A 72089-nucleotide genomic window follows, 5' to 3' on the forward strand; every position below is an offset into this window, starting at 1 on the left:
AAGGAAACAGTCAACAAAACCAAGAGACAACTGACAGAATGGGAGAAGATATTCACAAATGGCATATCAGATAAAGGGCTAGTATCTAAAATCTATAAGGAACTTATCAAACTCAACACCCAAAGAACAAATAATCCAATCAGAAATGGGCAGAAGACATGAACAGGCATTTCTGCAAAGAAGACATCCGAATGGCCAACAGACACATGAAAAAGTGCTCCACATCACTCAGCATCAAGGAAATACAAATCAAAACCACAGTGAGATACCACCTAACACCAGTCAGAATGGATAAAATTAAGCAGTCGGGAAAAGACAGGTATTGGAGAGGATGCGGAGAAAGGGGAACCCTCCTACACTTTTGGTGGGAATGCAAGCTGGGGCAGCCATTCTGGAAAACAGCATGGAGGTTCCTCAAAACATTGAGAATAGAGCTACCCTATGACCCAGCAATTTCACCACTGGGTATTTACCCTAAAGATAAAAATGTAGTGATTCGAAGGGGCGTGTTCACCCGAATGTTTATAGCAGCAATGTCCACAATAGCCAAACTATGGAAAGAACATAGATGTCCTTCAATAGATGAATGTATAAAGATGATGTGGTATAGATCTATAGATCTATACCACATCATCTTTATATATATATCTATATCTATAGATATATATATGTATCTCATACAATGGAATACTATGCAGACATCAAAAAAACCCCAAATCTTGTCATTTGCAATGATGTGGATGGAACTAGAGGGTATTATGTTAAGTGAAATAAGTCAGTCAGAGAAAGAGAATGAATATATGATCCTCTGATATGAGGAATTTCAGAGGCATTGTGGGGGGTTGTGGGGGGCAGGGAGGGAAAAAATGAAACAAGATGTGATCAGGAGGGAGGAAAACCATAAGAGACTCTTAATCTCAGGAAACAAACTGAGGGTTCGTGTGGCGTGTGGAGGAGGGATAGGATTGCTGGGTTATGGATATTAGGGAGGGCATTTGCAATGATGAGTGCTGTGAATTGTGTAGGACTCATGATTCACAGACCTGTACCCCTGGGGCAAATAATACATTATATGTTAATAAAAAATTTTAAAAATTAAAAAAAAAAACAAATAATAAATAAAACATGCTTCTCAGACTTCCAAGTTTGATTATAATTATAAATACTACTTTATTAGTTCTCGTAAGTTATGGATCAGAGGGAATGTTTTATGGGTATAAAATATTATTTCCTCTAATGGTCATTGTATTTTTTCAAAAAGCATTGTTTCTACAAAGTAGAGAGCTTCTAGAGGGTTCTTATCCTCAGAACTTCTTATTTATTACTATTAACCCCTTCAGCAACTACCCCTTTGTGTTGCTATAGCTGTTATCATTTGAAAGTTTACCATTTTTCTGAAAACATAAGTTATTTAGATAATTACACAATTTAATCTTTATAAGAACACACTGAGGCAGGTGGTATTATTATCCTAATTTTACCAAGAGGAAATGGAATTCATACAAGTTTTTAAAAATTGTCCCATATGGGGTACCTGGGTAGCATAGTCAGTTGAGCAGCTCACTCTTGGTTTGCACTGAAGTGGTTGTGAGACTGACCCCTGCTTGGAGCCCTGTACTGGGCTCCATGCTCAGCATGGAGTCTACTTAGAGTTTCTCACTCCCTCTCCCTTTGCCCCTTCCCCACTGTGTGCAAGTGTGTGCACACACACGCCCTCTCTCCAGTAAATAAATAAATCTTTTTTTTAAATTGCCCCATATCATACTTCTAATAAAGCAGGCTGAACCTCAGTCTGTTGAGTTCTGGAATCAGATCTCTTCACACTTACCTTAAACTGCCCTATGTTGTATCATGCAGTAGTGTGTTTGTAACTGCACAGTATTATTAGCCTTATTTTTAGATGAAAATACTGGCCCATACAAGTGATGTCATTCACCCAAAGTCACAGAGCACTGCGAGGAAGTAGATGCATTCTGAGTTTTGGAGACTTACTATAACTTTGCTTATTGCAATGCAGTATTATTCAACCACAAGAAAGAAGGGCATTCTGCCATTTACAACACTGATGGATCTTGAGCAAATTATAGTAAGTGAGAGAAGCTGGGCAGAGAAAGACAGTTGCTGTATGATATCACTTATATGAAGAATCTAAAAAAGCCAAACCTGTAAAAACAACAAATGGAGATTACCAGGAACTAGGAGATGGGGGGGAGTACAGCTGTTATTTAAGGTATACACTTGCAACAAATAATAAGCATGTCCTAAAGATATAATGCACATATAGTCAATATAGACAACAAAATTGTATTAAAATCCTCAAACTTGCCATGAGACTAGAATTTTAATGATTCCTGCCACTAAAAAAAGAAAAATATTATGTAACATGACAGAGATAATAATTATTGCTACAGTGGCTTTTACAATATAACAATGTATCAAATCAACATGTTGCACACCTTAAATTTCTAGAATATTATAGGTCAAATGTATTTAAATTAAAAAATAAAACAAGAAAAAATAGCCTTCTTGATCAAAAAATTTATCACTTTTCACCTCCTCTCCCTTCTTACTCAATGTCAGCTTATTTATTCAACTTAGCCAAAAGGCAGAGACTTTAAAGCAGGTTTCAAAGTCAAATGTTTATGAGGTCCAGAGGGATCATAAATGAGTGCCAACAGGCTAATGAGGACTTCAACAAACATCCTAGAAAAGGGGAAGCTACCGTCTGTCTCTAGCCTATAGTTGCAAAATGAAACATTGAACATGTATAAGTTCTACTTATACATGAACCTCTCAGTCTGTCAAATCTTGCAGTTTTTTCATGCAAAACCATGGTTTTCAAATACAGAAATCTGGATTTGATTATTAAATCCTCACTTTTAGATGACTGACAACTAATTCAAAAAAAGTTTAATTCTATGTTGCCTAACACAAAGTCCTACAATCATATGTCTCACTGGCTCTTATCATATTCCTTAAGGAAATATATCTGGATGGACACCTGGGTGGCTCAGACAGTTAAGTGGCTGCCTTCAGCTCAGGTCATGATCCTAGGGTCCTGTGATCGAGTCCCACATTGGGCTCCTTGCTCAGCGGGGAGCCTGCTTCTCCCTCTGCCTGCTACCCTGCCTGCTTATGTTCTCCCTTTCTGACAAATAAATAAATGTTAAAAAAAAAAAAAGAAATATATCTGGATGTCTTTTTCATAAGCAAAAGAAAGAAAACAGGATGAGAAGACAGTGGTGTAACCAAAGATTTTCAGTCTTTTATTGTATCCTTTATATGCCAGGCCTCGTGCTGGCTGATGAGGATATACTGGGAATAAATCAGGCAGCATTTCTTACCTTAGTGAAGTTCAGAGACTAGGGTGACAAATAGACAAGTAAACATAAATTACTACAAGGTGAAGCAAGTCTTAGGAGGAGAAAATTCAGGGTGCTGTGGAAGTCCACTCAAGGGCCATAGAACTCAGACCTGGAAGGAGTCCCAGCTGGGACTTAAAGAACAGGTAGAATTACTAAGTACATTCCAGGCATGTTGCTTGTTTTATTTGCATCATATTCTGTGGTTAAATTTGATGATGATGATGATGATACTGATTGATGAGGAGGAGGACAATGATGACGATGACAATGATGATGATGATGACGACGACAATGGGATGGGGATGCACCTTCTACACATGATAAAACTTCAGGAGCTTGCTCAGGATTACATTGCTAGTAAGTGGCCAACCCAGGATTCAAATTAGATTCAAGTGCATCTGACTCCAGAATCCAAGCCCTTTCACAATGATACGAAGGTTCCTATTTACTGAGCACTTACTATGTGTTCATGACTATTTTAAGTGTTCTGTATGGGTGGATTCTTCATTTATTTCTCATGATGATCTTACCAGATACTGTTATTATTTAGGTTTTCTGGATTAGAGCACTCTGGATAAGGCTTAGAGAGGGTCAACACTTTTCTTATAGTGTTAGGCAACTGGTAAATTTAAGACCTGGGATTAGAACCAAGTGAGGACTGCTCTTAACCATGGGGGCAAGCATGGACTGCAGGGAGAGGGTGGTGAGTAGTCTAGGTAGAAGGAGTCTCATATACACAGACATGGAGGTAGAAGAGAATATGACCCATTGGAGGGACTTTTTAAAATTCAGCATGGCTGGACCTCACAGGAGAAAGTTATGAAACAGATGGGTATTCACCTTGGATACAAAACTGAGAGTTTAGAGGACTTGATAATGCCTTTTTTTTTTTTTTTTTTTTTTTCCTAGTAAGAGCCTGGAGAGCTTCACTGTCAGATGGGAATAGCTGATGGGACACCAGTTCCAGCTTAATTCCATCTGTTGATGTACCTAGGAAAATTATCTTTCTGTCCCTGATGGGCAGGGTTGTCGGATACCAAAATACTTGTAAATTGGAGTCTGATTTCTAAGAGTTCAGGTTAGCAAAGGCATTATTTCCTAACAAAGAGGCTCTTGATTTTCAGCTAATTCCATTTGTCTAGTGCTTCCTCCTATCATACCACCTCCTTCTCCAGAAAACATTTAGTCTCCCAAATTGAAAGCACCATTGTGGAAGGCAGGGTTTTCATCCAGGAAATTTTGAAACATAATGCTCCAGCTCCAATTGACAACACCAAGAGCTTGTCAGCATGTGATCCATTTGGGGAATTTTTTTTCTTCTTTATGCAGCATTTAAAAATGTAAAAGAAGAGCCCAATGGAGAGTGAGGAGGAAGAAAAAAGCTTATTCCTCCTTGCATAGTAAAGGAGAGACACAAGACTTGTTTAAAAAGGATAAAGCAAATTTTTCCCACTATGTGTGGTTTTTATTTTTCAAGAACTACATGTGATGTTTCCATAAAGATAGGAAAACAGGTGGTTACCACCCAGGGATTAGATAACCAGGTGTCCAGCCCTACCTGTGCCTTTGATCTGCTTGGTAATGTTTAAAAAGTCAGTTCACCTCTTACAGCTGTTTTCTTATTTTGTATTCTATGTGGCTGCCTTTTGGGGGAGCTGGATTTATTTCTGATGCATCATTGTTGCTTTCCACCTGGGTGTGTAACACTGCTGAAACAGAGTATCTCTAAGGTCAACCTCAAATACTCAGTGACTCCAGAACATCAGCAGAGAAGAAATAGTCTATGGCTATTTGGGGAAAAAAAATTTTAGATCAAAAGGGGAAAAAATTCTATAAAATTTTGAATTTCTGGCCATAGTACACACTGAACATTCAATTAATTAAGTTATTATCTAGCTGTTTGGCATGGAGCCTTTATTTATAGACCAATTTCTCCTAAAGGTAGAGTGAATCAAAGGCTCCAATTTAATCATGACAAACCTGAGTATTCCTACTTAAAAATTCTCAGCTGAGCTTCAAGGAAGGCAGTATGTCTTCCTAAGTAATAGGGAGCCAAGTTGAGAAAACAGGAGGCGACAGAGCTGGGTTGGGTCTGCATAAAGCATGCTGATTGTCTATGATTATGCAACTTATCTTTCTGGTTGCCTGAGGATACATGGATGGTCTGCCTCATTACCTAATTCCTATGATGTCGTGGATGAAGTATCAACACTCAAAGGATGCACAAGGTGATGTGATAAGCCCTTTTCTTTAAATCCACTCATTTAAGATGTATAATAACCTTATGAAGGAGGTATTATTTTTCATATTTTTTAGGTAAGGAAATCAAAACTTTCAGAAGCTAAATTCCTTTTCCAGCTGAGTAATTAAATAGTGAAGCCATTTATTCTCTTATTCAATAACTATTTATTGAGTACTTACTATGGGCTCGGACACCCTCTCTGGCCCTTGGAATACATCAATGAATAAAAGTAACAATGATCCCTATTCTCAAACAGGGAAACAGATAAACCATAAGAAGCAAAAACAACAAATAAGCAATCAAGTAGCATATTAAGAAAGTGATAAATGCTAATTTTTTTTTTTTTTTTTTAAGAAGTAGATTCAAGAGGGTCTGCCAGTGCTGAAAGAAGCCAGATGCTGGGTCAATTGTAGCAACTGTAGAATAATGCTGAGAGGAATCTGGGAAAATAAAACAAACAAACAAAAACAGCAAAAAGTAGCCTCTTCAAACTTTCCTGCCATCTGAGTCTGAATCAGTTTGAAAGTAAAGTATAAGGCCTGGGATGCAGAGAGCTTATTTAGGAGATGATCCCAGGAAGCAGGTATGAGGAAGTGGGACAAATGAGATGGGAAAGGAAAAAAAAAAAAAAAAAAAAAAAAGCCAAAATGGATCCATTATAAAGGTTGTTGATTTTAGGCAATGGGGACTAGAATGTTCCTATGAGAAGTATTAAGAATTTCTCTTAGGATTCATTCTATGAAGGCTAGGAGACTGGAGTATTTAGCCAATTCCACTGGTTGAGAGCTTTCTGTAAGGGTGTTACCTCACCTGAATTTCTGTGCTGCCCCTGTATGCAGGCTGAGTCCTTTGGCTTGGGAGAGAAGACAGAGAAATAAGAGCTAAAAGGCAATGACAATAAAACACTGTCCTCAGGCAGGGTGCTGCTTGCCAAACTGCAGCTGAAATAAGAGGTGGGTCAAGGTCATAGGGGGCAAAGTACCCAAAGAATCTGTTATACCTACCTTCTATTCTCTCTCAAGACACTATTTGGAAAAATCTAAGGGAAGTCAGGGGCAAGAGAATCTCAAAAATGTAATTTTCCATGTGACCAAGACTATCATCAATGAGCAGAATTTCAGAGTAGATTTTGGGTTGAGAGCCATTAGGTAAATAACCAGCAGAAGAATCAAGTGGAGTGTTGAGTAGACCACTGGATGTAAAAATCAGGAGAGAGGTCTCCATAGATACACGCCAGAATATAAATGGTGTTTAAAGCCAAAATGGGATGACAGCAACATGGAGAGATAGAAAGAATATGTACGATGAGCATCCCATCATTAAGTGGTTGGGAAGAAATGGAGGAACCAGCAAAGGATATTAAGGAATGATAAGGGGGGGGGGGCAGCGCCTGGGTGGCTCAGTGGGTTAAAGCCTCTGCCTTTGGCTCAGGTCATGATCCCAGGGTTCTGGGATTAAGCCCTGCATCAGGCTCTCTGCTCCACAGGGAGCCTTCTTCCTCCTCTTTGTCTGCCTGCCTCTCTGCCTACTTGTGATCTCTGTCTGTCAAATAAATAAATAAAATCTTTAAATTAAAAAAAAAAAAAAAGGAATGATAAGGGGAATAGAAGAAACATGGGGAGGGTTGCATCCTGAGGTAGGTGGGAAGTTGGATTTAGCCAGGCTCTTTTTTGCCAAGCCATGGAAAGGGAGCGGAGAATCAAGGAACTGATTGTAATAACTAATATAGGACAAGAAGGGGAGTGAGGACATCAAGGGAAAGCGAGAGCGTGAGAATTTTGCAGGACCAAAGAATGGAGAACCTAGTAGTGTTAAAGGATTATGGGGTCAGTATTGGAGGCAGTGAGTTAGAAAGACAGAAGGGCTTGTCAGGGAGAGGGGTGTATAGAATGAACATGATGGAGGGTTTGAAGTAACTGATCATACACTGAACTTAGGAAATTTTCCAGAAATCAATTCATTTAATTTTAATTTGGCTTGCACTTTCTTAATAATTGCCTCCATTCTGGCCTATGTCCACTCCGCACATTTAGACTCAATATAAATCAGCAAAGCTACTAACACACCTATGTAAAGCAATGTTAGATGGGAAGATACAGGAGGGAAATCTCATTTATTTTGTTGTGCATCAAGATTGAGAAAATTTCATGCTGATTTTTATCTAAGTCCTTCTTATTCCCTCTAATGACCTTCAATAAGTACCAGGGGAATTGTGTGGTTCCCAGCTGATGAATGATTTTACAATGGGTTCAAAATGCTTCCTTTGAAGAGGAAGCCAGTTTCAAGGCTCCAAAAGGATGAACATGCTGCTGCTTTTGATAATTCAGGGACGCGTGGTTCTGTTGCAAACTGGTGTTAAGTTAAAGATGAAAAAAGCAGATCTTGTTGTTTTCCTCCAGCTTTTATTGCAACAGCCTCCTAAATGGTTTCTCCTTCTGTAGTGCCTTCCCCCATGGCAGCCCATCAAGCTCGAAACTTCCTAAGGGGCAGTTTTGCCCATGTGATTTCCTTCTACTGAAGCTTTCAGTAGTTCCCAGTGATTGAAGGGTAAAATTTGAATGTCTTCATTTGACTATTTAAGGTGATTCATGGTTAATTACAGTCTTTTCTTGTTTAATCATAACTTGCTTAACACTTTCTAAATTTCACTCAAATTAAGTACCTGCCATTCTCAATTTATGACCAATATTTTCCTAATTTCATGACGTCTCACTTTTTTTTTTTTCCATCTGCTAAGAAGGCCCTTTTCTCTGCCTCTTCAAATATCTAATTTCAATGTACCTTTTGAAAGCCAGGGATAGTTTTCCCTCCTCCCTATGCTTCTGTGATCATCTCAGCTGGACGTGACCTCTCTCTCCTCAGATGGCCCTTTGTTAGGCACACCATACTGCTTCTGTGACACATGATTTAGGGATAAATTCCTTTATTTATAGGTCACAGACTTTCTATAAAATCAAGGACACTTTCCATTTATTCCAAGCCTCAAGAAAAGGGAAGAAATGGGTTGGTGCTGACAAAGGCCAAAAGCCATGAGCAGGGGGTGTGAGGAATCTAAGTCCCAGCAAGGAAGGATGGGGGAAAGCTAGGATCCTTGATGATGCTGAACAGCTTGGAGGCTCACTAGGTAAAGATCTCTTCCTTAATTATGGAAGCAATTTGTTTAGTCAATACTATGGAATGAATAGCACATTCTAGACAGAAAACAAACAGAGATATGTCATTTACAAATATCTTCTTCCATTCAGTCGGTTGTCTTTTGGTTTTGTTAGCTCTTTCCTTTGTTGTACAAAAGCTTTTTATCTTGACGGAGTCCCAGTAGTTCATTTTTGCCCTTGCTTCCCTTGCCTTTGGGGAAACTGCTGTTGCTGAGGTCGAAGAGGTTGCTGCCTGTGTTCTCCTCAAAGATTTTGATGGAAGGCTAGTATTGCCAATCTATAAAGAATTTATCAAATTCAACACCCAAAGAACAAATAATCTAGTCAAGAAATGGGCAGAAGACATGAACAGGCATTTCTGCAAAGAAGGCATCCAAATGGCCAACAGACACATGAAAAAGTGCTCCACATCACTCAGCATCAAGGAAATACAAATCAAAACCACAGTGAGATACCACCTCACACAAGTCAGAATGGCTAAAATTAACCAGTCAGGAAAAGACAGGTATTGGAGAGGATGCAGAGAAAAGGGAACCTCCTATACTGTTGGTGGGAATGCAAGCTGGGGCAGCTACTCTGGAAAACAGTATGGAGGTTCCTCATAACATTGAAAATAGAGCTACCCTATGACCCAGCAATTGTACCACTGGGTATTTACCCTAAAGTAAAATGTAGTACCTAAAATGTAGTGATCCAAAGGGGCATATGCATCTGAAAGCTTATAGCAGCAATGTCCACAATAGCCAAATTATGGAAAGAACCTAGATGTCCATCAACAGATGAATGTATAAAGAAGATGTGGTCTATATATACAATGGAACACTGTGCAGCCATCAAAAAACCCAAGCAACTTGCCATTTGCAATGACGTGGATGGAACCAGAGGGTATTATGCTAAGCGAAACAAGTCAGTCAGAGAAAGACAATTATCATATGATCTCAATGATATGAGGACTTGAGAGGCAGGGCAGGTGGTCATGGGGGAAGGGAGGGAGAAATGAAACAAGATGGGACCAGGGAGGGAGACAAAACCCTAAGAGATTCTTAATCTCAAGAAACAAACTGAGGGTTTCTGGAAGGGAGGGGATGGGAGGGATCGGGTGGCTGGGTGATAGACACTTGGGAGGATATGTGCTTTGGTGAGTGCCGTGAATTGTATAAGACTGGTGTTTCACAGTATATACCCCTGAAACAAATAGTACATTATACATTAATTAAAAAAAAAAAAGCAGAGAAACAAATATGATCCCTGACATCAAAAGATAAACTATGAACAGGTGGAAGGTTGGACGGGGTCCCAGGGATCCACAAGACCATACCTTCAGTTTTCACCTCCTAGTGAATCCTCAGAGAAGGCTAACAGAACACAGATAAGTTGTCATAGTCACAATATTAGTGTAACACAGCAAAACACTACAAATCAAAATTAGTAAAGATAAAAGGTACATAGGAAAGAGTCCAGGAGGAACCAGGTACAAGCTTCTAGATATCTTCTCCCAGTGGAGGCACACAGACAGTGAGTAATTCTCCCAGGAACAATGTTTGACAATATGCATGAAGCCTTGCCAACCAGAGAAGCTCACCTGTGCCTTGGTGTCCAGAGTGGAGGCCATTCCCACAGGTGTGGGGCACCTGTGTATATGACCTTAGCTACTTATTCTTCATCACTCCTCCTCTAAAGGACAAACTGATACATCATGGCCAGAGCCCCAGGTGAATAAAAATGGGCATTTATCATAATTCACATTATTAGCATCAACTATCTGGCATGATGCAAGTCTCCATGTATATAAGGGCACCCTTATCAGGCAGGATAATCCCAGGGTTTAGAGTCTATATTCCAGAAGCTAATCAAGGATGAATTCCAGGAGCAGCCCAGGCCTGCCAAATTAACCTGTTACTGCATAGGTAGGATTCTACTTCCCTAGTCATAAAACAAAGATATTGGACAAAGTCATTGGTCCCCAAGATTTGTGGGCATAGGTGCAGATAGAGTGGAAGTTGCATAGCAGAATTCCCAATGCAGTAGGTCTACAGTGAAATCTGGGCCACTGTAAGAATTCCTTCCCTTGATTCTGAGATTTACTCTTTGGTCTAGGACCACTGAACATAGGTAGTTAGGAGACCAACTTCTGGAACCAGATTACCTCATTTTGAATCTTATCTCTGCTACTTACTGGCTGCTTTACTTCAGGCAAGTCACTTACACAACTCTGTCTCAGTTTCCTCATCTCTAAAGTGAGGATAATAATAGTACTCACCTTTTGAGATTTTTTTTTTTAATTAAAGGAGTAATACACATTTAGAGCAGTGCCTGGCCAATAGAAAGAATTATATAAATATTATTATTATTATCACAAAGAACATTTCCTACCCTAATATTTTAGCATTATGGGAATCATTAATACAGCAGAAATGTACTCCAGAGATTCCTTCCCCTCATACAATTAATGTTTTCCATTTTTCTTTTGTCTGTCAATTATGCTCAGAATTGGAGGGCTAGATAACAAGAGGTGATGGCCAGCATCCTTACAGTTAAGTACTTGCTTAGCAACCATTGATCATGATTAGTTCCCAAGAGGACTGCTCATCTTTTGCAATTGATGCCCCACTATAATTCAACATGTGTAATAAACTCTTTCAAGATCACTGGTTTCATGGGTTTAAAGATAGCTAACAGCTCTGGTTTAAAGCAATCCCCTCTTGACCAAAAACCACTCCAATATTTTAGGATTTAGTAGCTATACACATGCAAGTTAACCTACAGACAGCATACAGAGATGGGTTAACCTTAACCGATGAATGCTAGGGCTGACATGTTGCTTAATACACTTTAGATGAATTATTTCATACACACACAAGAGGTCTCATTCTCAAAAAGCATGCCCATGACATTTTGGACTTCTTGAAGAAGTGGTTTCCAAACCTTTTTACTGAATATCATGTCAGTGAAAATTTTATTCATATATATGCTTTTACTCTGGCATATGTGTATTTGTAAATTATATATGAGGACTTCTATTTTAATATATAACTATAAAATATTTTAAATGTTTAGGTGATAAACAATATTAAAAGAGATATTATAATTTAAAATAAGATTTAAACATTTATTGTTGGTATAAAATGTGACAGAGTAATTCTTTATTACTTCTTTAACACAACTGGCTTAACCTTTTGAAACCAATTTGAGGCTTTCAGGGTGCCTGGGTGGCTCAGTCATTAAGCAACTGCCTTCAACTCAGGTCATCCGGCTCCCTGCACAGTGAGAAACCTGCTTCTCCTTCTCCCATTCCCTCTGCTTCTGTTTCCTCTCTCGCTGTGTCTCTGTCAAATTAATAAATAAAATCTTTAGGAAAAAAAAATTTGAAGTTTTGGTTCTAAGGTTCAGGTCGTATTTTTACTTATGCCTATCCTTAAGTTTAGGAGCTGAAAATGATCCTCACAAAGACTTGATTCTCCATAATTTTATTAACTGAGACAGTTCAAATCATACCACCTGAATTTATTCTGGGGTATCTACTCAGAGGCAGAGGCTATCTATAATTAGTGTATTTATAAAATGAGATTCCTTTCTTTCTTTTTCTTCCCACAGTTTATAATAATGAATATCAAAAATCCCCCTTGATATCCATCCCTGACGTCAAATACCTATGAACCACATTTCACATTTTCCCTGTTGCGTTTAATCCCCAGTGAACAAAAACCTAGGTTCTTAAAACACAGTTTTGACTCTCTCTTTTCTTCACTGTATGGTGGATAAGTCTGGGCAACATACCAATCTCAGATTCACTGCATTCTACAGTAGGAAAGAAGAGGGGATACACTTCTAGGAGCGCACAACACCTGACAAAAGACAATGTGTTCTCATATAATGACAAATACCTGCACCAGTCTGGGAAGCAGACAAGACTACTCAGCTCAAAACACTGTAGAATATATATTTTCATATTCTAGATAGCGATTCCTAAAGTGTGTTCCTGGGACCAGCATAAGCATCACCTGGAAACCTGGTAGAAGTGCAAATTCTCAGGCTCTACCCCAGACCTACTGAGTAAACTGAGGTGCAACCAAGCCATCTGTGTTTCAGCAGCCCTCCCAGTGATTCTGAGGCACGCCGAGGTTTCAGAACCATTGCATCAGTCTGTCTTCATGTTCCATACACTTATTTTTAAAATTTCTGCTACTTGTGACAACTCCCCACTATCACTTGCTATTCTCCCGAGGTACTTCACACATAGGGCAAAGCTCAAGATGGAAGACAATTGTTTTTAAGGCTCCCCAAGTAATTCTCGATATGCATTCAAGGTAAAAGAAGAAGGCCACATTAAAATCATCTTCCCACTTTTTATGGGACTCTAAGAAGTCCTGCATATGGCCACTACCTATCCTCTAAACTTCCCTTTGGTCCTTTGTGTTGCCAATGTTTTACTAATAAGTCTCTGTGCTTAAATTAGGCAGATTAAGTTTCTTTTGTTTGTAATCCATAAAACCACCCTAATAGCAATAGTTTTTGACCAACAATCTGGGGGCTTTTATAAAGGGCAAGGCAGAAAAAGAAAGACCCAAGTACAATGGTTAGAAAAATCAATTTTGAGACATAGTTAGAATTTAAGTCTAACTTGACATGCTGAATTCTAAGCGTTATTCTTTTTTCTCAACAAACTTCTTAGCTTCTCTGCTTGTTCTTGGCTGATGGAAACAGGCAAACACAATGAATTACTAAATTCACGACTGGGTCCTTGAATGCAAGAACTGTATAAAGAAAAACACAGAGTGCCCATATACCTCAAATGTAGAAGGCCTTAGGGAAGGGACCAAAATCAATCTTCAACAAGTGGGGAAAAAAATTAAGGTGAAAACATCTATAGAAAACAGATGTCAGTGTATTCATCATGCTGATTCTTTTAAGAGTGGCCACGATCTACAAGAGAATGAGGAAAGCTTATAGCAAAAGATTTCTAAAAATACCTAGAACATTTATTTGGATTTTTTAAGCAGACCACCTGCTGTTTTATAAGTAATTATTTGTGCTTTAGCAATGAAAGGCAGTTATACTGTCAGCAGGGAAGGTCTCAATTATACCCCCTTCTTGGTATTGAATGTGAGGTTCTCCTTGGAAGCCAAAAAAGAAAAAAAAAGAAAAAAAGAAAAAAATTACAAATGTTCCCACCAGATGTTCACTTTGAAATCTAAGGGAGATCTCCCAATTATCCTTCTTTCATTAATGAAGCTGTAGAATGTTAGCATATGGTTTTACAAGCAGGAGGCCATGCAGAAGGTACCAGAGTGTCAGGAACATTTCCATAATAAGTACAATATTGAAGCTGTGTTGGGGAGGTTGACCAGGGAGCTGACCTCCTAGACTCATCCATGTCTTTGGATTTTATCACCACACCAGTCCAAGATTTTCTACACTGGCTCAGTTAAATTAGAAATCAGCCCCCAAAATCATACTTGATTTGCTCTGGCATTTTCTATACCATGATAAGACATACATTAATCATGTTTTTTTAAAACCAGAGTGTGTGCTTCCCTTTCAAGAAATAATCTCTGCAGATGAATATGGAAAAATTCCCCTTGCAGATTCTGATTACACACATACAAAGCAGCACCTCATATTGCTGGGGAAGAAAAGAGTGATGCACTTCAAAAAAAAAAAAATTAATACCAAGGGAATTACTCTTAGTACATTTGATGTATTTCCATTTCTTTGAGATTGGTGTTGGGGTTAGTTGATAGTCTACAACTATTAATTCAACTTACAGTTACCTAACTGATATTTTAGGAATGCTGTAAGATATAAACATTCACAGCCAGATAGATGTACTTTTTCTGCATTCTTTCCAACAGGATTTATTTTAAAACATCACTTGATGGTACATCTCTACAGGGACACAAGGTTTTGCTTTTAGAAAATAAAAGATTGATGGATAACCAACATAATAATAATAACAACAATAAATTTTTATTTATTTATTTTAGAGAGAGAGTGGGGAGGGGCAGAAAGAGGGGGAGAGAGAATCTGAAGCAGACTCCACACTGAGCAGAGCCCATTGCGGGGCTCCATCTCACAACCCCTGAGATCATGACCTGAGCCAAAGTCAAGAGTTGGACACTTACCCAAATGAGCTAACCAGGTGCCCCAGGAGCAACACATTTCAAATTAATGTTCTCAGAATAAGTTTTCATTAAGATTTCAAAAGGTGGTTGGGGGATGCCTGGGTGGCTCAGTCAGTTAAGCTGCTGCCTTCGGCTCAGGTCATGATCTCAGGGTCCTGGGATCGAGTCGCACATCGGGCGACTCGAGGAGGGGAGCCTGCTTCTCCCTCTGCCTCTACCTGCCACTCTGCCTGCCTGTACTCTCTCTATCTCTCTGAAATAAATAAATAAAATCTTAAAAAAAAAAATTTCAAAAGGTGGTTTTCTCAAGTTAAATACCAATTGATTTTAAAAAGCATCTCTATATGGGCTAATTGAACATAATTTTAAAAAAGCGTATTAGCTGAGGAATAACAAAAAAAAAAGATAATTTATCCAGATCTGGTATATAATGATTAATCTATAGTATGTTTCTATTATCAATTATGTTTGAAAATAACATAAATGAAAGAAAATTGTCTTTGAACTAGGAAAGGACACAGATTTTAGATCTGACAGAAGAGATTCTGGTGACTTGCCGGAAGAATATTTCCAAAATTTTATCAGCACCTAAACTTCTGGTAAAATGGGATCTTAGCTTTACCTATGGCTTTAAAAATACTTAAGAAGTGCTTTTGTTGTTTGTGCACTTTTTGTTTTATTTTGCTTTGTTCTTTTCTTTTGTGGTTTGTGTGTGTATGCATGTGTATGTGTGTGTATGTTTGTGTGGTTTGTGTGAGAGACCAAAAGAACCCCCAGACTAAAAATGTATTCTATCTAGGGAATCGGGAAACCGAAAGCTAACCAGCTAGTTTCGCTTCTGTACTTGCTTTCCGCGGGCGGGGGCTAACCAGCCAGTTCTGCTTCTGTTTGATTGCTTAACGCGCGCGCGGGCCCCCGAAAACCAATCAGCTAACATCAAATATGCCTTTTTCAAATGTTCAAAATGTCAACCAATTGGCTCAGCCCCACCCAAAACTTGTTTGTACCTGTCTATAAAAACCCTGAACTTACCCAGCCCGGACCTCTAAGCGTCACCGGCAATGAGTGAACGGAGGTCCGGGTTCAAACCTGCAATAAACGACCCTTGCCGCTTGGCTTTGATTCACGTCTCTGGTGGTCTTTTAAGGTGGGCATATTACTCATCCGGCATTGCATTTGGGGGCTTGTCCGGGATACCCCCCCCCTTTTCAAGCCCACCAGACAACTAGTCAACGGGTCGCTGGAAACCGATCGGTAAGAAAGCCGGCTTTGTTCCTGTGTTCTGGTTTTTTTTGTGCTTTGTTCCTGTGTTCTGTTTTTGCGCTTTGTCCTTTCTGCGTTCTATATCTGGGTTCGAGTCCCAGATCGAGGACTGGCAAATAAGTCCCTGGCGGACGTGCTATAGGGCTGCCAGTGGGCCGACGGAGATGTCCCTCCTTGCCCAGCAGGGGCCTCTCAGGGATCGTGGGTTCGAGTCCCACCTCGGGGGCCATCAAAAGTGTAGTACGTCTCCATGTTGTGTTGTTAATTATGTATTCCGTGTTCCTTGTGCCAGTTACCTAAGTTACAACAGTAGAAATGAAGCTTTTATTCTATTAAAGGGGAGGGTGTCCAACCTGTTTGAATATGAGGAGTGCCTTACTCACTGTGTGAGTGTGTCTGTATGGCTCCACAGCTTAGGCTACGGAGTCTGAGTGGGCTGCACCCTGAGTCTCGCAGGGCATCATATGGCATAACGGTCATCTACTCCACGGAGTAGCCTGGTCCAGGGTTTATATGGACAGACCTTAGCTAAGACGCTCCTAAGTTCCCGCGAGGGACGCGAGCAGGACAGCACCTGAGAGATCCCCCTCCCTTTGTCTGCGACTTTGTGCACGATGAGAGGGGAGAAAGACACTGGTATCTAAAAGTTGCATTCGGACTAAACCAGGTTTAGTAACATGGGACTAAATGAATGTTATGTCTTCTAATGTTTTGTCTTAAACATTGCTGGTTCTCTAACGTTTGCCCCTCCAGGTTGGAGGAAACTTTTTCCCAAATTATTCGTGTCTCCTAACCTGTTTCACTTTTAGATTCACCCTGGCAGACGAAGGAGAAGAATTCCTACTCCCGCTGTCCGAGGATGGAACTCGCCTAGCCCCTACCTTCAGCCCCCCGAAGGCCATTATCCATCCCTTCAGGCTGACCGATTGGGAGAGTTCATCCTCACCCCACCCTTTCGAATTCTTCACTTGCTCGGTAGTCTCGCAACCCTTGCACCAGTGCCTCTGTCGCTTCCTGCCTATTCTAGGCGCCTTTCTCCTCGTTTCAACTATTTTCTTAATCTAGGAGCTACCTGGTCAAATGGGGCAAACCCACAGTACCCCACTCTCCCTCCTCTTGGCTAATTTCAGGGACGTTCGGGCGAGAGGCAATGACCTGAGCCTGGATATCCGGAGATCTAGACTCATCACTTTTTGCCGCTCCGAATGGCCAACCTACGGGGTGGGATGGCCCAACTGAAGGCACCTTCTGTCTACCTGTAATCCTCAAGATCAAGGCCCAAGTTCTCCTACCTGGGAAAGAGGGACACCCAGACCAAGCCCCCTACATCCTGGTCTGGCAAGATTTAGTGGGAAATCCCCCTCCCTGGTTGTCCCACTTCCTGTCCTCAGGAAGTTGCAAGATGCTTGCAGCCCGACCCTCGGAATCCCCCAGACTTTGAAACCCGTCTGTGCCCCCTCCACCTGTCCTCCCTGATAGCCAAGACTTACTCAGTTTAGACCCACCCCCTTACCACCTCCTCCCACGAGGCCCCAGGTTGCCCCGATGCCAATGGCCGCACCTGCTCCACCCCAGGCGGGAACGGAGGGTCGAGAGGCGGTGGCCGCAGCCCCTGTCACCCACGGAGGGACCGACGGGCCTGCCGGGCACACTAAAGGGCACTCTCAAAGGGAGAACCCTCCCCGGCCGCCGGACTCAACTGTTGCTTTACCCCTCCGGGAGATTGCCCCCCCCTGATGATACTGGCAATCCCCGACTCCAGTATTGGCCCTTTTCAACCAGCGATCTGTATAACTGGAAAATTCAGAATGCGCGATTTTCAGATAACCCGAAAGATCTTATAGCTCTCCTAGACAGCATCATGTTCAAACACCAGCCCACCTGGGATGACTGCCAGCAGCTCTTGCGTATTCTGTTTACCACCGAGGAAAGAGAGAGGATCCAGGTGGAGGCGAGAAAGCTGGTCCCTGGGGACGATGGCCGGCCAACGGTCAATCCAGACCTCATTAATGTGGGTTTCCCCTTGACCAGGCCTGACTGGCACTACAATGCGGCAGAAGGTAGGAGACGACTGCTCATTTATCGCCAGACTCTAATGGCGGGTCTCAGGGCTGCTGCTCGCAAGCCCACCAATTTGGCCAAAGTGTATGCAGTGATGCAAGGTAAGACAGAGAGCCTGGCAGCATTCCTAGAGAGATTGATGGAAGCCTTTAGACAGTACACCCCCATGGATCCCGAGGCCCCTGAGAATCAGGCAGCAGTAGTTATGTCCTTTGTAAACCAGGCGGCCCCTGACATTAAAAGAAAACTCCAAAAATTAGAGGATCTAGAAGGCAAGCAGGTTCAGGATCTGCTCCGCATAGCACAGTGGGTCTACAACAACCAGGACACCCCAGAGGATAAACAACTTAAAGCAACAAAGGAGATGACCAAAGTCCTGGCTACCTTCGCCCAAAAGGAGTCTACCCCTCAAGGGGAATCCCAAATAGCCCGACAACCCAGACGTCCCCTAGATAAAGACCAATGAGCAAATTGCAGGGAGGGACACTGGGCATGTGACTGCCCTAAAAGGAACCCTCCGTGGGCTAAGCTGCAACCATGGGAGCCAAAGCCCAATCCCATTCTGTTTACCCGGAACTCTGACTAGGGGGGATAGGGTTCGGATCCCCTCCCTGAGCCCAGGGTAACCCTACGAGTGGAGGGGAACCCCATACAGTTCCTGGTTGACACCGGAGCCCAACACTCGGTGTTGACCAAACCCCATGGAAAGATTTCAGATAAGTCCTCCTGGGTCCAGGGAGCCACTGGGACTAAAAGATACCCCTGGACCACTCAATGGACAGTGGACTTGGGCACAGGGAAAGTGACTCACTCTTTCCTGGTCATCCCTGATAGCCCCTGCCCCTTGTTGGGGAGAGACTTGCTCACCAAAATGGGAGCGCACGTTTACTTCCAACCCAGCGGTCCCACGGTGACCGACTCTCAGAACCTGCCATTATCGATACTTACAGTGCGTTTGGAAGATGAGTATCGGCTCCACCAAACAGTACCCCCTCAGGAACAAAATATCGAGTCCTGGCTTCTCCGGTTCCCTGAAGCCTGGGCGGAAACAGGAGGTGTGGGACTAGCTAAGCACCGACCGGCCCTCTTTATAGAACTTAAACCTGGGGCCGACCCCGTCCTGGTCAAACAGTACCCCATGTCCACTGAGGCTAAATCGGGTATCACCCCTCACATCCATCGCCTCCTGAACTCAGGGGTGCTACGCCCCTGCCACTCGGCTTGGAACACACCACTGCTGCCAGTACGTAAGCCCAATGGCGGAACTACCGGCCTGTACAAGACCTGAGGGAAGTTAACAAGCGGGTTATGGACATACACCCTACCGTCCCTAACCCCTACACTCTCCTCAGTGCCCTGAGGCCTAACAAGAAATGGTACACTGTTCTCGACCTGAAGGATGCCTTTTTCAGTCTGCCCTTGGCACCCAAAAGCCAAGATCTCTTTGCGTTCGAATGGACAGACCCTGAGAAAGGCATAAATGGGCAGTTGACATGGACTCGTCTCCCGCAAGGATTCAAGAACTCGCCCACCCTGTTTGATGAGGCCCTCCATGAGGATCTGAGTACAAGAGACAAAATCCTAATATAATGCTCTTGCAGTATGTAGATGATCTCTTAATAGCTGTGGAGACTCAACAGGCCTGCCTTCAAGGAACCGAAAACCTCCTTCAGACACTGGGTGACCTAGGGTACCAGGCCTCAGCAAAAAAGGCCCAGATCTGTAAGCCTGAGGTAGTGTACCTGGGATACCTGCTAAGAGGGGGACAAAGATGGCTCACCGATGCCCACAAGGACACTGTGCTCCGCATCCCCCGAACTACCTCGTCACGCCAGGTAAGGGAGTTCCTGGGGACAGCAGGATACTGCCGACTATGGATACCGGGCTTCGCCGAGATGGCCAAGCCCCTGTACATAGCCTCCAAGAACCAGCAGAACTTTGAATGGACAGAGGAGGCAGAGCGAGCCTTCCAACAGATAAAGGAGGCCCTCCTCTCAGCACCGGCTCTGGGACTGCCAGACATTTCCAAACCGTTCCACTTATATGTGGATGAGCATAATGGGGTGGCAAAGGCAGTATTGACCCAACACTTAGGCCCCTGGCCTAGACCCGTAGCATATCTCTCAAAGAAATTAGACCCAGTGGCAGCAGGGTGGCCCCCTTGCCTTCGAATGATAGCGGCCACCACCTTGATGGTGAAAGACGCCAATAAGTTGTCAATGGGTCAGGAATTGCATGTGGCCACCCCTCACGCTGTTGAGGGCGTCCTTAAACAACCTCTGGACCAATGGATGAGTAATGTTCGCATGGTCCACTACCAAGGACTGCTGGTAAACCCCCTGAGAATAACTTATACTCCCCCTCGGGCTCTAAACCCTGCATCACTGTTACCCGACCCAGACCTAGACAACCCCCTCCATGACTGCGCCGACATATTGGCCCAGGTTCACGGGCTGAAGGAAGACCTGCAGGACTACCCCCTGAGGGATGCCGAGGTCGTTTGGTTCACTGATGGCAGCAGTTTCGTCCACGAAGGACAGAGGCATGCAGGGGTCGCGGTCACATCTGAAACAGAAGTTATCTGGGCGGAAGCATTGCCTCCGGGCACCTCAGCACAGAAGGCTGAGTTAATCACCCTGACCCAGGCCCTTAAGTTGGGGCAAGGCCTCCGGATGACTGTATACACAGACAGCCGATATGCCTTTGCCAAGGCCCACATTCATGGAGCAATTTACAGGGAGAGGGGGCTACTCACCACCAAAGGGAAAGACATTAAAAACAGGGACAAAATTCTGGCCCTACTAACAGCCATCTGGGCCCCCAAGAAGCTAGCCATAGTACATTGCCCTGGTCATCAGAAACCAAACGATCCAGTCTCCCGGGGAAACAATTTTGCTGACCAGACTGCTCGCCAGATAGCCTACAGGAACATTCCAGTGCCACCCATACAGCTACCCAACCCGGGGCCCCGAGAACTGCCGCCTTGCCCCAAGTACTCTGAGGAAGACATCAACTGGATGAGTAAACTCCCGATGCCTCAGGTCAAGGATGGTTGGTGGCGGGATGCTAAGGACAACATCATCCTCCCCGAGGCCCTGGGACAGGCAGTCTTAGAGCAGATTCATCACACGACTCATTTGGGCTGCAGAAGACTCCAGGACCTTATGAGGCAATCCAGGTTGACCATCAAAAACATCACTGAAAAAGCCGAAAGAATTGCCTCAGGTTGTACAGTCTGCCGGCTTCAGAACGCTTACCCACGTCCCGCTGTGATCGGATCCCGAGAAAGAGGGACCCTGCCGGGGGCCTACTGGGAGATAGATTTTACAGAGGTAAAGCCTGGAAAATATGGCTATAAGTACTTACTGGTGTTTGTAGATACCTTTTCAGGATGGACTGAGGCTTTCCCAACCAAGCATGAAACAGCGCAGGTTGTAGTGAAGAAACTACTTGAGGATATTCTGCCCAGGTATGGCTTTCCTGTTATGTTGGGATCAGATAATGGGCCAGCCTTCGTCTCTAAGGTAAGTCAGGGCCTGGCTTCCGTACTCAGGGTTAATTGGAAATTACATTGTGCATATAGACCCCAGAGCTCAGGACAGGTAGAAAGGATGAATAGAACCCTAAAAGAGACGCTTGCTAAATTGACCATGGAGACTGGTGCTAACTGGGTGGCTCTACTCCCCTACGCTCTGTATCGGGTATGCAAAACCCCATACAAACTGGGGCTCACGCCATATGAAATTATGTATGGCAGACCTCCTCCTATCATACCCAAACTCAAAACCGATCTCATTGAGTTGGACCAGGATAACTCCCTCTTATTTTCCCTCCAAGCCCTGCAGTGGGTCCACAAAAGAATTTGGCCTAAACTGAAGGATTTATATGAGACAGGCCCACCATCCGCATCCCACCAACACTGCCCGGGGGATTGGGTCCTCGTCAAGCGACACCGGCCTGAGACTCTCGAGCCCAGATGGAAAGGGCCTTACCAGATCATCCTGACCACCCCTACAGCTGTTAAAGTAGACAACATAGCCGCCTGGATCCACCACACTCACGTCAAACCAGTCGACCCCCTGTCGGATCTCGTTGGGAAACCTAACCCGGACGCCAATTGGACGGTTGACCGCAGTAAGGACAATCCCCTAAAGCTCACCCTGCGCCGAAACCCTCCCCCTCAGTAACCGACATGGGGGACTTATTCGCAGTTCTGATCTTATTCTCATTGCCTTGGACCCCTATGACCAATCCCCATGCCCCAGCCACTCTAACCTGGCAGATCATTAATAGTGTAGGACTAACAGTTTGGAATATATCACACACTGCCACTCCCTACACATGGTGGCCTAACTTATACCTGGACATTTGTAAAATAGCCTTGGGGGCCCCAGCAAACTGGGACATAGCGGACCAGTGGGACATCCAGAAGCCACCCACAATACCTGCCAGCGGAGGGTTACATGGTCACGCAATCTACGGTTGCGGAAATCCTCAATGCAGATATAAGTTAAGGAAACTAACCTTCTATGTATGTCCCAGTCCCAGGAACCTTCAACAGAGGGGAAGAACATATAAATGTGGGCGGGTGAGCGATTTCTACTGTTATAGTTGGAGTTGCGAAACCACTGGTGACACTTATTGGAAACCCACTTCTACCTGGGATTTTATAACTGTGAAGGCAAATTACTCCCATGTAGTATCAAACAGAGTTGGAGCCGAGAGCCCTTGCCAGAACAAATGGTGCAACCCACTAAAAATTTCCTTCACCGAAACAGGAAGAAAACAATTAAACTGGGTTAGGGGATACTCGTGGGGCCTCAGATTCTTTAAAGAACACTACGACGACGGCCTAACATTCACTATAAAACTGTCCATAGACACCCCCAGAGCCGTAATAGGGCCCAACCCTATTCTCGCCCCACCAGTTGTCACACAGGGCCCCCGCAAGAGCCCCGCCACTCCCAGGGCAACCTCGACAGACCTCACCCCATACCTCAAAAATCAGGCCATAACCACCATAAGCCCTATGCCAATGGACAACCGCACTCGTCTAACCCAACTGGTTCAGTATGCCTTTCAAGTCTTAAACTATACTAATCCTAACACTACAGAATCCTGCTGGTTGTGCTATGATGTGTCCCCCCCTTTTTATGAGGGTCTGGCCATCTCTGGAAGCTATAATAGCTCCAACTCGGCCTCTATGTGCCGGTAGTTGAGCCACAACCATCACCTAACACTGGCGGCCATAAGAGGAAAGGGAACCTGTATAGGGCTGGTCCCGCCGGCACATTCACACCTCTGCAACCAGACTATAACTGTAAATACCACAAATGAATACCTAATACCACCCCAAGATGCCTGGTGGGCCTGCGCTACTGGAATTACCCCATGCATTCATCCATCAGCGCTGAACCGAACCAATGACTATCATGTTCTGGTTCACCTTGTCCCTCGCCTAATCTACCACCCTTATGAGGACATGATCTCATACTGGGAGGGAGGATCACATAGAACTAAGAGGGAACCCGTGAGCCTGACCCTTGCGCTAATACTGGGCCTAGGGCTAGGAACTGCCGGGGTGGCTACCGGAGCCTCAGCCTTAATCTCACAACACCACCATTATCAAGGCTTACGAGAAGCCATTGATGCAGACACACAAGAGCTAGAATTATCCATCTCTAAACTTCAGGAGTCTGTCAGCTCATTATCAGAGGTGGTCCTTCAAAATAGACGGGGACTAGACCTCCTGTTCCTCCAACAAGGAGGCTTATGCGCCGCCCTTAAGGAAGAGTGTTGTTTCTATGTTGATCATTCAGGGATAGTTAAAGACTTGATGGCTAAGGTACGGGAAGGATTAGCAAAGCGGAAAAAGGAGCGGGAATTAGGACAAGGCTGGTTTCAGTCATGGTTTAACTCATCCCCTTGGCTGACTACCTTGATATCCTCCCTGCTAGGACCCCTCTGTATCTTACTCCTCTTACTGACTTTTGGCCCATGTATCTTAAATCTCTGGTAGCCTTTGTCAATCAATGCCTCCAGACAGTACAAGTCATGCTCTTAAGACAGCAGTATCAGCCCCTAGACCTGCGCGACAACAACGATTATACTAATGACCACTAAGGACCCAAGATTGGCTCCTCAGGTACTTGAGACAGGGGGGAATGAGAGACCAAAAGAACCCCCAGACTAAAAACTTAATCTATCTAGGGAATCGGGAAACCGAAAGCTAACCAGCTAGTTTCGCTTCTGTACGAACGCTTGCTTTTCGCACGCGCGGGCTAACCAGCCAGTTCTGCTTCTGTTTGATTGCTTAATGCACGCGGGCCCCCTAAAACCAATCAGCTAACATCAAATATGCCTTTTTCAAATGTTCAAAATGTCAACCAATTGGCTCAGCCCCACCCAAAACTTGTTTGTACCTGTCTATAAAAACCCTGAACTTACCCAGCCTGGGACCTCTAAGCGTCACCCACAACGAGTGAGCAGAGGTCCGGGTTCGAACCTGCAATAAACGACCCTTGCTGCTTGGCTTTGACTCACATCTCTGGTGGTCTTTTAAGGTGGGCGTATTACTCATCCGGCATTGCAGTGTGGTAGATCCTGACAGGGAAAAAGGGGACCTAATAACTGAATATTAAACATTAAAGAAACAAAAGTAAGTTTCGTTTATGTGGATTTATACCGAATTTGGACAAATAAACACATTAATACTTAAATTCATATTCTGTTGGTCAGACATGATAAAGGAAATTGTTTTATTAAAACTAGCATTAAGGGCGCCTGGGTGGCTCAGTGGGTTAAGCCGCTGCCTTTGGCTCAGGTCATGATCTCAGGGTCCTGGGATCGAGTCCTGCTTCGGGCTCTCTGCTCAGCAGGGAGCCTGCTTCCCTCTCTCTCTCTCCATCTGCTTGTGATCTCTCTCTGTCAAATAAATAAATAAAATCTTAAAAAAAAAAATAAAATAAAACTAGCATTAAGGGAAAAAACAAAACAAAACAAAACTAAGCATTAGAAAGAGCCTGGCAGTGCATACTGCAAGGCAGATCAGGGTCAAGGGAAAATGGAGGGTGATAGATCAGTTAGGGAGCTACCAGAGTCCCAAGAGCAGATAATAGAGGCAAGTGTAGGACAAATGGTAGTGAATGTGGCAGGGGGAGGGGGGAGACTATGGTATCAAGAGGCAGTCACTCCAAAGTCAGGAGTTCCCAGACACTTGCAAAACAAGGTATTCTTTGTTAACGACAAAAAAATTGTTCACCTGACATGATAGTACTATCTATACAGAATTTGTTAATAAAGAAAATCTATCCACCTACTTCATGGTTATATGCCCAATACATGGTGGGATCTCTTAAATATAGCAAGCACTTAATGTGAACATAAATATTAATATAAATACAATACATACATGTGTATTCATCTCAATAGTATGTACTTAGATTTGAAAACAGTACTATGAACACATCTGGGACAATTATCTGGTTTTCAGACAATGATTCCTGTGCATATGGATTTGATGACTCCTTGGAAATCTTCTGCAGCTCATTCTCTACCTCTCTCTCCCAAATGTCTACAGTTCATAAATTGGAAGCCAGTAATTTAAAGGAATGGTATACAGAATAGTCATGCTTAGGATTTCCAGGTCTTGACTTTGACAGATTTTACCATTACCTTCTAAAATACTCTAATTCCTCAAGTAAATTTCTCAGTATGTTATAGACCTTACTTTGCTCATGTATAACATGATGATAACAACTGTACCAACTATGGATTTAAGAACACAATGACAATGTATATAAAGTGCTTAGCACAGCACCTGGCATAAGGTAAAAGCTTTTTAATATTAGCTGTTTTTATACCTCTTTTTCCTCCTTGGAGAATGAGGCTTTTAAAAGAGAGTGATGGAGGGAGAGATCTGGATGGCTTTGTAAGGCTCATTCCCTACACACCATTTTTGGGTAGCTTTGTAGAAGTGAGCTAAGCAGATCTGAGTTAACTCTCAAAATTTCACCTTTCTAACAAGTGCACTTCCCTAACCAGAAAGCTCCATTATTACACAGTTGCAGTGGTGTGCCAGGAAAGTACCCTTCCAAAAAAAAAAAAAATCATCCCCATTTTGTAGTGTTTGTCAATTTTTGATGTTTAAATACTATCACCATGGTCAATACCAAGCTAATAAAGTGAAGTCATGAAGGCACTACTGGGAAGAGGTGGGTACAATCAGCTTCTATGAGGCCATATAAGCCTGCTCCAGTCTGCTGCTAAAACAGTCATGTAGATGTTCCCAGTCCCTCTGGCTCTTTGAATACATAGAGTATCATGCCATAGCCCCTCTCTGTTAGAACACTGGCCATGATGCCTTCAGAATAGTTATGGCTAGCCCAAGCCATGGGATATGACATTTCTAGAGATTGTACACACTATTCTACTTCTCCTTTAAGTTTTCCCACAAGAAATCCTATATTCTATTTGTACCACTTGGTGCTAGTGGCGTGTGACCATGACCCCTTTGCACGGCAGAAGTAAAGCCTGACCCAAAGAACATTAGAGTTTCAAACATCAAAGTCATATATTTGGAGGTTACAGAGATGAAGCATCTCAATCACAGCAAGTACATGAACGCCTGCTTTTACTTTTCACAAGTTTAAGACCTTACAATCTGGAAGCTTATGAAACATTTCTACAGGAGAATCTGGTTTTCTGTTATAAATCATCTTGGCATCTTGGTTTCCCATATTGAAAATGACCTAAAGACCCTTATAAGATCTAACATTCCTGAACGCTGACCGATATTCAAAGCATTGCCCAAGCCTGTTAAACCCTTTTCCTAAAGAACAACTTTATTTCAAACATACAAAAATTAAACAGAGAACTATAAAGGGTGAGACAAGGAAATCTTTCTGTTGTTCTTATCACTGATTAAATGCATTTGCGAAGAACAGCTTTTAAGAAAAATTACTAGCTTTTTGTACAAACTTCTGGTTTGTACAAACTTGCTCTTCAAATACAAACTTGAAATGCAGGGTAGTAAAAAACTGTCAAACACAGAATTTTGTTGTGCATAAATCTATACCTTAGCTGATACTCATTAAATGGGTCCTTCACCGTTAGCAAGTATGTTCTGCCTGGGCACACACACTTTTAATTCGTTCAACTCAATGGTTTTCATTCGCTGCAAGTGATTGCCTTTGGCTATGGGCTTATTTCAAAAGGGCTTAGGGGTATGTTTCTCCTCTGATTTAACTCTAAACATATTCCAAGTTTCCTAACAGGTTAAATTTTCTCTCATCTCCTTTGGATGCTGCACCTCTACAGGCCCATTCCCTCCCATTGTGTTTTCAAATGTCCCTCAGGGAATGAAGACAATGGAGGACTGTGTGCAACAGGGCATAGAGAACTGGGCTTTCAACAGAACAAAGTTAATCAGAGTATCAGAAACCTGAGAGAAGATGGTTTGAAACTAAATGACCTCTAATGCCCTGGGTGGCTCTTATAATCTGTATCTCCACAGTTTAAGCATATGGAACAGACACAGAAAGAATTCTGTACAATCCACCTCCCTAGATAACTGTACATGTAAAGTATTACAATACCCTAGGTACAAGGGAAAGGAAAACAAGTAACTAGTTTAGATGTTTAATAAGTGTTGGGCATTCGGGTCCCTGGGTAGCTCAATTGGTAAGTGTCTGCCCTCAGCTCAGGTCATGATCCCAGGTCCCTGGGATTGAGTCCTGCACTGGGTTCCCTGCTCAGCAGAGAGCCTGCTGACTCTGCCTGCTGCTTTGGCTGCTTGTTCTCTCTCATTCTCTTAAAAAAAAAAAAAAAAAGTGCCAGGCATTACCTTTAAAAGCAGTATCTTATTCAATCTTCATTATAGGCCACAAGAGCTAATATTCCCACTTTACTGGTGAGAACACTGAGGGTGAGGGGACTACATATTTGTCCACATTTTTGCAGCTTACAAGTGTCAGGCTTGCAAAAAGTGCCCTGGTCTAAAACCACAGGCTGTGTTTTCGACCACTCTATGTATACCTCCATTCAGTACTCACAAAGTCATGGAAATCTGATTAACATTGGCTAATCAAATACTTTTTCCACAACTTGAATAGAGTATATTGTTATTAGAATCATTACCTGTGATTGATCCTCAATAAATAATAATCAAATTCAATCTTATATTTCTTTAATGCCCCTTTCTTACACAGGATTAAAAAAAATTGCATATCAAGGAAGCTTATGAATGGAGATATGCAGACGAGATTTAAAAAAAAAAAACAAATACCTGGAAGCATATTATAGTGCAAATAATTGGTCCTAATTTTTTGTGTCCTTAGGTTATACTTTTGTAGAGTAAGCATATTGCTTTATGTTTCCTCCAAACAATAGGCTAGAACAATGCTGAGATATCACATTTTCTGGGCAGTTGAATGGTTATATAACATTGTCCTCCCCTTCCAATGACAATAGTGAATGTTTACTGGATAGATTCCCCTGCATTATCTCCTTTTACCCTCACCCCAATCCTATGGGGTAGCTGCTGTAACTGTACCCACTTTCAGAAGAGAAAACAAATTCAAGCTGTCTCACACAACAAACTAAAGATCTACCCAGGATTGAAATCTTGGTTCTCTTATTCTAGGTCCTACTTGTGTTCTACTCCATTACTCATAACTCCAAATTCAAAATATTCACACACTTGTAACCATGTAATGAGTTTTGGTTTCTACTTGATTATTATTCTCATTCCTTTCTTTGAAGCTTTTATTATACTTTTCCTGGTCTACAAAAATAGTGAAGCTAAAATATACTAAAATTGACCAGGTTCTTCCAACCTTATCCCCAGTTCTAAATTAGAATATTTTCTTCCTGGAGGGAGGTCATACAAAATGGGAACAGAGCTTTCCAGATTAGAACACAGTGAGCCTAGGGTTGAATCCTATTATAGCCCAACACCTTGGAATAGAATGTCTTCCACAGTCAAGCTGTTCTGCCTTTCAGTGGCTGGCTGAAATACTTGAAAGTCACCAAGAGAAAAAGATATTTGTATTTCAGATAAAGGAGGGGCAAAATGATAGTGCTGAACTGCAGACAGCTTGGCTGAAGACTTCAGTTGCCTAGTTGTTTGTTGGGTGGTCACAATATATTCTATTTTCTTTATGTATTCATCTGTATGTAATAATACACATAATATTCATTGACTATTTATTCTATGTTATCTACAGTGCCACAGAATTTCTTTATGTTAACTCAATTCTCAGTAAAAAAACAAAAACAAAAAAAAGGAGGTAGATACCATTATTAATATTTCCATTTTATAGACAAGCAAACTGAGACAAGGCAATATAACCAAAAGGCTCTTGGGCAAAGAGTAGAAATACTTACAAACTCACTTCATTCTCTTACTCTCAATTTCCACATCTGAAACATAGAATTAATAACAATCTCAGTAAGATCCTGGGTATTATGAGATCTACAAAATAAATCTATCATACCTTTAGTTTCAAGAAGCTTAGAGTTTCATTTTAGACAAAAATAGAGAAAGATAAATTTCACTCTAAAATAAAAAGTGATGTAATATGTCATCAGAAATCAAAATGCATGGAAAAGACAGAAGGCGCTGAGTACTGTTTTACACTCCTTGAGATGTAAGGGCTCTGAGTTCTGTAGTAAAGTAAACTGATAATCTTTGCTCAGTTTAGACTTTCCCCAAGTATTTGATGGATGGGGTTGAGGTGAGGAGGTTCCAAACCCAATCTAGAGTAATGGCCTCCTAGATAAGATATAGGAAGGAAGCTGCAATATCTAAGCATCTATTCTTTTCAGAAATTACTTCCAAAGCTCAGTAAGTAAATTAAATAAACTAAAGGGGAATTGTAGAAAGGGAGAGAGAGAAGAAGAAAGAGAGAGGCAAAGAGTGAGAGAGAGATAGAGAGAGAGAGATAGAAGGGGAGGAGGGAAAGGAGGAGGGTAGGGAGAGAGGAAATGTCTTTCTGATAAAGTTTAAGACTGTCAGTTGAAGGGTCAGGAAGAACAAGTTGATATGGGGAAAAATATTTGATCTTGGCTATGAAGGGTGTGTCACTGGGGACCAGTCATGCAGAAAGGGGTGGTGGAGAGCACTCCAACTATAAAAAAGCACAGCTTTCCATTTCTATTTATTCCTATGCAACATGGTTTGCTCTAACTTGCTGTGCCTCTCTAATGATGCTACAATGCACATGTCTTTATTAACAAGCATACAGAATAATCTTATGCCCGGCTCCTGATAGGAACCCAGAAAACAAGCCACGGAGATCCAAGAGAGTAAAAGACATAGACTGCCAGCTCCTAAACTGATGTTGTCAGCATGAGGCTGAGGCTGACGGAAAGTCATTATTCTCCTATTACTGGGCTTCTGGGATCAATTAATTCAATATTTCACAGGGACCCTAGACAAGAAATAGGAGGGAACCTGCAATTAAGCATCTATTCTTTTCAAAGATCCCTTCTGAAGCTCAGTAGCTAAACTAAGAAAACTAGAAGGGAACTGTAATGAAAGAAAGGAAAGGTGCTTCTGATAAAGCTTATGATCGTAGTTAATTAGAATCTAGATCCACACTAGAATACTGAAGAAGAGAGCAAAACCTATTCAGAAAAATCAGCCCCCTGTTCCCTCAGCTCTGAATTAAGTGTCCAAGGCCAGTATTTCAACATGGTACTAACATTAATTCACTCTGAAATTTATGAAGGTATCGCATAGCATCAATTTGCTTATTCGTGAATTGTGTGAGTTTGGTTGCAAATCCCCATGGATTGTTTGGAGGGAAATGAGATCATGTATACCGACTCTGAAGGCTCTGATGGGATGGCGTGACTAATTCAAGAAATAAAAGAACAGCCTGGATATTTCAGGGTACATTCCAGAAATGTACTTTTTAACCAATAATTATTCTCTCAATGACTCTCCTATCATTTGGTTAGCCACTGTCTAGTTTCTTCCCTTATTTTGGCTATGCCTGCACAAGCAAAATTAAGTGGCGCTACAGAGACACTTGCTCCTCAGACATTGTAAGTAGGTTCCTGGTTGACTGGTGCAGGCAAGCATTGCCCATCTATGGAGAATGTAGAAACCATATGTGGGTGTGGCATTCAGGTAGTGCTGTCTGATGTGGGCACAAAACTGAGGTAGTGAAGACCTACATGCCAGCTATATGCCCCCTCTGCTGTACTTCTGTTTATTAAGTCCTCCTATTCAGACAATTATATGTTGCAAATTAAGACCACTGAGGTCATTTACTGTCTTCTCTGAGTTAAATATCCTTCCACTTTCCACCTAAATTTGCAGTATTCTCCTTCATGTCTTGGTTTACAAACCACACAAATCTCTAATATCCTACCCTTGCTCTGTACTCTCCTGACTGCCAGTATTGGAGCTCTTCTTTCATTAATATTAACAACTAACATTTACTGGATGGTTATTGTATGCCAAGTTTTTTTCATAATTGCTTTACATGTACCATCTTATTTCATTCTTATAGTCAAAAACCCCACAAGGATCCCCATTTCACACAAAGAACAACAAAGACTTATACACATACAACTTGCTGCAGGAAACACCAGGAGTAAGTTCCAGTCTAGAATCCCCTCCCTGCCATGTCCATTTGCCCAATCCTATCTAACTATCCCTTGCTCATGAAGCCTTTCTTGGTGTTCCCAGTCCCAAGAAACCTTTCCTCTTGATGACCACTACAGCAATCCATCTGTTCTACTTCCATGACGCTTCTCCTACTTAACCCTAAAATACGCAGATTGGTTCAAGAATATTTACAAGCAGTGAACGATGCTAGGCACTGGGTATTCAAAGGTGAGTAAGAGTGTGTGCCACTGAGTAACTCAGAGTCAAGTAAGATACACATGTCAAAAGATAAAGGAATATGGTATAATATATAGTATTTCATACACTCACACACAATGCAATTAAAATCCCTAGGAGTAGCAGTTGGAAGAACAGGTCATCTGAGCTAAATATTGACAAAAAGGAAACAGAACGGCTAGGTTTTTGGTTCGAGCAGCTGAGTCAAAGACGGTATCATTCATCGATACATGGCATCCAGTATGGTAGGATAGGGCTGGGTCATAAGCTTATTTGGGGATGTGTTAGGTGTTTGGCATTTAGGGGGCATTTAAATGTGACCATCCATTCGATATTTGGACATGGTCAGGTAAAAAGTCTAAGGAAGTTCTAGCATGTGAGGGACAGAAGCAGGTGGCTTCATCCAATCACCAGCAGGAGGCAAAAAGCAGTATTGCTGACTCTCATTTGACACATTTCTCCTTTTGATAAAGATATAAACTCCATGATCTACCTCCTTCCACCAGGAGCTTCTTCTCTGCCGCTTCTAAAGGGTTTGCCTGCTCCTCTATCTCATTTGGACATTAGCATTATAAATTGAAATCAGTGAAGGATAGCAGAGAAACACAAACTTTTAAGGGTCAGGCAGAGGGAAGTGAGCCCCCAGGGGACAGAGAAGGTAGGGCCAGAATAGAACGAAGTAAGCCAGAAGAGAGTTGTAACGGAAACAAAGGTAGAAAGCAACTCAAGAAGAAGAAAGTAGTCAATGAACTACGTAAAATGGCAAGATCAGAATATATATGTGAATCCGCTATGAAGTGTTTTCTCAGGGAGAAAGAATGTAGTACTGGATTTAAGTGTGGGAATACAGTAAGTGATGAAAATAAGTAACAGTAACAATAAAAATAATAAAAACATTAACAATAATGTATTGTAGAGTTCAAAGTATAATAGAATTAAAATATATTTCCCCTTTTTATGATTATGTGGTAAGTTGCATTAATTGATTTTAAATTTTTAACTGATTTCACTGAAGTTGTGTGTGCGTGTGTGTGTGTGTATGTGTGTAGGAGAGAGAGAGGGAGTGTGAGAGAAGACAGAAGTTTTATAGACCGATTCTAAAACATTATAGAAATTCAAAAATAGAAGAAGAACCAGTACTATTTAGAAAGAACAAATTTGGAAGACTTTTTCTCTAAAAAATTCAATTTACTACAAAGTAACAGTAATAATGACAATGCTATATTAGCACAAGGATAGAAATAAAGAGAACAACAGAATGAAATGGAATAAATAAAATGGAATAAAAAGTGTTCAGAAACAGACTTATACATATGGTCACATAGATGACAAAGGGGACAGATACTATAGTGAATTAGGGAAACTATGGTCTTTTCAATTAATTATGCTAAATAAGTTGAATATACATTGGGAAAAAGATATATCCAAAGTCCCACTTTATCCTGTATGCAAAAATTAATCTAGGTAGAATGTTCATTTAAACAGAAAAAATAAAACCCCAAGCTTTTAGAAGAGATCACAGGAAATTATCTTTATGACCTTGTGGTGGCTGGGGAAGGCTTCTTATATAAGACTATTTCAAAACTTAAGAATTCCTCTCATCAGAAAAGAAAACACCATAGAGTGAAAAGTCAAACAATAGAGTGGGAGAATACATCTGCAATACACTTATCTAACAAGGACTCACAACCAGAATACACAAACTCCTAAAAATCAACAGAAAAACAGAAATGGCCAAATGGGCACTTCACCAAAAAGGATATCCAAGTGATATGAAAAGGAGTTCAATTTCATTATTAAAAGAAATATAAATTAATACTACGATAGATACAATGAGATACTACAATGAGATACCAGAAAGGCTAAAGTGAAAAAATAATAATAAGAAGAAGAAGAATTGTCAGAGATGGGAGCAGCAGGAACACTCAGTGTTTATCTAATATAACCACTTTGATAATATATACGTATATTTAAAATACAAAGTGCATATCTTACTACCCTTCTAAATACATGCTCTACAAAATGCCTAAAGATGTGCACCAAAGGCTACATATTATTCACAGCAGCATTAATCCTAGTAGCCAAAACTGCAAGTGACCCATATGCCAAAAGTCCATCAACAGTGGACTGGATAAATAAAGTGTGTTGTAATCATACAATAGGTAATACCCAGAAATAAACATGAAGTAACTGCGACTGTACTCAGAGATCCATCTCAAATATAATATGAAGCCCAAGAAGCCACATACGAAAAAGTACGTTCTGTGTGTTTCCTTTTCTTATAAAGTTCGAAAACCGTTAAAACTAAAATTGAAATGTAGGAATAATGGCTCAGAGTGGGCTTGACGGAGGCTTCTGGGCTCTTGGTAATAGTCTGTGTTCTGGTCTGGTTGCTGGTTTCATGAATGTATTCATCTTTACAAATCATGATGCTGTTCACTTATGATCTATGCACTTTTTTGTATGTTTATTTCCAATTAATAAAAGAAAAAAAACCTTTAGTTTGATGAACTTGCCTAGGTAAAGGAGAACAAAAACCTTGACAACCAGCAATATTTATAGCCCAAGTGGAGGAGGAGACATTCAGTGAAAGGCAGCAGGAAGAGACAAAGATCTACGATCTAAGTCTAATTCATTTTGGCTTTCAGCTACTGAACCCACAGCAACGCTTTCATTCAATTATTCGTGGACCAATTCAAACAAACGCTATTGAGCGCTGACCCTGTACCAACCACGGTGCCAAACTTGGGGCACAGAACAGTCACCAAAAAGAAGTGAATGCTGCTTTCAAGGAGCCATGTGCTTTGTACATTGTACATTAAATTATTTTAGGTACACAAATGAGTGAATGAATAAATAAAAAGCAATCTTGGGGGCTTGGAAGTCCTGTTAATTGGTAGACTTTTCCTTTTTATTTATAATCTAAGGACATAACCACAGGCTCCCCATAGCCAGATGTCAATGTCTAGATTTCTGCAGTGGAACTGGGTTTTGTGATTCCTGATTCCCTTACATGGTTATGAAATGCACGGTTACCCAACTCTTCAAATTCTGTCTGGTTTTGTTCTTTACGGGATCTTCAAAATATAAAATATTAAATTTCTCTCCGAAAGAACATGGGGAAAAAAAAACAGAATTCAAACTAAATATTATATAGTAGTTCTCTGTATTCCTTTATCCATAGAAATCTCAATTTTGAGATGAAAGAGTGTGAGGTTGTGCTTCATGAATACAAATATGGACAATTACAATAAACTCCAAAACATCCATTTTTTTACCATTGTATTTTCCCCTATTCACTTGATGAGAAATACATTTTCCTATATTTTCCAAGCTTATGACTTCTTAAGAACTCCTTCAACATGTTTTCCCAGAGTATTCAAGAGAAAAATGTGTTAGCATTTGCATATATGTGTTAATACACAAACAGCAATCTACAGAGATCCTGCTCAGAGGTTAAAGAAATACACAATGAGGGTTCAGTAATTAGCATCATCATTATGCTTTGTGGTTTACAAATTATCCTACCACCTTTAGAGCACTTTCACAACTATTCTCTTTCATTTCTTATATGATGCCGCAGGAAAGGTATTTTTATCTGCATTGCACACACACACACAAACAAAGCACACAAAGGCCCGCCATTGAGAGATGGGATACCTGGTTCCAGGTTGCCTGAGTGGCACAGATGGCAACAGAATCCTTAGTTTTCAGTCTCTAACTCCAGAGCTTTTTCCTACTTACCCCATGTAGTACAAATCTGTCACAGGCTGAGTTTTCTGGAAAGCAGACTCTGAAACAATTAAATGTGCAGCATATTTATTGGGGGAGTATCCTGCAGTTAACACCTGTGAAAGGGAAGGAAACAGGGTTCCACAGAGAGAGATGAGCTCGGCCAGCCCACAGGGAACTCAGGAAATAAAAAGGCACACGTTCCTCTGAAATGGACAGGCTTTTATATCCCAACCTCGATCAGCCATTGGATGTGGGCCACCTAGGAAGGTGGGGCACCTGGGCGAGCCGTGAGGTTGGATGGGGTACTGTCTAGAGCTGCTGGGATCCCTGATGGGGCTAGCAGCTGAGGGCTGTTCGCTGACAGCATTCCCCAGGAGCCTGGGCCACGTGTCTTCCTTAAAGACATTTTTTTTTTTCTTTTTTCACCAGATCTTACCAGGGATCACCTAACTCAACCAACGTTTTTCTGGTCTTCTTAACTGTCCAACAGGGACGGCCTGTTGATTCCTAAAAACTCCAGAACTTGTCCCTAGGAACATGTCTCTGGAACACAAATGGACGTGCAAATCTAAGGAAACATGGACCTAAGTTTATCATTTTTGCTCTCCTTTTTAAGCCCAAAGTTGCCAGAAACAGAGAGAAAACCTCTCATTTTGGTACACATTCATGGAACAAGCTGCCTGGCTTATTTATATTTTGATGGACAATAAGTTTCTGTCCCAAGGGGTGAGAGATACTCAATCTTGAAGGCATTCTGGAAGACTTAAAATCCAGATCACATGATAGAGTGACCTTCCCCAAATTAACTGTGGTAGCTTTAATAGTTAGTCTCAGTTAATTTCGTCTCCCCAAAATCTTATTATAGTTTCGAAGTGTAGTACCTCTTTATCCAGCAGGCTTTATACTTTCCCCATGGAGAGTAATAGCCTTCTTCTATTTGTCTCGCCCTTGTCCATGACTTCTGCTAGAAAACACTGGCTGCCATCATTATCATCAGCCTCACCATTATCACAACTAACCGTTATTAAGAGTTTTCGGCATTGTAGAATTCATGTGTGTTACCCCACCCAGCTCTCATGACAATAGTAGGACTGAATAAATACAGTAGAAAGACAACACATATTAGAATGGTTTGAACATTTGGAAATATGGGAGGGGCAACTGGAAGACCATGCTTGACTCACCCCAGGACAGACCTCAGTCACATCCCTCACCCCAACCTGACCATTTAACTTGCTGTAATTGGATAAAAAACTGTTTGGTGCACATTATTTAACATCATATTATGGGTTGATTGATAATACAGAAAATATCAGCTCTAATAAGTATGTGTAATAAGAATTTTGGTTATGTCACCAGAGAGAAACTGAAATCTAAGAAACATGAAATCGCCTGCTTTTAGGGAAAGGGAGAGATTTTGAGGAATGAACTAGAAAGTGAAACCATAATGCGCTGATGAAACAAACCCATTCCACTGGAAGTGAGCATGTGGAAGGGCTCCCCCCAAACAGCCCTGTGAATACTGCTCAGTATTCCTGAAAACAGAGAGATTTATTTATTAGAGGATTCCTTTCCTGTTAATTGGGACACTAACTTCTCAAAAGTACCTGTTAAATCTAAGTATCTGCCTTCTCTCTTTTCTCTAAGCATCTGAGTAACTCAGTTTTCAAAGAAGTATTGATATTATTGCTAATAAAACTGCTCTCTACCAGAACCCTTTATTATTCCTTATTTTCTGGTTCTACTTGGCAGAAAACGATTGCTGCCTTAATAGGGAAATAAGAAGCTCTGCACAAAAGTCAGAAATGATTTTCAAAATTAAAATAGGGGGGAAAAAGGGAAAGGGGGCTGACATTAACAGAGCACCTCAAATATGCCAGGCACTAGGGCGGCTCTTTGCATACATTGTCAGTTACCATAAAAACTCTGTGAAGAATGCATTGTCATTCCTAGTTTCAGCTGAGCCTTCAAAGAAGCTGAAAGATACAATTAATGACTGAGTGAACAGAAACAGGCACTTCCCTATTTCTCCCTCAAAACACATATATAATGGTTTTGCCCCATATCTTTCTGGTCCTCAAACCCAGGTATTCTTGATGTTCCACATATCTGAGGAAGCAAAGACTTTGAACCCAAATTTCTTCATCTTTCCCCCATATTTTTCATTCACTCAAACTAATTCCAGATCATCAAAGGTCCCTTCTGTTCTCAAAGTAGGGTGTCCATAAATCTCCACTTTTTTCCAACTATTATTTCAAAGTTGCTTGAAATTTCCATTACCTGAAAAGTCTCTTCCAGCTGGAAAGTAAAGAACAAGAACAATAACTCCAGACTATAAACTTTTATTAGCAATTTGATGTCAAAATAGAAAAAAAAAAAAAAAGAAAAGAAAAAATTATTCCCTTCAGAAAATTCTAAGCAATTTTTCTTAAAGTATTGCTTCTGCTCATTCTTTCTCCCCACTCCTTCCGGGGTCCCATTTCTACCTATGTTAAATTGACTCTTTTCACTGTGTTCCCATGTCCCTTATGCTCTTTTTTGCACTAGCATCCTTTTGTCTGTTTCAGAGATATTTTCTTCTTTCTTTCACTTCTCTACTCTGCCAAATATACCCAAATAATACTGTGCTATTAATTTTAGACACTGTTATTTCTATTTCTCCCTTTTTATAGATATTTATTCTTTTTGTAGATATCAGTTTCCTATGGAAATTTTCCATCTTGTCTTTTAATGTCTTGAGCATATTAGATACAGTTATTTTAAATTCATATTCTTAATATCTGAATTTATTGTGGTCCTGGTATGTTCTCAGAGTCCTTGGTCAATACTTATCTTTTGACACCCAGTGATTTTTTTTTTATTTGATTGCCCACTGCTTAGTACCTCTCCAATATCTTTAACAGATTTGGGGGGTACAACTTTTCCAGTATTCTCAGTGGAAGTCTGTGTTTCAAATAAGAACACGGCTGGAAGTAGGAATTTTCACATATAAATCTGAATCTGTTTAATCCTGGAGGAATAAATCAGTATAGCACAGTGGGTAAAAGCTCACACTCCAGAATCTGATTGCCCCAGGTCTGCATCTGAGTGGCACCATTTATTAACTGTGTCACTGATCAAGCAGCTTGAATTTTTGGAGTCATATTCTCTAACTGTGAAATGGGGAACTTGAGGCACCCTTCTCAAACGATTGTTATGGGACTGAAACGGGACAGCACATGTATAACGTTCGTGAATAGCATACAGTTAGCGCTCAATAAACCTGAGGTGGTATCTCAACTGCTTGAATTATACCACTTGCTGCCACGATTTCTACCACATAAAAATTCAAGTATATTTACAAGCTTCATTTGTACTGTCTAGGAATTCTGTAAGACGTAATAACAGAGTTATACCTACTCTCAGTCACAGAGAGAGTAAGCCTTCGATCATCTAAGTGCCTGAGAAAAGGGATGACACGACTAAGACATAGCAGATCTGACATCCACACACTGGTTCCTCTGAACTCAAAGTGTGACTTTTTTTCTATAAAAACATTTCTAGAACAGTAATGTTTAGGGTCTGTCCGACTAAATGTCCTAGTGTAAGTGACACATGTCCTATTTAAATTCAGACTTAAAGTTTATCTCATCTTATATCATAATTTTATAAATGGGAAATCTAAAGCTGAGAGGGTAAAGATCTAGGTCTAGTTTGCACAGCTAGAAATGGGCGGAGCTGCACATGGTGCACGTGGAACAAAGCCCCAGGTTTTTCTCTACTTTAGCTAGCTCCTTTTTTTTTTTTTTTTAAGATTTTACATATTTATTTGACACAGAGAGAACACAAGCAGGAGGAGCAGGAGAGGGAGAAGCAGATCCCCCACTGAGCAGGGAGCCTGATGTGGGGCTTGATCCCAGGACCCTGGGATCATGACCTGAGCCAAAGGCAGGCACTTAACCCACTGAGCCACCCAGGTGCCCTTAGCTAGCTCCTTCTATGTCAAAAATATTTGCTTAGCAATAGCTATGATTCTGACCCTGAAACATCATTAGTAATAGCAATACATTCCCCCCCTCCATAAAGTAGTCAAGTAGCAGAGAGAGGATCTTATCCCTAATGCTGATGCTTTATTATTATATTATACCAGCATAAGCATTTTATCATGAAATTTAAAAATTTAAGGTAGCATCATCTGCTCAGCCTGGAGGTAGAGTCAAGATGGATGTTTATGATATGTTCAATTTAATTGCTGGCTTACTGTGTGCGGTTTGGACTCTTATAAATCAATTCAAGTAATGCCAGTTTCTCATGAGTCCCAGAGTTGTTTGTTTTGCTTTTCCTTTTTCCCCCAATTCCATAGAGTATCCAGTAACTATCCACGGATCAAATAACAGCATCAACCTTTATTAGAAATGCTGACTGATTTGCAATAACATGGATGGACCTAGAGGGTATTATGTTAAGTGAACTAAGTCAGACAGAGAAAGACAAATACCATATGATTTCATTTTATAGGTGGATTCTAAAAAGCAAAGCAAACAAACAAACAGAAACAGATTCACAGATACAGAGAACAAACTAGTGGTTGCCAGAGGGGAGGGAAGTAGGGAATAGGTGAAATAGGTTAAGGGAATTAAAAGGTACACATTTCCAGTTATAAAATAAATAAGTCACAGAGATGTAAGGTACAGCATAGAGAATAGTCAAGAATATTGTAATAACTTTGTATGATGACGGATGGTGACTAGACTTACTGTGATCATTTCATAAAGTATAAAAATATCAAATTATTGTGTTGTACAGCTGAAGCTAATATGATACTGTATGTCAATTAAAATTCAACAAAAGGAAAGAAATACCAACCAAAAATATTCTCTTCAGAGTTCCCTTTGGGTGCTTAGATGTTAAAATAAGAATACCCAACTTTTGTAGCAACATGGACGGGACTGGAAGAGATTATGCTGAGTGAAATAAGTCAAGCAGAGAGAGTTAATTATCATATGGTTTCACTTATTTGTGGAGCATAACAAATAGCATGGAGGACAAGGGGAGATGGAGAGAAGGGAGCTGAGGGAAATTGGAAGGGGAGGTGAACCATGAGAGACTATGGACTCTGAAAAACAATCTGAGGGTTTTGAAGGGGCGGGGGGTGGGAGGTTGGGGGAACCAGGTGGTGGGTATTAGAGGGGGCACGGATTGCATGGAGCACTGGGTGTGGTACAAAAACAATGAATACTGTTACACTGAAAAGAAATAATAATAATAAAAAAATATTGCGGCATGTATCACTCATTGAGAAAGCAATTATTGAGCTTCAGAAGCCCTAGGGAAGGGACTCCTCTATGTAGATCAACATGTTCACTCCTAGACAACAACAGTTCAGAACAGCTCAGAGGGATCATGTGAAAGTATGCCTGCTTCTACAGGAAACTCGGAGTGGAGTTCATGAAGAGGCCATTTCCCCCAAAGAATCTCTTGTGTTAGGAGGAACATAAAAGCAATAGATCTCTTGTGCCACTCTTCTCTGCATCTTGTCCTGTGCTGAGTCGCCCAAGTTGCTCAGGTTTGTGGAATCCTGGATGAAAGGAACATATTTGGTCTTTAATGATTTTTGTCTTGACTATGCTGCCATTTTCCCCTTTTTAAAACAACTTCCTTTCTTCTTTTTTTTCCCTCTCCTAATCAGATACATTTTCCTAAGTGCACACACCTGTGGAGTGAATCATGTTTATGGAATTCCAATTAAATAGTCCCATTTCTTCTCAATAGCATCCTTTACCAGTTCCAACTTGCATGTAGTTTGTGAATGAGTCAAGGCCAACCTGACCTTGGATTTTTCACCTCTCCCACCTTCAACATTCTCCACAGCTTTAATTCAGAGGCTATAAATTTAGAAAGTCAATTTTTGGTACCTCTATACCTTCTCTCTGTTCTCTTCCACTTCTAGTCCCCATCTTACTTTTCAATACTTTCTTCAAGAATTTCAACACTATTATAATCATCCCATCTATTTTCCCATAGGAAACAGAGTGGATCAACCTATAACCCTAAATTTAAAGGGTTTTAAAATTTAAAAAAGATTTAAAATTAAAATTAAATTAAATTTTTAAAATTTTAAAATTTAAAAAAGATTTAAAATTTAAATTAAATTAAATTTTTTAAATTTTAAAATTAAAATTAATTTAATTTTTAAAATTAAAAAAAGATTTAAAATATTCACTCAGAGTAAGATTTAGATTTTCAAAGAGAACCAGAGACTGAAAATCTTAGCCCCAAAGACTGAGTTACCTGAATTTTTGGGTAGAGGTAGGTATTTGGGATGGACGATCCTTCTTAATTTCCCTCAAATCACATTTAATTTGTCTCCAGAAAAATGTGACTAATGTCACATCAAAGAGGAAAGTATAATTTTCTATCCTATCAGTTGCAGAAATAGTAAGCCCATTGTGTCCCTCTGCCCTAAGTATTCTGTGGAAAGAATACGTTGTCTTTATTTGTGGAGAAGTACACCTTGTCCCAAAGGGCACAAATTTCTCAAGGTAAAAAGTAACAAAAGGATAAGCTGAGGGACTGAGGAAAAAAAAAAAAAAGCTACGTTATGATTTGTAAGACCTTTAAAAATAATAAAAATAACAGATTTATTGAGATAAAATTCATATACCATACACTTTATCCATTTAAGATATATACTCCAATGGCTTTTAGCATATTTACAAAGTTATGCAATCATCACCATAATCTCATTAGAACATTTTCGTTGACCCATAAAGAAATATTGTACCCATTAGTTGTCACTCCCTAATTCACAATCCATGACAATTAGTCCCCAACGGCAGTTCTAGAGGTGATCCTTGTATGTGTCATATTTGTCCACTTATTTTGAAGGCCCAAAAGCTGGAGAAAGGGCTCTGGCAGGGACTCCAACAATGACAATCTTTGCCTACCACAGGGCTGTATTGAACACTAGTAGCTGAAACCAAAGACACACTGAATTACCTGCTGGTGGTGCGTGGTCACTCACTGAGGCTGTCCAAGTCCAGAAAGCAGCTCAGTACCAAAGCTTAGCTTAGAACCCAGGTGTTCCTGATTCCCAGCTTGAGGCTTTTCCACCATCACACTGAGCTGCCAAAGGTGCTGAAAATAGTTTCTACCCCAAATCTAACATCAAATTCCTCTCAAACATGTATGCAGGTTTTCCCTGAAAACCTCACCTCTGCACATGTAGAAAAGAGACAGAAATACACAACAGAGTACAATCAGTTACATCGTGGGCCTCCACTGAAAAGTGGAAGGCTTATGTCCGGGAAGGATAAAGGGGCAACTAGAAATCCTAGGGAGGCCAAAGACTCATTTCTGACTTCACACATTGAGTGAGACCTGCCTCTGAGGCAGGTGGGGGCTGCATTATTTCCAGGATTAATTGCTCTGGGCTTCAGTGACAGTCTTCATGCCTCAGTGACTCCGACCACATAGAAAAAAAGAGTCCTTATTGGTCTTTTTTGTTAAAAATTGCTGACTAGGCTCTCACATTCTGCAGGTCTGAGACCAACATAGCATAATTGAAAAGAAGAGTCTATAAGTAAAAGTTTAGGTCCGAAGGTATTGTAATGGAAAAGTGATGGACCTACAAAGAAAAGTAGGACAGGTATGTCTTTTCTCTTATAATAATAGGAAGCTTTATGGTTACTTCTGCATAAAAAAAATAATAATAAAACAAAACAAATTGCTTCGTCCAATTCTTTGAAAATACCTAATTGAGGCAGAGAGTATAGTAGAAAGGCTTATCAGGGGTATATGAAACAACAAACAAACAAAAGTCTGTTTCAACCATCGTGACCCTGGAAAAATGTTTCTTTTATATAAGCTCATTTCCTCTTCTGATTACATTATGCATCGTATAACTGTTTTGAAAAATAGACAGTAAGAGGTGTGTAGAGTTGTGTAACATCGCTTGGAACATAGCAAGTAGCTATTATTATGAACAATATTCAACCCCCTCCTTCCCGCTACAATTTATCCTCATGTTCTCTCCCCACAACCCTTTTGACTAAGGGTCTGAAAACTTAGTTTATATATATTTGTCATAGTGACTAAAAGGGAGTTTCTCTTTACTCCTCCCAATGACATTCACAGATACCTAGGGACAATGAAAAATATAATGAAGTTCTGGGGCGCCTGGGTGGCTCAGTGGGTTAAAGCCTCTGCCTTTGGCTCAGGTCATGATCTCAGGGTCCTGGGATGGAGCCCCGCATTGGGCTCTCTGCTCAGCGGGGAGCCTGCTTCCTCCTCTTTTTCTCTGTCTGTCTCTCTGCCTACTTGTGATCTCTGTCTGTCAAATAAATAAATAAAATCTTTTAAAAATAAATAAATAAATAAATAAAAATAAAAACACCATGACTATGAATGTGAAGAAAAGGGACAGAATTTAAGTGTGTGTGTGTATATATATATATATATATATATGTATGTTATGAAGTTCTTATCCAACGGTGGAATTTTGACAGTAAGTCATCCATGGGAAAAGCTATTAAGGGACGTATGCTGGCTCCTGAAATTACTATAGCAAAGAGAATACCTCTCTGTTTGATGTGTCAGAGGTAGACCAAAGACATGGTAAGTGTGCTTGTTGCAGGCATCAGTGGTCATGTGGAATACTGTACGACAGGCCTTCCTAACAGCCAAGTTCCAATTATATCCACATTGGTTAGGAGTTTTCAGCAGACTCCGGGTAAATTGTTTAACTCTGTTGGACTTCAGTTTCTCTGCCTGTCTAATGGGTTGAACTGGCTTTTTCCCCAAATAAGGAGGGATGTATAATTCTCTGTCACATTCAGTGACTAGATAGGGAGGGCTGGGTGAGAGCACTTGGCTTACAGGATGCAGGAGATGGAGAAAAAGGAGCACAGCAAGATATCCAGCATTGAAGTCGGGATTAAGGAAAGTAAACAGTGCTAGTAAAGAGAGTCTAGAGAAACTCTCAGAGGCTGGATGTGCATTTGATGGGTTAATGAGGCATTTCCTAGGTACATGAAATAAACTGCTGCGGACTCTGAACTGTCACAGGAACTCTGTCTCGCCTGTTCATCTCAGAGAGTTGTTCTGCAATTCAAATAAAATAATCTGTGTGATGACAATTTGAATGTCAGCAGTATTATTATTGCAACTTTATGAGAAAATTTCCTTTTTTATACCAGAGAAAGACTATGTTCTCACCATTAAAGGATAAATCACATTTCACAGCGATTTGATGCCTCCATGATTCAAAGTTAACATAAAGGCAAACAAATGAGTTATTAAATGGTCACCGGTCAGCAAATATGGGCATAAAGAACACCATGGTTATCGATAAGAGCCCGATATTGGAGACCTGGCTGCTGTGCCACTTGGCAACTATGTGTCCTCAGGCACGTAGTATAACTTTAGTTGCCTCATATGGAGAAAAGAAACAAGGATAATTATGCCTGCCTCATTAGTAGCAGTGGATATTTATTAATATATAAATTAGATATATATAAAGGGACCTTCCAACAAAATTACATGGAAACACTCTGTAAATGGAAATGTGATGTAAAAATGTTATAATAGGTAAAACTTAACCTCTTCTAAATTTCACCAGCCTTAAACGCACCAGAGATTTTTGCCCTGCTGTTGTACATCCTTCTGATAAATCTGTCCCATGGCCACCCCTAACCACTTACCCGCCCCACACACACATCAATCTGTCTCTAAAGTCAGAAGAGTCCTCAGAGAACAAGTGGATGAAACATGTAGGTGGCCTGGACCTCACCCATTTGATCCACATCTATGGAGGATACACCAGAAGCTTTGTTTTAATAGAAATTAATAGGTTTCTGGGAGCTGACCTGAGATGGGGTACTTTGCCCCCAGATGGCAGCAGACTGACTGGATGACTTCACCTCCTCAGGCTGTAACTGCACTAAGAGCAACTCGCATTAAGCCAATTTCAGAAGAATTGCTTTCTTCTCTATTATCTTTTTTCTTCTTATTAAGAACAGGCTCTCCTCAGCTGACATTCTGCAGTAGGAGGAAGACAAGTGACATCCAAAGGCTCATAGCCAAGTGTTTGATTGGAACATTGATACTGAATGTGTCTTCTCAGAGCTGCCATGCCCAAATTACCCACGCCCCCACCCTTTTGGCATATGGGCATTTTGCAGTGAACACCAACTTGGTATCCTGGCTCATCCTTAATGATCCATCTTATGGCAACATTTAGAGCTGTACTTAAATGTCCCGGATATATTAATAATAAAAATTGTCCTAAAAATTTCCCCAAGTTTAATCAGGTTTTATTTATTTCATCTTAATTGTTTTTATTAATATGAACAAATTTAGAGCCAGGCAGAAAATACAGGCACTTGTTCCTTTACTGGATTAGGGCTTAATTTTATTTTCATTGTGTCTTTTTTAAGTTGCACAATTAATGCATACAATAGTATAGACTCAGATAATATAAAAAGCAAAGGAAAAGAGGAAGCTTTCCTTACTATCCCACTGTTTGAGATGTAAGGAAAGAATGTTTTTCAAGAAACAAGGAAAAAGTTATATAAGAAATTACAATTGAAGTTAGAAACAAAATTAAACATAATTGGAATTAGAACCAAACAGGGAAAGAACAGTCCTTAGTAGTTCAGGTCAATTTGAGTAAAGTGTGTACTCTGACCAATTAGGGTAAAGGGACCTTCCAACAAAATTACTAATTAGATTTTTATGCTAACTAATAATAGGTAAAGTAGAAAGTTACAAAAAGTATAACTGAATAGGGTTAAAGAGGTATTATTTTTTGCCAGGCATCTGCAGAGAATGCCTAGAAAAAAGCAAACTATGATATTTCTTACTAGATCTATCCAATGTTCATTAAATCCTTAGTAAAGTTCATTTAATTTAGTTATTTATAAATATCTACATATTTTATCTTTGGTTTAAATATTAGAAATGTGTTATTTTCTTGCAGTATCGGTGTTCAACAAAATGTAGAATGCCCCTTCTTATCCTTTTCCTGTTTTTGAGGGTTGGGTGGGTAGGGGATATTAATCACCTTTGCAAACATAGTCTCAAAATCCATGTTCAAGGTGAATGCTCTATGTGTTCACCAGCCTTTATGAACTGATTGATCTGTTATAAATCAATTTCTTTCCCTACATGAGACTGATCAGGTAACTGATTTTTACTTGGTTTCCATGTCAGGTTTAGGCTTATTAATTTTTGGTCTTCATTTACATTTTGAAACAAGGATGACAATTATTAGGATCTCCTTGCTTTTTTTAAATTATTGAATAAATTTGACAGATAAAATTGTGTAAATTTAAGGTGTATAGTGTGTTATTTCAATACATTTATATACTGTAATATGATTGCTATTGTAGCAATATTTATCACATTTCATAATTATAGTACAATACTGTTATCTATATTCACTATACTGTACATTAGATCTCTATGGCTTATTTACTACAAATGGCAGGTTGTACCCTTAAATAACATCAATCTCTTTCCCTTATCTCCATCCCTTTGTAACCATCATTTTATTCTCTATTTTTCGCAAGTTTTACCTTTTAAGATTATGCATATAAATGATAAACAATATTTGTCTTTCTCTGTCTGAATTATCTTACTTAGCATAATGTATTCAAGGTACATCCATGGTGTAAATGGCAGGATATCTTCCTTTCTCATGGCTGAATATTCCACTGTGTGTGTGTGTGTGTGTGTGTACACACACCCTGAGAGAGATATATATATATATATACACATATATATACACATATATATGTGTATATATATATATATATATATACACATATATATGTGTGTATATATATATATAAATATCAATGGATTAATGGACAAAAGATGTCATACATATACATATACACATACATACATTTGAGTTGTTTCCATATTTCGGCTATTGTGAATACACTGCAATAAACATGGGAGTGTTTATGTCTCTTCAAAATCCTGTTTTCATTTCCTTTGGGTATATACCCAAAATGAAATTCCTGGATCATAAAGCAAATCAATTTGTATCTTTTTTTGGAATTCATAGTGTTTTCCATAGTGGTTGAACCAATTTACATCACTACCAACACTGAATAAGGGCTGCATTTTCCCCACATCCTCACGAGCACCTGTTGTTTCTTGTCTTCTTGATCACAGTCATTCTAACAGGTGTGAGGTGATAGCTCATTGTGGTCTTAATTTACATTCTCTCGATGATTAGTAATGTTGAACTTCTTTTTGTGTGCCTGTGGCTATCTGGTTTCAAACTGTACTGCAAAGCCACAGTAATAAAAATAGTATGGTACAGGCACAAAAATAGATTTATAAACCAATGAAGCAGAATAGAAAACCCAGAATTAAGATCTGGCAGATACAGTCAACTAGCACTTGACAAGAAAGCCAAGAATACACAATACGCAAGACCGAAATGATAGTCTTTTCAACAAATTGTGCTGGAAAATTGGAAAAACACACACATAACAATGAAATTAGACTTCGATCTTAACACAACTCACAAAAATTAACTCAAAATCCATCAAAGACTTAAACATAAGACCCGATACTGTAAAACTCCTAGAAGAAAAGATAGAAAAGAATTCCTCAATATTGGTCTTGGCAATGGTTTTTTGGATATGACACCAAAAAAATACAAACAAGAAAAGATCAACAAATGGGATTACATCAAACTCAAAAGTTTCTGAACAGCAAAAGAAACAATTAGCAAAATGAAAAGACAACCTACAGAATGGGAGAATTTTGTAAACTTTTAAGGGTAATATCCAAAAAAAGGATTTCCTTGGTTTTATCTGTACCCACTTAGTTTAGTCTCCAAGTCAGAAGTTCAGTGCCATAGATAGAGAATCCCAAACAAGGGGTGTTGTTAACCTTACAAAACAAGAATATAAAATGATCCACATTTTCAAGGAGCTTACAGTACTCTTTAAGAGACCACAATTATTCATGAAGAAAAAAAAAAAAAACAAGAAAAAAAGAGAAAGAAAAGAGTAAAGAAAAAGAATCAACCCATAGTTATAATTCTGTAAAATAGAAAGGGACACAGGGGAACTGGTAATATCCAATTACTGGGGTTTTAGTCAAGTTATTTCCACTCCCTGGGCAGCATTTTTCCCTTTTTTACATAAATTAGATTACACTAATGATTTCCAGGTGGGTATACTCTCAATCTAGTGAAATTTCAAAAAAATCAAATTTAGATGACCAAGATAGGATCCGTAGCCTTTGGTTTTGTCAAGTAAAGAATTGAAAATAACTTCTATCAATCAGCATTATTTCATTAAAAAAAAGGATATTTTAACACCAGAAAAAGGAATAATCACAGAATAAAGAACGGCTTTTTCCAAAATGGGAGACTGCATTTACTTACTCAAAAGATAAATATTGAAGGCTCATTGTGTGCTATGCTGCTCCTGGGGGTAAGGAAATACTGGTGAAGAAGCAGACAAGTCTTAATGGAGATCCCATGAAGGAGATTAGGAAGTGGCAACTTTTGCAATCTACCCATTGTACTGATTTATTTATTCATTTCACCAGGAACTAGTGGAAACATGCAAATACACATTCTTGGACCAGCACTGAGAAATCACTGGTCCAGAAGATCAGTAGTTCCCAGATTGATCCTATGGTTAATAACATTCAGAGTCTCTATCATAAATAAAAAGTCAGAACAGAGAATTACCAATGTTGGTCAGAAAAATTTAAACTCAGTGAAAGAATTTAAGAAAACAGAAAGCATTTTATTTTGATTTTAGGTTGGGGGGGGAATGAGGTAAATAAGAAATGTTCAACTTTCCTTGGAATTCATTTTTCCACTCACTGGCCAAAACAGTAATACATTCAAGATATTACTGGTTATCACCATTATGCTCATGGTATTGGCTACTCTGGTAATGCAGCACAGGGGATAACATTCAAACTTCCACAGGATACTGATAGAAAGGGATGACATTCTATTTCTAGGAGGTAATAGAAAGCAATTTCTCTTAATTTGGGTACCTTCTTTGTCTTAGAAGATGTGGTTTTATATAAATATAAATAGTTGTGTTTAGAGAGAGAGCATGAGCTGGGGAGGAGGGTCAGAGGGTGAGAGAGAATCCCAAGCAGGCTTCACTCCCAGCACGGAAACCAAGAGAGGGCTTATTCTCATAACCCTTAGGAAGATGTGCGTATAAAGCCACTGGTGCTAACTTGTCCAACTTTTCTCCAGGTCTGAATAAGATGAGTGAATATACAGATTGCAATCACTGGCTGACTCATGTTGCCATTTGTCCACGTGATGAAGGCCCCGAGAAGTTCATTTCTTGGTTTCTGGAATAATTATTTACAATGAAGAAGAGTAAGCAAGTGATTTTCCATGGCTTTTACAGCATCATTCTCTTAGCAATGAGATAGACAAGATGGAGTTCTTGTCCCTTACCCTAAAGTTTTGGCTGAACCAGAACTAACATCCAGAATAAGTTGCTTGAGGAAAAATTAAAAGGCATATAACTAGAGAAGACACTCAAGCCTACTGAGCTGACAAGGATAAGGGTAGGAGGGAATGGAAGTGGACTTGTAGCATAAGTAAGTATAGTTGGGGCACAAATCATGTCAGCATTGAGTCATGACAGGGATGACTAAAAGACACCCAGTTGTCATTGAGAAGAACAAAGAGAAAGACAGTGTAATGATGATGCTTAAGTACAAGAACATGGTAACTAGGAAAGCCATTGACATTGACTCAGGGAACATGGAGACCTTTGTTCTAGTTCTGATTCTATGACTAATTCACTGTATGACATTGGAAAAATCACGTGCCTCCTTTCTAATTCAGTTATCTCTGCTATATGCTTTGGGTAAATTAAGTTACCCTGTTCTGTGAGATATATCTATATGCACTCAGGAAGCAATATATTTGGTGGTAAGAGTAGAGATATTGTAGTCGACCAGACTAGGGTTCAAGTCACGGACCTACCACTCACCAGCCACATAGCTAAGCCATGCTATTTACTCTTGCCTAATTATTTTAACTGGATAAATGGGAAAAAGAATAATACAAATATCATATGGTTTTGTGAGGATTAAAAAAATACACATGTAGGGGCACCTGGGTGGTTCAGTCAGTTGGGCATCCGCCTTCAGCTCAGGTCATGTTTCCAGGGTCCTGGGATGGAACCCTACTCGATGGGAGCCTGCCACTACCTCTCCTCCCCACTCATGCTCTCTTCTTGCTGTGTGTGTCTCTCTCTCAAATAAATAAAAAATCTTAAAAAAAAAAACACATGTAAAGCTCTTAGTTTAATACCAGACACATAATACCATTATTACTTGTAGCCACTACAGACTTACTTTTCAGGTTAGATCCTTACCTGGCGGCAGCTGCAGCAAAAATTCAGTATCTTCAGGCCCTTTTGCTTAACATGTGCCTATACAAAATAACAAACCCACCAACCTAATTGAAGGAAGTGAGTTCTCAGAGTTATCAACAGATATGAAAAATAACCAGCACATTTCCCCTTGGGCTTATTACTAATGCTAGTTAGTAATAAGTAATAACATATATTACTTATTAATGATATATAATAATATTATGTATAATAACATGTATATTATACTAATTATGTATAATATAATTACATATTATATTGTATATATAATATACTAATATTTACATACCCCCCCCACACACACACACAAGCAACCACATATACATCCACACACACATATACAAGTATCCACAAACTAGAGATCACATTGTTTGCCACCTTGTTCTGGCTCCCGTGTGTCGCCTGCCTTCAGTAATGTGGCTGAAGCAAAAGAGATGTTAAATGCCACAGGGCTCCACAGGGCTCCACAAGGCTAGGGAAAACAGACAAAGGCAACTTCTGTTTCATTTAACTAGTAATCTTCTCTGGCAGAAATATGAGGCAATTCCAGCGTCTTTCCTCTGGAAAGACAGGTCAATTTCCATATATTGAATATTGTATAAAATTTTTACATAGTAAAAGATATTTAATTTAACAAATATTTATGACATACTGATCATAACTGAGGCACAGTGTTTGCACTGTGCAAGTAACAGGAGTTTATAAGATATTTTCCCCTGCTCTCACTTCCCTTCATCACTCTCTACTTACACAAATATGTCCTCCCCCACCCACACACACATGCATGTGTATTTAAAAAAAGCATGAAATATGAAGTGGTTGTTCAAGTCCCCTCCCCTCCACCAGCAGTATCAATATCACCTGGGACTTTTTAGAAATGCAAATATTCAGTCCCTACTCCTGATTTTTTAGAATCAAAAACTATGGAGTTAGTTCCCAGAAATCACTGTTTTAACAAGCCCTCCAGGGGATTCTGATATACATTCACAGTTGAGAAAAATTCTCAAACAGAACTTTACACTGAATACCTCTTGCAAAGAGGAAAGTCATCAAGTCAAAGGGAAGAGAGTAAGAGAAGAACAGATAAAAGTTACAAAAACAATCAGACAATGATTAAGAAAAGGGCAATAAATACACACTCATCATAATTACTTTAAATATAAATGGACTAAATATTACAATCAAAAGATGCAGGGTGGTTGAATGGATAAAAATAAAAGTCCATCTATATGCTGCCTACAAGAGACACAACTCAGATCTAACAATTTACTTCAGATCATAAGACAAACACAGACTAAAAGTGAAGGGATGGAAAAAGAGGCTCCAAGCAAATATTTATACCTTTAATTGTTATACCTTCTTATTGGACTGATTCTGATCCCTTTATCATTATGTAATGCCCTTTGTCTCTCGTTACAGGTTTTGTTGCATTTATTTTGTCTGATATAAGGATTGTTCCCCCACTTTTCTTTGTTTCCATTTTATAAATTTTTGTGTATCCTTAACTAATTATTGTAGATATAGTTTTACTACTTTTGCCTTTTAATCTTCATACTAGATTTATAAGTGGTTGATCTATTATCTTTTTATGTTTGCCTTTACTAGTGAGATTTTTTCCATATATATGTTTATGTATAAATATATATTTTCCATATTTTATATATATATATAAAAGAGAAGGCTTAGCTATTTATATATATATATACACACACACACGTACATATTTTATATCTATATATATATAGATATATATATATATATATATGACAGCAGGCGAGGCCAAGCATGGCCACCTAAGAAAGTGGTCTGAGGCCAAACCAGAGTGCCAGATGGAATGCCCCAAATTGGGGCCCACAAGACTCTGCCTTGGGCTGGTGTAGCCCTGGGTTTCCTTTCATAAAGGAGCCATTTCCCCAACCTCCCACTGTGGTAAATGACTGATTTCCCATTTAAAAAAAAAAAAAAAAAAAAAATATATATATATATATATATATATATATATATTTATAGGCCTTCTCTTTTCTATTTAAACAAGTACCTTTAATACTTATTGCAAAACCAGTTTAGTGGTGATGAACTCCAGTTTTTGCTTGTCTGGAATACTTCACTTCTCCTTCAATTCTGAATGATAATCTTAACCAGGTAGAGTATTGTTGTTTAGGTAAGTTTTTTGTTGTTGTTTGTTTTTTTTAATTTTTATTTTTTCCCTTTCAGTAAGTACTTTGAATATATTGTGCCACTTTCTTCTGGCCTACAAAGTTTCTGCTGAAAAATAAGCTGATAGCTTTATAGGCATGCCTTTATTTACAACCAATTACTTTTTTCTTGCTGCTTTTAAGATTCTTTATCTTCACTTTTTTATATTTTAATTATAATGTATCTTGGTGTAGCTCTCTTTGGGTTCATCTTGTTTGGGACTTCCTTTCACTTAGTGAAAGGAGGAATGGACGCAGAAGATGCGGTCCATATACACAGTGGAATATTACTCAGCCATCGGAAAGGATGAATATCCAACATTTGCATCAGCATGAATGGAACTGGAGGAGATTACGCTAAGTGAAATAAGTCAAGCAGAGAAAGACAATTATCATGTGGTTTCACTTATTTGTGAAACATAAGGAATAGCATGGAGCATATAAGGTGAAGGAAGGGAAAAATGAAGGGAGCAGAAGTCAGAGGGGGAGATGAATCATGAGAGACTATGGACTCCAGGAAACAATCTGAGGGTTTTAGAGGGGAGAAGGGTGGGCAGATGGGTGAGCCCAGTGATGAGTATTAAGGAGGGCATGTATTGCATGGAGCACTGTGTGTTATACACAAACAAAGAATCATGGAACACTACATCAAAAACTAATGATGTACTGTATGGTGACTAACTTAACATAATAAAAAACTATTAAAAAATAAAACAGAAGAAATAATTATTCTTATTCAGTTGCTCATTGAAATGCCATCATCCTTAATTTTTTATTGTTCCATCTTCTGACATAACTCAACAAAATGATTTAGTTGTTGTTTTCTCTCTCTCTCTCTCTCTCTACCTGGTAATTTCATAAGCTCTAGTTGTTTCAGAAGGATAATGATTCACCTCAGGTTTGGTGGTTGCTAGATCCTTTCTCCATTAGTCTAGTGATAACCTCAGATTATACCTTCCAGATAAAAGAAGGACTTTAATAAAAAAGAAATGAGAGTGAATATTTTTCTAGAAGTGAAGCCCCCTATTTCACCATATTTTACTTAATCAATAAGTTAGATGTCAAGAGCAATTACAGCCTTGAAGGTCAAAGCTTGCTTAATTAAAAAATTGGAAGGACTTCTCCTTGTTCAACTATTTTGAAAGCACTGGAGACCTTTCAAATCCACCTGTGGAGTGTGAGGAAATGTAAGTTGTGGCCAAACAGGCTAATACTTTGCCTGGGAATTCAGACTCATGTTCCCTCCTGCTGGGCTGCACTGGCCTCTACAAAGCCTGTAAATTTGATACACAAATTGAAGTATGGCATTATGACCCAAATGAGAAACAGGTAATGTTCCAAAAGTGCTTTTGAGTGGCAGAGAACTTTAGCATTTATTAAGTTTTAGCAGGTGGGAAGCAAATGTTCCAAATATTAGATCTTCAGTGGGTCCTTTTTCCTCAGTATATTTTCATTTCTTCAGGTGTGACCCTAGAAACACCACTGTTAGAAGCTTTTTTGGAGTTTGATACAATATACTCTATGGACCTGCCCCAAATCAATGAATCAGAATCACTGGGAATGAATGGGCCCGTAGAATCTGAATTTCATTAGATCCCCTAGATGATTCTTATGCACACTAAAATTTGAGGAACTACAAATCTAGTCCTTTCCTCATTTTATCAGTGAGAAACTAGGATCCAGAGAAATGCACCAGCTCTACTAACCGCTTCAAAGTCAGAATTACAACCCATGTCTTCTCAATTTCAGATTCTTTTCCACCAACAAACCAGACTATCCAGGTAAACCCACACAACCAGGTTTTCCTATATTTAGGTTTGAGGAGCACACTTGCCCCAAAGGATTCTTCATACTATTTGTCACAATGATTAATAATATTCCTATATTCAATTTAAAGGGTCTTAGCAATCTTATATCACAATCCCGAGAGCCATTCCTCTCAATCCATTGTTATTTCTTTTGTGTCTTCTCACAATTATATTTCTATCAATAACATTTGTTGATACTTTGGATTTTAGCACACTGAGATATTCCTGAATTTAAAGGTCATTCTCTAAATATTCCTACAATGATGCTTTTTTTGTAATTTGACCCCTGCTGTCTAAATAACACAAGCACCAAGATGTAGTGGATCTTGTCATATAAATTCATGCAACACAGAACTGAAGAAAGAGTACAGACTTACGAGTCAGAATATTTGGTTCCTAATCCTTTCTCAATCACAAATTCACTTCAGGTGGGTCATTTCCCTTCCAAGCCTCTATTTCCTCATTTGTGAAAAGAAAGAACAGTTTTATAAAATAGGCCCCTTTCAATTCTTTCATTCTGTGAAGGAAAACAGGAAAACTAGGACCCTGTGCTGTCATTAGCTCATATTGTTCCTGAGGAGTGTGAACAATTAGGAGAATGCAAATGTCTCTAATTATATCAGGATGCCAAAGAAACACCTGTCAGAATATTCTATTATTCCTTTGGTGAGGAATTCCAAGAACTGCTGAGTTCTCTTTGGTTAAAGGGGCAGAAATGAATGAGCTCCTGTGGAGGGTGCTGAATAGGTCCCAGCATTTATGTAGGGGGGCAGAAGAGACTTCAGGGAAAAAAGGATCTCTAGAGGATTTAGTCCACCTATGCTTTTTCTGCAAAGGCTAAGGAGGCTAGGAAGAAACAGCCTTCTCAAAGAAGCTGAGTAGAAAATTGATTCAAAGTGCAGGAAGTTCAGCTTCAAACAAGCTGTGGCTAAACAATTCAAGCTAATTAAAGCATTCTCAAATGAATCAGGAAGAAATGCATGTGTGAGTTTGGTTTCTCTTCAATAATTCCAGTTTAAAAAAAAAAAAAAAAAGGAAAGAAAGAAGAAAAAAAGCTAATAGAAATGTGCCCTGAGCATCTAATTACCAACAGGACCTTCTGAAATGTCAATGTGTGATGAATGAAATGTGTAGACAATGAAAATGTGTAGACCTGCAGACAAGAAAGCCGGATTTGAATTTTATCTGCCATGTCTTGGTAGTGTGCTTATATGTAAATACAGTATATAAATTGCTGGATACTTCTAAGGCTTCATTTCTTTCTCATAGACTGGGATTAATAATGCCTTCCCAACCTCTCTCAAGTGGTACAAAAGGGACAAAAGTAAGAGATGGTAGGATATAGTCATATTAAACTGTTTTATTCAAGTGTAAGGATAAATAATATGGATATTACTGAGATAGTCCTAACATGGTGATGATCAGATTATTTCAACATATATAGAAATGTATGTATTTATATATTGCTGTGTTTCCTTATGTTAATAGTTTTTAATTTAGAGTTTTTATATATATGTTCTTCAGTGAGATTAATCTACAGCTTTTTTTTTCTTTTTTCTTCTTTTGTGGACAGCGAAGCAAAGTTTATTGAGTGACAGTACAGAACTCCCAAAAAGGGAGGGGTCCCAAGAGGGTTGCTTTGATCTACCACTTTTATTCTTCATAAATTCTTTGCTTGCCTAATAAAATATGTTGAGAAGAATATTCTTTTTTCTATTCACTAAAGAGTTTCTTTTGTAAGATTAAAATTACTTTTCTCCCAAAATGTTTGGAAAAATTCTCCAGTAATGCCTTTTGACTTTGGAGTTAACTTGTAGAAAGATTTTTAATTAAATATTTTATTACTTTAATTACTTTAATGAGTATAAGATTATTCAGTTTTCTTTTTTCTTCTGGGTCAAATTTGAAAGATTTTTTTTAATTTAGTGGCATAAAATCATATAACTCATTACTCTTTTAATATTGACAGCACTAAAAATGATGTTATATTTTCATAATTATTATTTGTGCCTTATCTTTTTATTTTCTTAATTTAATTTTTTTCAGTATTCCAAAATTCATTGTTTATACACCGCACCCAGTTTTCCATGCAATATATGCCCTCCATAATACTCACCACCAGGCTCACCCAACCCCCCACCCCTCTCCCTTCCAAAACCCTCAGTTTGTTTCTCAGAGTCCACAATCTCTCATGGTTTGTATCCCCCTCCAATTTTCCCCCACTCACTTCTCTCCATCTCCCAATGTCTTCCGTGTTATTCCTTATGTTCCACAAGTAAGTGAAACCATATAATAATTGACTCTCTCTACTTGATTTATTTCATTCAGCATAATCTCTTCCAGTCCCATCCATGTTGATACAAAAGTTGGGTGTTCATCCTTTCTGATGGAAGCATAATACTCCATTGTATATATGGACCACATCTTCCTTATCCATTCGTCCACTGAAGGGCATCTTGGTTCTTTCCACAGTTTGGCGACTATTGCCATTGCTGCTATGAACATTGGGGTACAGATGGGCCTTCTTTTCACTACATCTATATCTTTGGGGTAAATACCCAATGATGCAATTGCAGGGCCATAGGATAGCTCTCTTTTTAATTTCTTAAGGAATCTCCACACTGTTTTCCAAAGTGGCTGCACCAACTTGCATTCCCACCAACAGTGTAAGAGGGTTCCCCCTTTTCCACACCCTCGGCAACACTTGTTGTTTACTGTCTTGTTAATTTTGGCCATTCTAACTGGTATAAGGTGGTATCTCAGTGTGGTTTTGATTTGAATCTCCCTGATGGCTAACGATGATGAACGTTTTTTCATGTGTCTGATAGCCATTTGTACGTCTTCATTAGAGAAGTGTCTGTTCATGTCTTCTGCCCATTTTTTGATGTGATTATCTGTTTTGTGTGTGTTGAGTTTGAATTCTTTATAGATCTTGGATATCAGCCCTTTGTCTGTACTGTCATTTGCAAATATCTTCTCCCATTCTGTGGGTTGCCTCTTTGTTTTGTTGACTGTTTCCTTTGCTGTGCAGAAGCTTTTGTCTTGATGAAGTCCTAAAAGTTCATTTTCCCTTTCGTTTCCTTTGCCTTTAGAGACATATCTAGAAAGAAGTTGCTGTGGCCGATGTTGAAGAGGTTACTGCCTATGTTCTCCTCTAGGATTTTGATAGATTCCTGTCTCGAGTTGAGGACTTTTATCCATTTCAATTTACCTTGTGTATGGTGTAAGAGAATGGTCGAGTTTCATTCTTCTACACATAGCTGTCCAATTTTCCTAGCACCATTTATTGAAGAGACTGTCTTTTTTCCTGCTTTGTCAAAGATCATTTGATGATAGAATTGAGGGTCCATATCTGGGCTCTCTACTGTGTTCCACTGGTCTACGTGTCTGTTTTTGTGCCAGTACCATACTGCTTGGTGATCACAGCTTTGTAGTAAAGCTTGAAATCAGACAACGTGATGCCCCCAGTTTTGTTTTTCTTTTTCAAAATTTCCTTAGCAATTCTCTTTTTGATCAATCTCAGCAGTGGTTAATCAACTTAAGTGTTTCAAAAAAAGCAATTTTTGGATTTGTTGATTCTATTACGTCCTTGCAATCTTTTTAATTAATTTCTACTGTTATCCTCTTTCTTTTTCTTGTATTTGTTTTACATTTTTCTAACCTCATTAGGTAGATGCTTAGTTTATTTCTTTTCAGTCTTTCTTAACTTCTACTATATAAACTTTTAACTATGAATTTCCCTCTAATCACTGTTTTAGCTGTATCTGTGATTTTTGATGTGCAGTATTTTTCTTCTTAGTTGGTTAAATATATTCCAATATTCATCATGATGTTTTATTTAACCAAAAACCTATTTAAAAATATATTTCTTAATATCTACATATGTGAGTTATTATTAGAATAATTGCATTGCACTTACAGAAAATGCTCTATATAATTCCAAACATTTGGAATTTATTCAAGCTTGTTTTATGACTCAATATATGATGCATTTTTATAAATATTCTGTATGTGCTTGAAAAATAATACATGTTCTGCAGTTATTTGACTTAATGTTCTATTTACGTCCCTGAGGTCAACTTATTTTACAATATTGTTCAGATTTTCTAGATCCTTACTGATCTTTTGATTATTCTTTCAGTTACTTGTTTTATTGTCCTATTATTTTTTGTAGATCTTTATCTTATTTTTATATTTTGACTTGACATATTTTGAAAATGTGTTACTACATGCATAGAAATTTGTTTCTATGCATTGTCCTATTAGTTTTATAATTGTCCAATTAGTTTTATAAATCTTTATCTTATTTTTATATTTTCACTTTATATATTTTGAAAATGTGTTATATGCATAGAAATTAAGAATTTTTATGTGTTCCTAATGAATTAAATCTTTTAGTTTTATGAAATTCTTTTCTTTATATCTAGTAAATCTTTTTGCCTCAAGGTCTAAAATTTCCATTATTAGTATAACCATATTAGGATTCCTTTGGTGAGTGTTTCCATGCAATATATTTTCTTTTCTTTTTATTTATAACCTTTCTATACTTTTATGTTAGAATGTGTCTATTCAGAGGTGCCTGGGTGGGTTAAAGCCTCTGCGTTTGGCTCAGGTCGTGATCCCAGGGTCCTGGGATTGAGCCCCGCATGGGGCTCTCTGCTCAATGGGGAGCCTGCTTCTCCCTCTCTCTCTCTGCCTGCTGCTCTGCCTACTTATGATCTCTGTCTGTCAAATAAATAAATAAAATCTTTAAAAAAAAAAGAACGTGTCTATTCAGTTTTAGGAAAAATCCCAAATGAGTTTTTGCTTTGTTCTGTTCATTTATTCAATCTAACATATATATGTGTATATATACATATATGTGTGTGTGTATATTTATTTATTTTCACTTCTACATGGAACACTTAGCTCCATTAAATTTAATGTATATTTCTGTGTGTTTTACATTTTTCTTGCTTGTTCTGTTTCTTTTACTCTCTTTTGCTTTGTTTTGGATTTCTCAAGGATTTTTTTTTTATTTCATTTTTCCTCTGTTAGTTTGAAATTTTCACACATTTTCTATTCTTTGTGTGGTTACCATAGAAATTACCCTTGCTTCTTATTCTTCTGGTCAACAAAAAGACCTCAGCACTATTTAGCTTCATTTATCTCCTTCATTACTGATATGCTACTGCTGTTGGACACTTTAGTTGTCTATTTTTATAGATATGAGATATTATTATTGTGCATGCAGTCAGTATTCATATAGTTTTACCTACAGCTCCACAAGCTTTCACCACAAATCCCTTTGTTTCAGAGTTCCAATTATTTTGGATTTTGACAGGTAATGTGCTATATAAACCTTATATTACTTATCACCTCCAGTGGGATCTCATCAACATTTCATAATTGTGCACATTAATATTTTTGCAGATAACTGTTAACTATTTAAGTGGAGTAAAGACTATACAAGTCATTTTAGGTAGATCTACCACCAGATAAGTTCAGATCAGGTCTTGCTGATTTCAGAGGTTTGGGGATTTGGAATTGTATGTGAGAGATTGGGGGCAGACCTTATGCAGTGTCTGTTTTCAGAAGTTAAATAAATGCCATTGCTGACCTGAACTGTCAGCAAGGAGATTTTTGCATAACAGTTTTGGCCAGATTTGGGACTTTGGGGTACTGTGACTTTAACAGTGCAAGTCTACCTGTCTAGCTGACAGACATTCCTGCACCCAATACATTTATGCTGGAAAAATTGGAACAATGAAATTATGGAGTTTGTTAACATCCCATACAGCAGGTTCAGAGCAGGAAAGGTATCTGAACACAAAGTCTCAGGCTTCATGTACTCTTACTTTAAACATATTTTGACTCCTAGAGAGGAAGGAAAACATCACAGCTGGATAAACACAAGATATTCAAACTGAACAATGAAGGGCAAATGGCAGTCAAGGGACAAAAGAAAAGCTTCCTTACAGATGAATGATATGGATGGAGATCTTGAAAAGACCATTTGAAAGAGAGGAATGAATGCCTACCTCTCCTAAATGGAGATGTAAATAATCTGTTTCAGCTGGAAGGTTTCACAGCCTCATAGATTTTATGCAGAAATAAATTATTTTCAACACAGACCCAACATTTATTACACTAATTATACCATTATTCACATTCCTCTCCTAGCATGATCCAACATGAATGCATTTAAAATATGGATTTACAGAACTTCTTCCAATAAATCTCTTTTTAAAAAACCATTCGTATAGTAATGAGAAAGGCCTTATTCTGCTAGCGATTTCAAGTTCCCAAGCTCTAAAGGGGATGAAGAGTTAAATCTATCCTTGATAAGCCACCTCCACTCATAACACCAAACAATCCTAGAAGCTAAAAGTAAGTACAGTTTTTAAGATGATTTCAAAGAGACTTAGAAAAATTGTTTGCTGCCTTATATAGGAGTTCATTAACTCTGTGAATTACTTAAGCTACTAGGAGCCATTAGAAGCAGATGACTGAAAAATGAGAAAACAATGCTGAAGCAAAATATCAACGAATAAAATCACCCAGGGCTTCAAATAATGCAAGGAAATGACTGCTTTCACACATTGTTGGTGGAAGAATGGATTGCTATATCCTTTTAGAAAATTAATCTGGCAATAGCAGTACAATTAAAAATACAACTTGACATAGTAATACCATTTTGGGGAAATCTATCTTATAAAAACAAAAGGGTCACTGTGTGAGGTTCTGCATACATATATAGTGTTTATTCTTTAAAAAAGCATTTATTGAGTACATGCTGTGTGCCAATCATGAAACACAGACAAGTGCCATGGTCTTACAAAGCTTACATTCTAAGGGACACAGATAGACAATAAATGGAAAATAGATAGATGGAAAAATAGCAGGTATACCTATCAATGTTATGTAGACTCCAAATGGAGCAGTGTTGTCTATTTTTCACTTTAAATTGGTGATCAAGAAAGGGCCCTCTAAGCAGATGACACTGAAGCTGGGAAATGGCCAACAAGAATCTGATCTTAGGGGCACCTGGGTGGCTCCATGGGTTAAGCCTCTGCCTTTGGCTCAGGTCATGATTTCAGGGTCCTGGGATCAAACCCCGCATCAGGGTCTCTGCCTAGCAGAGAGCCTACTTCACCCCCCGCGCCCCCACCCCGCCTGCCCCTCTGCCTATCAGTGATCTCTCTCTGTCAAATAAACAAATGAAATCTTTTAAAAAAAAAAAAAAGAAAAAGAAAAAGAATCTGATCTTGGAAAAATTGCAGTGATGTTTATACTTGAAAAAGTGATAGCAATCTGAATTTCAGCAACAAAGGAACAGTTAGATTAATTACATTATGACGTATTACAGAGTTATTAAAATAATGTCCAATTGGCATATCAAACTTCACCACACCTTAAAATTTAACTTTTAGTCGCCCTCTTGAAAATACCTGTTCATTTGGCAGTCTGTCTCATCCAAGCTTATTGCAACTCTTCTTCCAGTTTTTAGCATAAAAGCCTTAATATCACCCTTGGCTCTACATTTTGGCTAACACCCAATATCTTGTCCCCCAGCAAATCTGAGGACTCAACCTTGAAAATATATCCAAATTCCTTCACATCATGGCACACTCACCTCCTCCATTTTGCTCCATCATTTCTCTCTGAGATTATTGCAATGGCCTTCCAACTGGGCTCCCTGCTTGTACTTCAGTCTCCACTTAGCATGGCATCCAAAGTGACCCTGTTAAATGTAAATGAGAGTGTTGTTCCCTGGATCAAAATCAGTTTCTTTCAGAGTAAAATTCAAAGCAGTCCTTAATAAAATCTTTAAGGCCTACAGGAACTGACCCCTACCATTGCTTTAACCTCACTGCCTCTTACTTTGTCTCTCAGTCACTTTACCACAGCAGACCTGGGCCCCCAGCTATTCCTTGAACACACAAGGACACTCCTGCCCCAGGAATTTGGTATTTAATCATTCCTTGCCACCAATACAACTAATTGTTAATATTACCATCCTGACTAATTACAGAGAGTAAAATACAACCCCTTACTGCTTCTAATCCTTCTTTCCTACTTTACTTTTTCCCTTACTGTGTGTCACTATCTAATAATACCATGGGTTTTACCCAGTTACATTGCGTATTATCTCTCTCCAGCATCAGAATATAAGCTCTACGAAGGTCAGGGTTTTGTTCACTCTATAACCTCAATGCTTAGACTAGTGCTTGATGCATGATAAATACTCCACAAAAATTTATTCAATCCAGGGGTACCTGGGTGGCTCAGTGGGGTAAGCCTCTGCCTTTGGCTCAGGTCATGATCCCAGGGTACTGGAATCAAGCCCCGCATCAGGCTCCTTGCTCATCAGGGAGCCCGCTTCCCCCTCTCCCTCTGCCTGCCTCTCTGCCTACTTGTGATCTCTATCTCTCTTTCAAATAAATAAATACAATCTTAAAAAAAAAATTATTCAATCCACAAAAAATATTTTTTAAATATTCAAAAGTAAATCAATATACATGTATGTATTTATGAGTATATAAAACAATATGGGATGCAAACCAGACAGTTCACATTGATTCCCTCAAGGAAGTAGAAGTAGAGGCAATGGGGCAGTTTATTAAGTTTTTTTTTTTTCCCTTAAGCATTTCTGAACTGGCGTCTTATTATAGGGGTAACATTCATGAATTTTTTGAAAAAACATTATAATTTAATTTTACATAAAGCATATTGATGTTGCCAAGAAAATGTACTTAAACCCCTCAAATCCAAAGATGAATCCATTTCTCCCTTTTATCATTAGTATCAGTATCTTAATTAGAAACACATAAATATTCAGGCATGGTACCTGTTTATACAATAAAAGATCCAAGAATTTCAGTGAATTCCGAGCTTCCCAGAAATAGAAGTCATTCTAGGCTTCCTCACTAAAAGCATAACCCCTCCATCACGACAGAGAATAAGCTAAATGAACTTTGAGCAAATCAATCCTCATCCAGATAGGGTTTTTTTTTTTTTTTTCATATTCTGATTACTTCTGGCATTAGAGAATAGTTTAAGAAGGCTGAAAATCAACAAGTGCAGTGACCATCTCTTTTTTTTTTTTTTTTGTTCAGATGAAGCAGTATGCAGAAACATAAACAAAACACAGCTAAAGGGATGTGGGGATGAACAACAGCCTCTTTGACCTCCCCAGGTGGCTTCTGAGATAGCTAAATAGAAGTTTTAAGGGTCCTTGCACTTAGAGGATTTAGAAACCCTGATGTGGCAGGGTGAAGAGCAGAGCAGTCTATTAACTCTCAAATGAAGTTGAAGGAATGTTTGAAAGAAATGAGACAAGATAACTGTCTTCAATTATTTTAAGAAGCAAGTTGACTTTTCTGTGAAGCTCCAGAGAACATCAGTAAGATTAGTGAAGGAAAGGTTTAAGAAGGCAACTTATTTGATACTAGGAAAAATAAATATCTGGAAATTATAGTTGGCCCACGATGGAATGAATGGCCAAGTGTGATAGCAAACCTCCTGTCACTAGAGGAATTCAAGCAGAGAGAAAACCTGGATAAACAACCAAATGCAATATATGGCATTACTAACCAAGTGGGAGATTAGATCATTAAAATTCCTACTAATTCTCAGGTTTCTAGGAGTCCATGTATTAGGACTCTTGGTTAAAAGTGACAAAAACTCTCCTTATGCTTAAGCTGGCACAACTGAAATGCCAAATTAGATCCTAGCTTCAGATGTGGCTCGATTCAAGGGTTTAAGGTTTTGTATCTCTTCCCTCCTTTTCTTGAATCTATTTTTGTCTTCTTTTTTGGTTTAATTTTCAGGCAGAATCACTTCACAAGCCAACAAAGGCTCCCAAAAATCACAGGCTTATACTATCCTTATACGTAGAAATCTTCAGGAGAGGAAAGACTCTCTTCTCAATGGCTCATGAGAAGTCTTGGGAAAAACTCTGACTGTTACACCTTTGGTCGCATGACTATCCCTGAAACAATCTCAGCATCCAAGCAGGCAAGACATGATGATTGGCCAGTCTGGATCATAGGCCTGCTGAGAAGAAAGAATTTCCACTCCCCTTCAAGGTCCTTCTAACCTGTCTCAGAATCAAATTGACATGAGACAGATTACCAGGATTCCCCACACAGACATGAAATTCCAAAGACTGTCAGGCAAACTGAAGTGTATGAGGCATCCAAAACTAAGGAGAATGGAATAGGAATCTAGGACTTCAAAGAGAAGGAATGGAATTCATCGGAAGATAAAAAAGAGAAAGTTTTTGGTAAGTAAATGTTCCCTGGGCCACTCAGAAGCAATGGGACAAAGAGAACTTTGATCAAACAGGTCTTTCTAAGTTTCTCCTTGTCTGCCATACCTAGTTCATGCTATAACCTAGTTATCTATGGTGATAGCTCTCTTCCTAGAACAGGTCCTCTATTCAAATTCTTTTTAGGCAGTTGAAGGGAAAGGTAAATAGCTTTTCCTGAATATGTGGGGTTTTACTGCTTTTTTAAAAGATTTATTTATCTTAAAGAGACAAAGAGAGAAAGCAAGAGAGATCAAGTTGGGGAAGGAGTAGAGGGAAACAATCTTCAAGCAGACCCCCACTGAGTGCCAGAGTCCAACATGGGACTCAGTCCCAGGACCCATTAGGTCGTAACCTGAGCTAAAACAGAGAATTTAACAAACTGAGCCACCCAGGTGCCCCCATTTGCTTTTTAATCTAAAATAATCTTCATGCCAAAGTGGTCCCTCTTGGGGTAGCCTGCCCTTGGCCCCTACAAGCCCATCCCTGTCACAGGAAAGGTAGGACCACGTAAATGACAATTCCACCAGGTGGGGGTGGACTATTTCCCTAAAGGAAAAATTTGCTCAGCAGAAAAATAACAGATGTCTATTATATTCTGAGAAAAGCACATAAAACCAAGAGATTCAATTGTTACATACATCTGACCATTCCGGTGAATTTAAAAGGAGAGACAAAGGTTAATAGTCATGCTTTTGCAGATTACAGCCAAGAAGGCATTGAGTCCCTTCACATGTGTTGGCTTAGATAGAGCTTTCCAGAATTAACGAAGAAAATCATGCTGTTTTCACCATTGCACTGCAATGGGCTGGTACTAGGATAAGGAGATGTGTGCTGTCACCAAATATGTTTCTATAACAGATGGGAATTGCTTTTTCTTGAAATAGCTACTGATGTAGGGATGTTAAGATTAGCTAGGGCAATGGCTTCCATTTGTAGGAATTTGTATTATGATAATCAACAAACCAGAAGGAACTGTTAGTCATCCTTTCCCTGTTTAGAGGCAGAGCTTTGCAAATGCAAGAGAACAATATACATGTAGGATATATGTATGTATATGTGTGTGTGTGTATTTCTCCTCTTCTATATATACATGCAGACATTTTTAGACTGTACACAAAATGAGACCACGTATTTCTGACAAAAAGGCAGAATAGCATAATGTGTACAAGCAAGGTTTGGGAACCATTCTGCCCAATTTCAGATCCTGATTCCATCACTTACTAGCTTGGGAACCTTAGGCAAAATATTGGATCTTGCCACATCTCATTTTTTCTCATCTATTATTAGTAATAGCCACAATCTCAAAGAATGAATGGATTAAATGAGTAGATAATGGAAAAGCATTTGAAGACTGACTGGGGCATCATGAGTGCCCAATAAAGTTTGTGATCATTATTATTACTGTCACCAACCAAGCATGTGGTATTTTGCAAAATGCTTATAATCTTAGGACCTCAGTTTCCACTCTTAATTGCCATGTGGGGGTTCTCATAGAAGTCTTGCATGCCATCTTACACTCTGTATGGTGTGTTTTTATTAGGGGATTTTACTTACAAACAGTCTAACAGCAGCTGAGGCAGCATTACTTATTTTTCAGAACCAGGAAAATCTGAACAACTTAAGATAACAGACAAAGAAATTGACCTAATAAAAATGGATCATTTATGTTAAAAATCCCACATATGCAACAGTTTGGAACAGATAATTCTGTAAATATGAATTTTTTAAAAAGGAGAAAGAGGGTGAAATTAGAAATTGGGCATTTAATTTCTTGAATTATATACTTATTAAATAGGGCTTGTGATGTGAATGGTATAAACATTAAAAGATGGGGATAGGGAAAAAAATGAAAACCAATTTAGCAAAAGGGGGTGAAATTAGAAATTGGGCATTTTATTTCTTAAATTATATACTTATTAAGTAGGGCTTGTGATGTGAATGGTATAAACATTCAAAGACGGGGATAGGAAAAAAATGAAAACCAATTTAGCAAAATTGCTCAGCAAGGTAAATTCATCATCACTCACTAATGGTTAATATGAATGTCTGAAAATAGGTACAACCTTATTCTGGACCCAACCACTTTATAAAGAAATAATTTAAAAATGGAAGATGATGGTTTCCAGAAGTTAAATTTCTCTGTATGTTGCCAAGTTCGCTCCTAACTTTCTTCTCGTAAAGATGCTTTGCTGGATATGAATGGAAACTTTCCCTTTTGGAATCCCCCATCTGTCACTGTATAAATTGGATTCAGAGAAAGTAATTTGGTTGCTGCAAATAGGATTTCAGTAGCACAGGTAGGCTAGGCAGTAGAACAAGGCAATTCTCAGAAACTGAGACCCAGCTTCAGGAAACTAGCCCTTTAAGGGAAGACTGGGAAGGGAAACCTAGCAAATATTTTAACTCAAAACCAAGTTATCCTCAAATAAAAAAATGCACTTCATGGATTCCCAGGAAGTGTCAGTTGTTCTTCAGCTGTCGCTAATGCTTTTTAGATGTTACGATGTCACATAATAGAGCTTAGCAGCTATGGTCGAGAAAGGACTAGGTAGGAAAAAGAAAAATAGCTAATGATGGATACACACAATGAAGAATAACCCTACCTGCTGACAGCCAGAGCAAATGATAAAAATTTATTCTGATGAGATTTCTTGCCTGCATCTGGATTTAGAACTACAGGGAAGATAAAGCTGAAAAGAATTTTAGAGGACATCTTGTTCAATCCTTCATCTCTTGTGTGAATCCCCATTACAATCTTCCTCAAAAGTAGACTTTCACCTTGACTAGAATACAGCCAATGCTATTTTCCAGGAAAAATATAACCCATTAAATATTTTGCAGTGTGGACCTGAGAAAGTTCTTTCTTAAACCGAGTATAAATTGATCTCCTAGGAATTTCCATGCATTGATCCTAGATTGATCTCTGTAGACTTTCTCCATACATTACTAAAATACATTTATTCAATAATTCAACAAGTATTTTTTGAGCCTCTCTGTCACACGTGACACACTCTTTTAAAACCTGAATAGAAGGATACAACATAAAAAAAAATGTTCTTATCCACAAGCTGCTTATAGAGACAAAAGAAAGGGATGCAATTAGTTTCAGCACAGATTGGCTTTAGCGTACAAGGTACAAGGAGATGTGAGCAAGATTTCATGATCTTAGTAGAGAAAGGAATCACTTCTTTGTAGGGTCTATAAGACAAGAGAGTAAGGACATGGTATCACAAGGGCCCTCAACAGCATGAACAAGGGCAAAGGTGAGAAGTTTGGGGGTTTGATGCCTCCTGGATGTCTATGTTGTACATTAAGATAGAGACCCTTGAAAATGTCCTGTAACTGCATATGTGTAGTGTTTGGCATTTGGACATGTGATAAATTATCATATTATAAATCTGAATTGGATGGACTTTAACTTGCCCACTTCCCTGCATGTGAGGGACAAGAGATACTCACCCAAAAAACCAAATGATGAGTTTTTTCATTCTCTACAGGTGTATAGTGTGTGTGTGTGTGTGTGTGTGTGTGTGTGTGTATCTGTCTGTCCGTCTGTCTGTCTGTGGTGTGGGAGTCTCTCACCTCATCAGTCATCTCTGGATGAACTGTAATGTCTCCTGGAGGACAGCCAAGCAGGAAAGCCCCAGATAGAGCGAGCAAGGGATATTTTGTCCTTGACTAATACAGAGACTCGTTGGCCCAAGACCAATTCCAGGTGGTAGAAATAGAACTGTGCCCACTTCAGGGGAATTAGGCAAGGTTCTGGCAGGGGCCAGGTTTGCTTCAAATTCCACCAGGAACCACCCCTTTTGAGGACTAGAAGCTTGTGTTTTAAACATGACAACTGTTATGCCTTTTGTATTTTCTATAATTATTGCCTTTTTGTTCACTGAGTATTAAAATTCTTTCTGAAAATGTCAGCGTGTCTAAACTGAGCAAAGGAAAACATGAAAACTTGTTTCAATTCATGCTTCTCCTGTTTTTAACAGGTACAGGCGCCCTGGGGCTGGATGTAGTGGAGGCCACAATACTCTAAAGAAGAAGCCTCAGAGGAAAGAGAAATTTAGGAGAAAAAAGCTGGGAGGGCTCTTAATTAGCCATCCTTCTTCACAAAGACATGGTTCTGGACTTTTTTCCATATTCTCATATTATGAGAGATTACTCAATATGTTTTTTTAATATTTTCAAAATTCAACTTTGTATTGAAAAATGCCTATGCATTGTAGAAAGTATAGAAAATGCAGGCAAGCATAAAGCAGAAAATAAAAATGATCCAGAATTCTATCATCAGAATATCGGTAATGTTCCGGTGTGTCCTTCTACATTTCTTTAACTTAAAAAATGTGTGGATTTAAAGTGGAATTAAATTGAATTTAGATTTTATTTTTTTACATATGTTCTGTTGTACCCCTTTCTCTGCTGTTTCTAAATTGTACTTCCATAGCAGCATTTTCATTCGTGGCGCAGCATTCCACAATGCACGTAAATTACACCTCGATTGTTAGGCATTTGACTTGGTCCCATGTTTATACGTTTAATGTGACATTACAAGGACTATATTTTATTTTCATCTGCAAAGAAGGGAGGGGTTGGAGGAGGGTATTTTTATAACCTAATCCTTTTCTACTCATCTAAACTTTTTACTGCAGCTTCTGAATCTATTCCAAGCATACCTTAGGGCATGAGTGGGCAAAATTTTTTATAAAGGACCGCACAGCAAATATGTTTGCCTTTGTGAGCCACATGGCCTCTATTACAACTTCTCAACGCTGCCTTTGTAACACCAACACAAAAGCAGCCATAGATAATATGTAAATGAATGGGCTGAACAGTGTTTCAATAAATCTTTATTTACACAAGCTACTAGCAGATGATTTGGTCTGTGGGTCATGCTCTGCTGACCTCTGCCTTAATGTTCAGAGTCTTATAGCTGTGCCTTATACTATCTGTCCCACCATATTATGGGCTTAATATATACCAGTGTTCCAAGCTTGGAGAATACTACAGGTGAAGTAGACACAGATTCTGCCCTTGTGGAACTTAATATTCTGTTACTTTGATCTGAGAGCAAAATTTGAATTGGAATGTCTGTGATCAGGTGATTGGGAGGCAACATTTAGGACTGTCCCCATTGCTAGGATCACAGAAACATGATGGTCATGCCCAGTAATGCTTCCTGCTACCTCAGTCATACAAACCGTACCTGGGAACCCTAAAATGCAAACGGCAAACTGGGTAAATGAGCAGAATATAGAAATCACAAAACACTAGCACATTTCTGGCAACATACTAATTGTGTAACTTTAAGCAATATCTTTAACCTCTCTATGCCTGGTAAAATAAGGAGAAAAATGGGGCTGTGAAGATTGAGGTCACATGTGGGAGATGTTTGGTCCAGTACATGGAATAAGTTTGTAATAAATGACATCTATTTTTGAGAGAGAAAAAAAATCCATCTTTGGGCCCTTATCTACAGAGTTGTCTGCAAAATTAGGTCATATTTTTCATTATTTGTTCATTAAACATATTTTATTATAATATATAGAACAAGTGACAGTATATAGAAAGATATATACTCTAGGACAAGTGATAACAAAGGAAAGAAAGAAGAATATAAAAATTGGGCCCCAGGACTGAAATATGGAGATCTGGAGTCATTCATAATAATGACCTGCTTTACTCTTTACACACTTAAAGGTATTTTGTATATACTGTGCCTGACCCAGATAATGCACCTCCACAGACCTCAGTCCCTCCTGGCCATTAAGCCTCCACTCTTTGCTCTGTTCCAGGAGCAGCTACAGTGGCAACATGTCCCATTCCCATTGTCACAAAGCCCTGGCCACATCCACCATTTCCTCGTCTTGTCCAGCCTCCCTAAGGGTGGGAGTCATGGGGCTCCTGTGCCAGGTTATATGCCCTCCAACCCTGACAATTCATGATCCTGCTTCAGAAGCTGCCAGAAGGGGCAGGTGAACCAAGTCAACAGTATAGGGGAATCCACGTCCTCTGGGGCAATTTTTTACCAATGAGAAACCGGGGACCAATGGGGAGCCAGCATACACACTGCTCTCTTCCTCTGTCTTAGACTGCTGTGACTTTTCAACCTCATGCTCTTCCAGTTAGACTTTACAAGCCTTCAGAGTATAACAGAAAGTCACTCGTTTTCTTCTGCTGGCCTCTTCCCATGCCAACAAAGACTCAGAGCCTGGGTTTGTTGAAAAACTAAGCCACGGGGCTCACGGGTGGCTCAGTTGGTTAAGTGTCTGACTCTTGGTTTCAGCTCAGGTCATGATCTCAGGTGGTAAGATCGAGCCCTAGTCAGGCTCCGTGCTCAGCACAGAGTCTGCTGAACACTCTCCCTTTCCCTTTGCCCCTCTTGTGCTCTCTCTCTCAAATAAGTAAAATCTTTTTTTTAAAAAAAAAAGGAGAAAAGAAAGAGAAAAGTCTTCCACGTGTTGTAGAGAAAAATTTTAATTCAGTCTCTCTTCTGTGTGTTCGCTTTCTACTCACACTAGTTGCTTCCTTTCTGACATTTCTGGTCATCAAATGTATGGGGTTGTTTCCCCAAGACAACAAGAAAGTCTCTCTTGGGTGTCCTACAG

General features: G+C 39.3%; 1 protein-coding gene and 1 pseudogene across 1 annotated transcript; both read left to right on the forward strand.

Annotated features, from left to right (window-relative positions):
• Positions 1 to 3580: 3580 nt before the first annotated feature.
• Positions 3581 to 17623, forward strand: LOC116864419 (annotated as a pseudogene).
• A 69-nt stretch (positions 17624 to 17692) lies between these two features.
• On the forward strand, positions 17693 to 22403 carry LOC116864420. The gene is given in 4 exon segments (XM_032851985.1): positions 17693 to 17848; positions 17955 to 19464; positions 19467 to 19769; positions 19772 to 22403. Coding segments are annotated over 4 exon segments (4593 nt in total). The 3' UTR covers positions 22396 to 22403.
• The last annotated feature ends 49686 nt before the right edge of the window (positions 22404 to 72089 follow it).

Source organism: Lontra canadensis, unplaced genomic scaffold, assembly GCF_010015895.1.
Source record: "Lontra canadensis isolate GAN:19392208 unplaced genomic scaffold, GSC_riverotter_1.0 scaffold5, whole genome shotgun sequence".
In the NCBI taxonomy this organism is placed as follows: Eukaryota; Metazoa; Chordata; class Mammalia; order Carnivora; family Mustelidae; genus Lontra; species Lontra canadensis.